Source organism: Clarias gariepinus, chromosome 2 (genome assembly GCF_024256425.1).
Source record: "Clarias gariepinus isolate MV-2021 ecotype Netherlands chromosome 2, CGAR_prim_01v2, whole genome shotgun sequence".
NCBI lineage: Eukaryota > Metazoa > Chordata > Actinopteri > Siluriformes > Clariidae > Clarias > Clarias gariepinus.
Genome location: NC_071101.1, coordinates 7,522,787 through 7,594,875, shown reverse-complemented (window position 1 = coordinate 7,594,875; position 72,089 = coordinate 7,522,787). Strand labels below are relative to the sequence as shown.

Genomic DNA, 72,089 nt, shown 5'->3' with positions numbered 1-72,089 from the left:
GCATCGCTGTCTTCATTTCTTCATCAGAAGTGAAAATTCCTCCCCATAGGGTTCCTTCAGGGGACTGAAGTTTTTGCAGAGGGTCGACAGTGTGGGTAGAAGTGTGCGGACATGCATCGTTGTGTGGGATCACCGATAGCCATCCTCTGAGTTTAATCAGAATTTCAATCTTCAGTTCTTCAATAAGCGTCTCATTGTAACGAGCACTGTTGATTGTTGAACCCTTTTCCTGACAATGTTCCAATACAAGCCCTTGAGAATCCCAGAAAACTGTAAGCTTTGATGCATTTTCCAACTGATTTTTGAACTTTTTCTGGGTCTGCAATTGAGGATGTTTCCGTTCCATACTCCGTTTAGTTTTAGCCTTGTACAGTAGACATGAATCCGTGTCTCATCACCAGTAATGATTCTCCTTCAGAAACGTTCATCTTCTTTGGAGTATTGATTGAGATTTTGTTTGCAGACATCTAAATGCTTCTGCTTACACTCTTCTGTGAGTTGTTTCAGCACCAGGTACACACCTTTCATGCAAATCACAAGCAGGACATCCATTTTTGTTCGCACCTGCACAGCAGTGACTGGCGAGACAGTAGTCTTGAGCGGAAAGCGCTGATAAGACAGTGCAGCCAGTAGAAGTGTTAATATAACTGAAGTGCATATAATTTTTACATTTATATTTATTCTTCAAGATTAATACATTAATGAAATTATAATACACATATACAAGATGTTATACACCTTTTTTTTATTGACTTGAATTGAAGTTCGGCATAACCAGCTGATCAGGAAACACATTTCAGGTTTGACTGTGTGGTTTTGGGATGAGTACACAGAACAGGAGAGTAGACACCGGCTTTATAAAATGTATTCTGTGTCTGAGACTGTAGTCTGAAATGAAGTGAGAAACAGCAACTGAAATAGGATCGCGTTCTGAAATTGAGACCTAGTACCTGTATAAAAAAATAAGAATACAACATTTGGATGTGTGTGGATGTTCCCCTGAGCTGATATACACTTCTCACAACAACAACCTGAAATGGCATTGTAAAGGTTTATACCAGAAACGGATTATTAAAAAAAAAATTATATACAACCTTCTTTAACCAGAATGTTACAGAGAGGCCATTGGTACCTCACTGGGACTGATACAAAAGCCTCTATGCTTCTTCTGCTAATGAAATATAAAGTCTCAGATAATCAAAATGGTTATGATAATTAGGGTCATTCTAAACATTTTCATTGAAAACAAGTACATTAAAATAACTCAGATCAAGCCAAGCTGTTTAATGTTGATTTATTTCTTGCTGGTTGAGGATAATTGATTGAGCTGGATGGAAACTGTATTGCAACATCACCATCTTGTGGCTGAATTAAGCAATGACAGGTGTTATAAGAGATTTTTAGGGCTGCATTAAATCAGTAAGATAATTTATAATGTTAAATGCTGTTCTATGACTTTTAATAAAGGTTGCTTGTCAGTTAATTAGCTCTTCTCATTATGGTGGACAATCATGCTTTTTTTTATGTGGATGTTGTTATTTTTTCCCTTTAAGAATAAGTAACTTTTAAAACATCTACTACTACTACTACTACTACTACTACTATTATTATTATTATTATTATTATTATTATTATTATTAATAATAATAATAATAATAATAATAATATTGCTGTTACTTTTATTTTCTTGATCATTATTACTATAATCTGCCTTTGCCACCACAATATAACTATTTTACGAAAGAAATACTGGTTATGATTAAACTTACTATTTAAAACAGAATATGTGAATATGAACAGAAGCATACTAAGCCTGCCCTGGGTGCACTAATTTTCTTGTATGTTGCCCTCACAGATTCCTGCAGCTAATCTCGGATGTACATTTACATTCCAATAAATGTTACTGATGACATGCCTCTGATGTTTGACTTTTTGCACCATGAAAATACTTTAGGCAACTAGTTCTCATATCTTCTTCTCCATAAAACATGTTAATGCTCAGTAGTACACATATATGGTTCTTTTATGTATTTGCATTGTACTAAAATGCATTCTTTTTCAATTGCCATATACAGTATCCCAAATATACAACAAAAAAACAACACCACATTTTTCTTTTTTTTATGAGGTGTTAGTGCAGTATATAGGCCCGTGGCACAGCCTAAGCTTTTATCCGTAATGCTGTGCGCAAACCCTAGTATCGATACTTCTACCCAAGTAATAAATGTGAATACTTTTAACACCACTGGTGCTTTGTGCTCAACTGTAAACACTATCAAACAGGTCAGTTACTGTTTTAATTGCTGTGTTTATTTTGTTTTATCTGGAGAAAAATGTTTGTGCTGTAAAACTGGATCTGTTGTTGAACTGAGTTGAGCCAAATGTGGAAAATTTTGTTTTTCTTATTTTGTTGGTTGAAAAGGAATATTTTGAAGAACATATTTGAAAGTACATTTGAAAGTACAATGGTCAAATTATTGATGTCTTTACGCAGACTATAGTCTGTAGTTTATTTTGCAGTTTATCATTATAATGGTTACGTATATTTTCTTAGTTCTAATCATTTAATTAGAAATAAAATTATAAATTATAATTATAATTATATTTCTTATTATTGCAGATGATAAAAAGAGTCTAATTTAATTTTTTTATTTCCAACCTTGCCATTATATATACTGAACCAATGCTGGGCCAGCCTATCTTTGGGCTCACCAATGGTCCATAGTAATCAAAACTTGGAAAAGTGGTGAACCTTCCCAGTAGTGGCTGGCCTACCAAAATGACTTTAAGGTAGGCCAGCCACTTTTTCATCCAATAAATGAACCCAGAACAACATCTAAAGGACAGCAGGCCTCACTTGCCTCAGTTAAGATCAGTGTTCAACAATTAAAAAAGACATGGGAGAGTGCCCAAGGAAAAAAGCCACTGCTGACCAAAATAAACACAAAGGCTCATCTCATATATCTCAACATTTAGTTTAAACATAAATCTACGTAATTGAGATGGTGTGGCATGACCTTAGACAGGCTGTTCATGCTCGAAAACCCTCCAGTGTGGCTGAATTAAAACCATTCTGCAAAATCAATGGGCCAAATTCCTCCACAGTGATGTGAAAGACTCATGGGCAGTTATTGCAAATTCTTGATTACAGTACATTGTTGCCGCCAAGGATGGCACAAAGTTATTAGGTTTAGAAGCATTTGCTTTTTCACATAAGGCTAAGACGTTTTGGACAGCTTTTTTTCTATTTATAAAGGAAATTATAATTAAAACATATCATTTTGTATTTAATCAGGGTATCTTTGTGTAAGTATAAAAATTTGTTTGATGATCTGAATCATTTGAGTGTGACAAATATGCTGAAAGATTGTGAGCTAAGAAGGAAATAAGCATAATAGTCAGCAGGTGGCAGTGTTACCACTTACTGGTTATGCCAGCCCGAGATATAGTGAAGTGCAAAGTACATATATTTGTGGTACAATGTAGAGGAGTGTAAATGTTCTTAGTTACCCTACACCTGTGGAAGGCACCTGGAAATAATAGTCTTGTATGCGAACGAGTTGTTGGATAAGGACCCCTTTAGGTCTTTCCTCTTCAAGGGAAAAAAAAAAACCACTACACACTTTTAGCACTGACTTGTCGAATGGGCCACAATCCACCCAGTCAGTTTCTTGTGGTTTGAGTAGAACAAAGTGTCTGTCAAAATTCTTCCTGCTCTCCGTAGAAGAACATTAAAGAAACATTCGTGCATCGTTATTATGCGATTTTCATCGGCATAAGGTACATTTTATGGTTTTTGTTAGGTAGTTTGAAATTAAGTACATAGAATGTATTGTCTAATGTCTTGCTGCTTAATCTTATGTACCTCACTTCTATATTAATGCTCCGTAGCTTTTACACCAGGTTTGAACTAATACTGTATATTCCAATAATGATGTCTGTCTTTTTTTAGACAACAGTTTAGATTTTTGTTTGTGAAACAACCTGACGTTTTGTTGAAGACAAATAAACTGTAGAACTGTTTTTAATTAGTTTTTGCGACCTTGTGCAAATTAAATCTGTTGAACTCAAATAACTCAAATCTCCCTCGTCCTTACTGATGTAATGTTTCAGAAACATGTTATAGTGTAAAAAATGTGTTCCGCATTTGTAAACACCTTTAGTGTACTGGTAACATATTTACAATACAGTAGTATAGAAGACTGTGTGTACTGTATGATATAATAAAAGTATATTTTTACTAAACACAAAATTTTTAGTATTTGTTATTGACCAGATGTGTAACAGCATGCTACTCCTGCTATAAGTAAATATATTTACAGTATATTACTGATGTATTTGTAACACAGTAAAAATTGCTGTAATAATATATTACACATACAGCCATATTCTTTAAGTGTACTAAATATACTTAAATTTGTTCCACTTTAGCACACAAACATATATTTAATACTCAAAAAAAAAAAGCTTTTAAAATACTTAGCATACTTATTTATTTATTTATTTATTTATTTTTTTTGTAAAGTGGCCTAAGTAGGACAACTTCGGTAGCAATAGTTTTCATTCCACTTCTGCCCTGCCCTCCTAGCACCCCCATTCCTCCCCCCCCCCCCCCCCCCCCCCCCAACAACCACACACACACTATATGCAAATAATGCACAAAAACAAAAGCAGGAACAGGTTAGAGACAAATTCGTTGCGTGCAGACACATTTCTGTGATGTCAGTTGTCAATCTGCCCTCAGGAAGGTGAAGACAGAACGTTTGTTCTATTGTACTCTTCAGCATTCTAGGTTGACGAAGAAGACATCTGGATCACCTCAGAAATCCTCCCTCTTTTTTTACTCTTTCTTACTCTTTTTTTTTAGACCGGACTGACAGCTTTTCTTTGTTTTCTTGGAATGTTTCTAATAAACTAGCGTTACGTAAAACAGTATTTAAGGGCAGCAATGATGCAATATAAGTTGAATCGCGTCAACTGGAATTCTTGTTAGTTGATTGAACTTCCAGATAACCTCACCTGGACGAATATGAATCTTCACAAGAGATTAGTCATTTATACAGTAACATCGATTTGGACAATATAGCTTCTGAGCAGAACTATTTGCGATGGTTTATGACATTTTGTTTCATTCCGAGAATAAGGAGAGCAGCTCAGACAAGTTGTGTTTGAGCAAACACACACGGATTATCTGTAAATGGTGTGTGACTGCTCAGCTACAGTGCGTTCATGAAAGTGTTTATTTAGTGTATTGTTCCACAATGTTATTTTTAAGGTATTGAAGTATTCGAATGTTTTTTTTCATATCTTTCTTCTTTTTAATGATGCATGAAATAAAGATAAATTAAATAATATTAAGGAGTGACAGTTTTGGGAGTAGTAACAAAGAAGAATTTAAAACTAATTCCATCACTGGTCATAACCCAGTTTTAGTGTGAGTGATTTGAATAACTGCGTTGCTGTATAAAGTTTAACGTGCTCCTTCGCGTTCAGTCCAAAAAATACGCAAAATATGGAAACCGGGCAGTAATTAAGTTTGACATAATTTACGTGATGACAGGAGAAAAATGATTGAAAGGAAACTGAGTGTGTGGATGTTAACAACATTCTGGAATTTGGTTTTCTTTTTACCTATGCGCTCAGTGCCACCCTTTTTAAGCTGCTGCTTTGTCTAACTGCTAACGTTGCCCATATCTAAACCCACCTCTAACTGTGCCCTGTGACAAGACAACTGTAACATAAATGATCAGAAAAAAAACCTACTGGAGAACTGAAACATGCATCAGCACATTTCTGCTTTTTTTTTTTTTTTTTAATGATAAATTTTTTTTTTAATTTTTTAAAAATGATTTAATGTCTAAATTTAATCCACTCGTCCTGCACTAATCCAAGTGCACTAAATAATTAGGGATTTGTTTTTTTCCTTACAGTATTTTGCAACTCTGACATGTACTGTATCACACTTTCGGCAATAGTTTCTATCACCACCTTGGCAGCAGGCTGCTCAGGCTGAACTGGAAGCTTTAGGCGTTCCTCGACATGACGCACCTCAGCTTGGTCAGTGATCTTCTTATGATCATCTGCTTCAACAGTTACGCTACTGACACATAGAGAGCAGACAAACATACCTTTTTGAGGAGGTATTGAGTTTGTGTGTGTGTGTGCACGCAAAGTGAACAAACTAAAAGAAGAGAAAAAAATTAAGTCTCTTTTCCATCTTTTGTGTTGGCCCGGGAATTAAACAGCCTGAATCCCCCTAATGTGACCTCATATAAGGTGAACCCTCCCTGATTCATACAAAATGACGTCTGAGCAGGAAAAGTTGTAATGTTTCAAGACATTCTGTTTAATCTGTGAATTATCTGTAAATGGTGTGTGTCTGCTCAGCTACATTCTTCTTTACTTCCTTCCCAGAGTACAGTACCTGTGAAAGGGTGTGTTTGATGCATTGTTATGGGATGGTATTTTTTAGGTAGTAAAGTATTCAAATGTTTTTATTTCGCTTTTGTTTTTGTTTTTTTGTCAAGGGTGCATAAAGCCCAAAAAAAAATTAAGCAATATAGAATGATGAAGGTTGTGATATTAGTACTGGCAACAATATAAAATTACTGGCGCGCACACACACAATCTCATGCATTCTGGCATGCGTTACAGAGAATTTGGAAACATCAATCAGGCTGCACCATAAATCCCTTAGGCCTGTGGAGGAACCTGTAATACCTGGAGGAAGGCATTCAAGATCTGAAGAGTCAGTGTGAATAGCAGCACAGACAAATAGATAGCTAGATAGATAGATGAATAAATAAATAAAAGCTATTTAATTATATGCATATTATTCTAGTTATCCTGCATATCTTCATTTTTTGCACCTAATGGCTTTAACCTTTTCCTATTTATTATTTTATTCAATCAGCATTAGGATATTTTACACTCCTAATTAAGAGTCAAGACTAAACCATTTTCCCTCAGCAGTGTGTAAACTGGTTATATATTATTCTTAATCATTGTGTGATTCACATCACAGTGAGTGATTTTTCTAATTGCATTGCTGTATAAAGTTAGATGTGCACCTCCCAAGTTTAAACTATGCAATATGTAAGATATTGAGAAGCTTGGAAATCTGCTTTTTTTGTTTCGGTTTATAGCAGCTTGAATAAAATGTAGTTTAATTAATAAATGAAATTAAATATGTTGTATATGGGGTTGGTCAGATTAAAGAGAACATATTAGTCATAATTTACATGAAAATATCAAATGTCCTAAAGCCACCGTTACTAAACTTAATTTCTAACTAGTTTGAATTCTGATGTAAAAGTCGGACCAATTCATGTAGTATTTGTTTGTTTAGTTTTTTTTTTTTTTTTACATCCCTTACGTATCAACACCAAATATAACAAGTATACACTCGCCATATCCTCATGATGGCACAAGGAAGTGGTGAGGCATGCACAGAATGTAATAGTTGAACTTAATCAAATAAGAAATCAATCCCATGTTCAGGGTGGAAACAGGTTTTGTAAAATGTTAAACTGATATAATGGAATCATTTACATGATGTACTTTGAATAAAAAAAAATGCCTTTGTTCTAAAGTCAGTGTGAAGTCACAGGGCTAACTACTGTCTGGGTGAAATCATCATTAATTAAACAAAGACTCAAATTATTATTTTATTATTTATTATTTGTTTTTTTTAGTATTGTTTTTTATTTTATTGTTCTTTGTTTGTGATTTTTCTTTTTGAAACAAGGTGTTAGGACTATGATTTTTTTTTCTCTCTATGACATTCTTTTACAAAAATGACTGGGTGTAGTGAGTATTCTTAGCATATTTTTGGCAACTAAACTCGTTTAGACGACTCTGTTACAACTTGTTTATTCTGAATAAGGCAAATAGTCCCCTTCTGAGTGGGGAGTGATGAGGACTGACTAAGATTGTGCCCTATCTAGTTCTTTAAATCCATCCGTCCAAGAGACACTAGATGATCTAAGATGAAAAGATGAAAAAAAAAAACCCAGTACTGACCAGCTACCATCTACATTGATGGTATCCAAGCACTAGTGCAACCCTGGGAGTACATTAGGTTAGCAGGTGATTATATAGAGAAATAATGGGAAAAAATGTTTTTCCTGCTGTCATCCACGGTGTACATTGAGAAACTCAATTTCCCAGACTGCTATTCAGCCTATAAACATGGAAGGCATGGTCTACAACATGGACTTTCTCCGATTAGGATCTCCTGATTACTATACCCAACACCTGTACAGCCAGACAGCACCTAATTGAAAGAGACTTTGAGCCATAGTTCAGTGTCAAGTATTTCAGCTCTAGCCTGACATTACCAAGCTGTTGTTTGTCTGATATTATTTGTTTATGACTCTGATTAATGGTTTTGCCCTTCGACATTCTGGCTGCACCTCACCTGACTCTTGCATGTTTTTGACCTCGATTTACTTTCATATTTTGGATAATCTGTTACTATTAAATAAACCATAGCTAATCTGTGTTTGTTTACCTCTATTACTAATGTGACACCGACCCAATCTCAAACACATTGTATGTAATTAATGCATGTAAATAAATTTACATTAGGGTAAGTACAATATATACATATTTATTTTATTTATATATAAGGAAAATGTTAGAAAAAATATAAATATTTATAAATATAAACCTAACCTTTAAAAAAAGGAATTTTAAAATAAAAAAATTATCCACACTGTGGCTATAGAATTTATTTGAATTTGTATAGACAAATTTATAATTTTTCGACACAGTCTTCTTGCTTTTCAATGCACTTTGCCCATCTGTCCGTAAGCTCTTACTGTACAGTATATTACATAAAAAATGTTTTAGGTTGAACTGCGAGCCACAAATGCACTGCTGCTTTGTCTTCTTCATCAGAAGTGGGTCTTTATCCTCATATGGCTGCTTTAAGGGGACCAAAAAGGTGAAAGTTCAAAGGTGCGAGATCAGGACTATAGGGTGGATGCTTGAACTCCTCAAACAAAGTCAACAGTGTGGGCAGAAGTCTGCAGATGTGCATCCTCATACAAGATCACAATGAAATTAAGTCTTCAGTTCTTTAATAAGCGTCTCACTGTAACAAGCACTGTTGATTGTTGAAATTTTTTCCTGATAATGTTCAAATACTAGCCCGTGAGAATCCCCGAAAACTGTAAAGCATCAACTCCAGCTGATGGTTGACTATAGAACCTTTTCTTGGTCAGTGTTTGAGGATGTTTCCATTCCATAACTCTGCTGTTTACGCTCAGGCTTGTAGACTCCACAGCAGTGACAGGGAAAACAGCAGCCTTGAACGATAAGTGCTGATAAGAGAGTGCAGCCAACAGAAGTCTTAAGTTTTATTGCGGGTCATTTTTGACTCACCCTTGTATTTGTGCAAATAAGATTTTATATTCCTAAATATACGTAAAAGTTTATACTGAATAAAACAAACACATAAAATATAATCATTGCATGATTTGAAAATGTTTATTCTATTATTAAGACATGCTTAAGTGAAAGCCTTTTACAAATACTGTAATTATATTGTTTACCAAAACATTGTATTACTATAATAATAATAATAATAATAATAATAATAATAATGATGATGATTATAATAATAGTAATAATGATGATGATGATTATTATCATCATCATCATCATCATCATCATAATAATAATAATAATAATAATAATAATAAGGATAATAATAATAATGTTGTATAAAACATTATAACAGGAAACTCATTTGTCAGGAAACAAGCTCTGCAAGGTTTTTGATTGTGAAGTAGGAGGAGCTTAAAGCCTTACTAAGTCTCTAAGTTTTAGGTAATACACTGGTTTAGGAGAAACAGAAACCTAGTAGTTATCTTTCCATAGTATTAATAGTACTATTTAAAGAAACTATCATTAATTGTTTAATTTAATAATTATTAAAAATCCATAAAACTGGCAATGGAATACCTAATAATCCTTCGATTATTTATGTTTAAGCATTAAAAAGAAAAATATGCAGTTATATGGAATATGCAGTTGGTCAGATTTAGGAGAAAATATTAGTTATAATTTACATGAAAATATAAAATGTCCTAAAGCCACCTTTACTAAACTTCATTTCTAACCAGTTTGAATTCTGATGGAAAAGTTGATGTAGTATTTGTTTGTTTAGTTTTTTTTGTTTTTTTTTTTTTACATTCTTTATCAACACCAAATATAACAAGTATACACTCGCCATATCCTCATGATGGCACAAGGAAGTGGTAAGGTATGCACAGAATGTAATAGTTGAACTTAATCAAATAAGAAATCAATCCCATGTTCAGGGTGGAAACAGGTTTTGTAAAATGTTAAACTGATATAATGGAATCATTTACATGATGTACTTTGAATAAAAAAAAATGCCTTTGTTCTAAAGTCAGTGTGAGGTCACAGGGCTAACTACTGTCTGGGTGAAATCATCATTAATTAAACAAAGACTCAAATTATTATTTTATTATTTGTTATTAGATTTTTTGAGCATTGTTCTTTATTTATTCTTTATTCTTTATTTTATTGTTCTTTGTTTGTGATGGTGAGATGCCAATTTTTTATTTCTTTTTCTTCCTGAAGCAAGGTGTTAGGACTATGATTTTTTTTTTCTCTCTATGACATTCTTTCACCAAAATGACTGGGTGTAGTGAGTATTCTTAGCATATTCATAGCATCTAAACTCGTTTAGACGACTCATGGGGAGTGATGACGACTGACTAAGATTGTGCCCTATCTAGCTTTTTAAATCCATCCTGTATCATGCATATAGTCATTGCATGATTTGAAAATGTTTATTCTATTATAAAGACATGCTTAAGTGAAAGACTTTTACAAATTCTGTAATTCTATTGTTTACCAAAACATTTTATTATTATTATTATTATTATTATTATTATTATTATTATTATTATATGTTGTATAAAACATTATAACAGGAAACTCATATGTCAGGAAACAAGCTCTGCAAGGTTTTTAATAGTAAGGATTTAAGCTCCTCCCACTTCACAAAGTTTTAGGTAATACACTGTTTTAGAAGAAACAGAAACCTAGTAGTTATCTTTCCATAGTATTAATAATAGTATTTAAAAAACTATTATTTATTGTTTCATTTAGTAATTATTTAAAATCCATAAAACTGGCAATGGAATACCTAATAATCCTTCGATTTTTTATGTTTAAGCATTGAAAAAAAAATATGCAGTTATATGGAATATGCAGTTGGTCAAATTAAAGAGAACATATTAGTTATAATTTACATGAAAATATAAAATGTCCTAAAGCCACCTTTACTAAACTTCATTTCGAATCAGTTTGAATTATAATGGAACGGTAAGGCCAGTTGATGTAGCATTTGTTTGTTTAGTCTAAAACATTTTTTTTTTTTTTTTACTGATAGAAGCATCGTAAACTAATTTAAAGGATTTTATTACATCATTTACTGTAAATGAAAAAATGCCTTTGGCTTTAGCAAGGTTTGGGAGTGTTATTACGGTTTTAAATTCTAATGGAGGCACAACTGTATTTTATGAACAAAACACCCACCCACACACACACACACACACTCACTGTGTTTGGGAATGCCAGTTAGCCTATTCTGCATGTGTTTGCGCTGGCACTGTCGGAGGAAACCGGAGTAACCGGAGAAAACCCACCAAGCACCGGACGAAACTCCAACTGAATTATGATGCAAAGGTGTGACCAGTTCAAGTAGTATTTATTTGTTTATTCTTTGTTTATATCTCTTAACAACAGTAAATATAGCAGGTATAAACTCATCAACCACGTCACCATACACTCATAATGCTACAAGGAAGTGTCAGTGTATGCACAAAATGTAACAGTTAAACATATTATTGAATAAGAAATCAATCACATGATCGGGGGGGGGGGGGGGGCATTATACAAATTTTAAAACATTATTTAGTAAATTAACAGATAGGGATTCCTTTCGTCATTTACTCTCGAAAAATGGCTTCGGCAAAAGTTGTATTAGGAAAAAGTTGTTCGACATGCTAAAAACAATACACACACACAGACACACACACACACACAATTACGCACAACCACGTATACATTAAATCTTCCCATTTCATATTTAACATTGATCCAGAATTCTTTACATCAATAAACTTATTCTAATTTGTTTTCTTACAAGCTTGTTGTTTTTGTTACTGAGAGCTTTAATTGCATGCTGAAACAAAAGTCTCGCCCAACCACAGCTTAAACGCCAGTGTATCAGCGACATGCATATTTCCAGTTTAGTAAGATTGTACTATGGACTATGCCGATACTTATAAAGTAGTCTCACCGGCAGGAATATTAATTTTTGAAGTAATCTAATACAGAGTTACAACAGCCAGGGCAAAACATGAGACCTGCACAATGCCTGGGATTAAACTCTGACATGATTAGAGCGATTGTCATTGTACTAACATGTCATAACATGATCTAAAAATACCAGTAATTAACACAGCCAACCCGTTTTACTATACCAACACAGCCACAAAGAGCTGCCATAGATCCCGGGTGTTTGAATTTAAATATTTGACATGGGTTTGCCTTTACGTTTAATTTCTCAAGTATAACCTGAACATTAGCCATGGCTGTCATTTTGTCCCAAAAAACAGCGAAGTATAAAATGTGAAAAATGGAGATATATTTATATGTGTATTTAAAAGGCTATTATTTAAATGTTTTTTGTTTTTTTTTACATCTCCAAATCCATTTGTTTCCTTCTTCTTCTAAACAGTTTCAGTTTCCATATAAATGAGCTACTGCTGAGACACGCCTATCCAGGGACAGTTGAACAAGCAGCCAAGGAAGGAAAATTTCCTTGGAAATTTGTTATTTTAGAAGGGGTTGCTTAAACCTTGGTCAAACCAAACATGTTAAAAAAAAAAAAAAAACTAAACGTGTTCTCTAGTGTTTGTTCACCACTAACACCCGGAGACCGTCATTAATTTCACAAGTGATGCTTTAGCTGTCTACAGCCATGTGCCCAGAGAGCATAATAATTCTTTAAACAGATGTCATAGTCTTAGTCCACCCCATTTGGTCATTATTGGCTTAACAAAGAGCCCTAACAAAGAGCCAAGTGGGAATTGGACACAACTTACTCAGGAGAAAGTCGGGGAAAATCAAACAAACAAACAAATTCCAACTATAGTCTTTCCTCTGTTGTTAATCAATCTACCAAACCAAACACTTTTTGACATTTTGGAATAAATACAATTAAGCCTTTCCATTTATCTTATGTCTCACTAAGTCCATTTTGTCAAAGGCTGTTCTAACCATTGGACAACAGATCTGAGGGAAAAAAATTTATATACTCCACATATATGGAAGGCACCTGAAATATATATTTATGGTATAAATAACATTTACTCCAATATATATATATAGCGCTGTATACTTTTATTTCATAAATAATGAAAACATTTTAACAATTTACATTTTTACAGCCCAATAGCACCCTCGTTGCACTGTACCACCACGGGCAAAACCTTCTGAAGATGGTCAATATACACTCACCTGAAGGATTATTAGTACTACTAATATGGTGTTTGACCCCTTTTCACCTTCAGAACTGGCTTAATTCTACGGCATTGAATCAATAAGGTGCTGAAAGCATTCTTTAGAAATTGGCCCATATTGATAGGATAGCATCTTGCAGTTGATGGAGATTTGTGGGATGCACATCCAGGGCACGAAGCTCCCGTTCCACCACATCCCAAAGATGCTCTATTGGGTTGAGATCTGGTGACTGTGGGGGCCATTTTAGTACAGTGAACTCATTGTCATGTTCAAGAAACCAATTTGAAATGATTCGAGCTTTGTGACATGGTGCATTATCCTGCTGGAAGTAGCCATCAGAGGATGGGTACATGGTGGTCATAAAGGGATGGACATGGTCAGAAACAATGCTCAGGTAGCCCGTGACATTTAAAGTATGCCAAGAAAACATGTGTACACCATTACACCCCCACCACCAGCACAGTGGTAACAAGGCATGATGGATCCATGTTCTCATTCTGTTTATGCCAAATTCTGACTCAACCATCTGAATGTCTCAACAGAAATCAAGACTCATCAGACCAGGCAACATTTTTCCAGTCTTCAACTGTCCAATTTTGGTGAGCTCGTGCAAATTGTAGCCTCTTTTTCCTATTTGTAGTGGAGATGAGTGGTACCCGGTGGGGTCTTCTGCTGTTGTAGCCCATCCGCCTCAAGGTTGTGCGTGTTGTGGCTTCACAAATGCTTTGCTGCATACCTCGGTTGTAACGAGTGGTTATTTCAGTCCAAAGTTCCTCTTCTATCAGCTTGAATCAGTCGGCCCATTCTCCCCTGACCTCTAGCATCTACAAGGCATTTTCGCCCACAGGACTGCCGCATACTGGATGTTTTTCCCTTTTCACACGATTCTGTATTCTGTATTATTTATTCTAAAATAACAGAACACAAGGCGTAAGAAACATACTCGGCTTGTGTTTTCACGCAGTTGATTCCCGACTCCCGATATTAATCAACTATTCATCTTGTTAAGTAAAATGTGCTGTACATTATATTGAACTAAGCACATCAACGCAAAGTGCTCCAAAGCCACAGTTGTTTTGACAGCAAAGATTACATTGTGAAAGGTCTATTGACAGCCATCCACTGCTGCGCTTCGCTAAGACGCAGGGCTTTATTGGTGTATCATAGGGTCCGTGCTAAACAAACGAACAAAAAAAACACAAACAAATAAATATATAAATGTGTTAAATCTATAATATAATGTATAGTCGCTAAAATTATTATAGATTCTTACCAGGCTTTGCCATACGTCCATCCAAGTTTCTTTATTGACATTCTAATGGTGTGAATTGATCATTTCAATTGCAGTCGGATCTGAAGCTTGTTTGAATCTGTTTGGCCGGCCGTTTATTATCCTCGTGTAGCATTTCTATAATGCACTGAAGTACAGCACTTACAAATAAAAATGACATTTTATTCGATGTCAGATTAATGTAAAATTTTAGATTTTATATGAAACAAATACTAACATAACATACCTTGTCACTTTCAATAGAGTTGGTGTTTTAATTGCAGGACTCACGCAACGAGAACGCCTGACTGTAACAAGAATGTCCTGATATCAGAGAAAAGTTGATCTGCTATCCACAGAGACCTGATGTTGATGCTCATCTCAGTAGAAACCTTCATCATGGTCGATAGTGTGGCAGAAAGCTTGAGCTCAGATAAAGTTCTAGGCTAGCATTTAATAAGAGACCGCGCAACATTTAAACTAATTCATGTGAGTGGGACAGGACTCTAATTTAGCGTAAATCAGACGTACTGTACAGTATGTCTGTCAGTCAAATCTGAATATTCAAATGTCCACAGTTAATTTCAGTGAACTTGTTTGTGGTGGAGAGCGTCACAAAAAAGAGAAAAAACTCATCATACAGACTACTACTTAGCCACAATTATTACTCTCTAATTTCGTTAATCTGTAACTTATTTAAGTTAAATATTTGGTGCATTTATTATTTTTAGACACTCTTGGTTAAATGATTTTATTCACCGTTGTGCGTTTCATTCTAAAAATGCTGGGTTGTTTCAACCCATTATTTTTTAAGACATCCCACTGTATATGCAATCTCTTGATTAATACAGTTTTATTTCATTTCATATATTAGCTTACCTATCTGCTTATTTGCTTTTCTCACTTCTCCTTCTTTTTTTTCTTCTTCTTAATGTCCTGATTCTAGTTGTATGAACTAGTGAGGATGGGTGTTAACATTAGGGTGATTAAACCCCAGTAGAATGTATGGGGATTAAAGTGAACAATAGATTCTATGGGCTAATGCTTAACAGTTGCGCAATAAATGTTCATCTTAAACAAAGCATGCATCGCCACGTTTGGTAGCTCACTTGTGAGTGGGGTGGTGCAGAAAAAACGAAATATAGCCTTCCTCGTCACAGGAGCTGACTTGAGTTAGCTTAAAGTGGGGGATGGCTTCTTATTTGCATTAGAGAATAGATAATAGATATTTATTATAGATAATAAAAATAAACCTTTATTAATCCCACAAGTGGAAAATTTGTTTTGCCACGGCAGCAAGTGGACAGTACGAAGTTACAAATTAAGAAACAACAGAATAAAGTGAATTAAAATAAAATAGACAAGAAAACAGAATACTAACTGTATAAAATGTATAATATACAATCTGGCTATAGAATATGGACATTTGTGTAATAAAAAAATATTTACATAAATATATATTTAGACTATAAGTAAACACAGTTGACTAAGTAATATGTTTGTACCCAATGAGTATATGTATACATACAAAGAGTGAGTGACAAGCATTTAAAATAATATTTTTAATGTTTTAAATGTTTTAAATTGCACTTTGCCCAAGTATGGAAGTTCCCCAAGAAAAACTGCACGTTCCACCAGTATTGCACATGACTAGAGATATTGTACATCACTATAAAGTTTACCATGTTCCGTCATAATATTGCACATAACTACAATGGTGTATTTGATGTGTGTGTTTGTTCGCTTGTGCGTTTGCTTGTGCGTATGTGGGCAGAGTCTAAAGCCCAATCCCAATTCTATTTTCTACCCCTTTCGCTTAGCCCTTCGTTTGAAGTGAGGTCCGGAAAAATCTTCGTTTGGAGGGCTATCTGGCCCTTCCCCTTACCCCTACCCCTCCAACCTAAAGAGAAATGAGACACCCCGACCCCTTTACGTGAACACGCCAAACGGAGGGGTAGGGCTAAGTGTAGGGGTAAGGGGTAGAATTAGGATTGGGCTTAGATTGTACAGTCTGACAGCAGTTGGCAAGAAAGACTTACGGAATCTCTCCTTCCCACATCTTGGGTGCAGCAGCCTGCGACTGAAGGAGCTGCTCAGTGCTGTCAGATACTCCTGAAGGGGTGGGAGATGTTATCCAACAGGGATGACAGCTTAGCCACCATTCTCCTGTCACTCACCACCTCCACTGGGTCCAGAGGGCATTCTAGTACAGAGTATGATTATTATTATTTAGTATAACAGTTAACCTTTCAGCCAAATAGAACCAGTATTTTCTTGTTTTTTGCTGATCACTGTTTTAACTTTGACTAGTTTGACTTAGTCTAAAATGGAAATTTAAAAATAAACTCATTACAGGTTGAGTCAACTTAAGATTTTAAACATCAATGTAAAATATTTTGTTTGGCCTGCAAATTGCTCTTAAAGTTGAGTAAACTTAAAAAAAGCAGTGCAATCTGCTACTAAACTTTTTTTTTTAACGTAAAGACGGCTTGTTGTTTTTACAGTACGAAGTGCAAACAAACAACAAATCTGCTTTTCTCCTTCTTCTTAATTTTCTTTTTAATGTCCTGATTCTAGTTGTGTGAGCTACAACTAGAGGATGGGTGTTTATATTAGGGCGATTAAACCCTGATAGAATGTATGGGCATTACAATGAAGAAGAGTTTCTCAAGTATGGGCTAATGCTTAACAGTTGCACAATTATGTTTCTATTCAATAATGAAAAACACTATTGTAATTATTTTAATAACAATCAAGATTATGATTGACGATCAGGTAATAGCCCAGTTATACACTTTTTATAAAATATTTTTTTTTATATGGCTCTTTACTAGTGTAAATCGTTTAGTGACAAAGTAACTTTCCATGTAAAACAGGTACATCTGTATAAATAAATAGTTTAAATGTATTATTGGGACACTTTAGAACCTTGGTAAGTAATATCTTTACGCTATTGATGTCATGCTGTGATTCACATTCATTAACAGTATGTGCTTCAACGTTTATCTTAAACGAAGCATGCATTGCCACACTTGGAAGCTCAGTAGTGAGTAGGGTGGAACAGAAAATGCAATGAAGCCAGTGCAAGCCAAAGTGTGAACGAATAACGAATTAAGAGACCTTGATTATACTGCATAAACATGATTCAGTACAACAAAATCACAGAAAAAAAATAAGGTTAACGAATTAAGATGATTATACAGCAAAAATCTTATTTAGTACAACGAAATCTCTGAATCCTTGATGATACTGCATAAATATTTAATGCAACAAATCTCTCAAAAAATCTTTTTTTAAAAAAAAAAAAACATTTTCACAGATGTAAGACTATTTATTTTGGTTTATATTATGAACGAATAACGAATCAAAAGCCTCTGATTATATTGCATGAATATTTTTTTGCACAAATAAATCTCTAAAAAAAAATTCACAAATCTAAGACAATATATTTGGGTTTAGTGCCAGACGAAGTGCGAATGAATAATGAATTGAGAGGTCCCGATTATACTGCATAGATATTATTAATATGAGTATGATTTAAAAAAATCTTTTAATTTAAAAGCCCTTGTGACTTTGCAGGTATCTGTTATTCCTAAGACGACTTGATGCTGTATTGGCCGCAGAGCTTGTAAGAAAGCTGCAACATAGCGAGTCATTTATACAGACTGGAAGTAGCTGGCGCCGGCACAGAGACTGTAAACAAAAACGTGGACGACTTCAGGCTAAGCTAAGGCTAAACCCAAATTGACAAATACTCAACTTTTTCTCAAATGTACAGTCGACAATGTACTGACGAACAAAATGGATGAGCTCAGGATCTGGACTCTAACTCAGAGACTAATCACGGACTGTATTATCATGGTTTTCTCCAAAACTTGTCTTAACATCGGCATCCCAAACAGACTGCTGGAGGTCGAGGGGCGCACCATTCAGGGCTGATAGAGAAGCAGCATGCGGATTAGGCGGCATATGCATTTATGGAGTGAATTGGAGTGAATTTGCTCCTCAGGCAACCACTGACTCAGTCACTAATATTAATACCTACACAAACTCTGTTCTGGGTCATATTAACAGGTTTGTGAACATGCACAGAGCAGTGGGCTGAAGTCTTCACAGACATCTTCAACCTGTCCTTGGCCCAACCTGCTTTTAGTCTGCAGCCATTGTGCCAGGGCAAAAACACTCCGCTGCAACAGCACTCAGTGACTTTCAACCCATTGCACTCACTCCGCCATTGCAAAGTGCTTTGAAAGACTGGTCCTCACCCACCTCACACCGGAACCATACCAGTTTAGATATCGCCATAATAGGTCATCTGAGGTCCACATTTCCTCCGCGCTCTATTCTGCCCTGATACACCTAGACAACATCTATGCTGGGATGTTGTTTCTAGATTTTAGTTCAGCTTTTAACACAGTTAGCTCTTCCAAGCTTGCCCTGAAACTGGAACAGCTTGGCATCAGCACATCATTCTGGAACTGAACGTTAGACTTCATGAACAGAGTACAGTCTGTTCGCCTAAATAAACTCACCTCTACACTGGAGTTCCACAGGGATGTGTATTATCCCCTCACCAGGAATAGGTATTGTCTATTTTCACCTACTGTATGACTGCCTACCTGCCTATGCATCCAACAGCTTTATCAAATTTGCAGATTATACCAGGGTGGTGGGCCTGATCAAAGGTAACGACTAGATTGCTTATAGGGAGGAGATCAAACATCTGGTATCATGGTGTAAAGACAACAATCTGGAACTAAACACCAAGAAGACAAAAGAGATCATTGTGGATTTCCGACGAGCTGGTAGTCACATTCATGCTTCCATTCACATTAATGTAACCAGCTTTAAGTTTCTTGGAGTCCTCTTACCGGGTCACTGAACTCTTCTCTCCTAATCAGAAAGGCACAGCAGCGTCTGTATTTTCTGTGCAAAACTTTAAGAATACCACCTGTGTTCCAGAATACTAGAAAATGTTTACCACTGTGCATTCTTACAAACTGCATCTCAATGTGGTACAGCAATTGCACTGGTGTTGTTAGTCTTTCGGCTGCTCCCGGCTAGGTGTCGCCACAGCGGAATACCCAGTCCGCACTACAACTTGGCACAAATTTTTACGCCGGATGCCCTTCCTGACGCAACTTTCCCATTTTATCCAGGCTGAAAAATTGATTTTTTCCAGCTGTTACTGCACTGAACAGCTGATCATGGACTGTTTAGCTAACACATCACTGTAAACTTTTTGTTTATATTCCATTGCTTCATTTTTACCACTATGCATCTTTGCACTATCTATAATTATGCTCATTATTGCACTACTGTATATTCCAACTGTATGTATTCTGCACATACTGTACAAATAAGAACTCATACATTCAATTACATTTTATTTCTATAGCGCATTTAACAATGGTCATTGTCTTAAAGCAGCTTCACAAAATGGAAAGAAAATTTATGTAAGTGTGTATGAGCGATGTTTGGAGAATCATGAGATTGTCCCTGATGAGCGAGCCAAGGGTGTCTGCAACAGTGGCAAGGAAAAACTCCCTGAGATGGCAATAGAAAAAAAAAAAACCTTGAGAGGAACCAGACTCACCAGGGAACCCATTCTCATTTTGGTGATAACAGATAACAGGAATTATATAACGGCATCATGTGTGTTAGGTGGCTGGAAGTTCAATATAACAGAAGTTGTCTAAGTTAATATGGAGTCCAGTTCAGCACATGGATGATTCAACAGGTGCAGAGGGCAGAGGAGGGTCTGGAACACTGAGAGCTCAGGAGCAGCATGTGTAGATCCAAACCATCATAAAGCAGACTCCAGCTGGAGCTGGACCTTCTCTGGCCTCAGGATCCTCACAGGGCTGGCGTCTGTCTACTGGAGCTGGCACAATCTCTAAAAGCTTCAGGATGGGTAGGAAAATAAAGAACAGGTAAAAATAATTATCGTAGTTGCCATTTAGGATATTAGCAGCACTAGATGAAATCGTGCATTTAGATGTACTGGAATACAAGGTTATGGTATGAATTATGTGTATGCCAGGCCAAAAAGAGGTGTCTTGCGTCTACTTTTAAACTGCTAGACTGTGTCTGAGCCCTGAACACTGTCTGGAAGGCTATTCCAAAGCTTAGAAGCTAAATATGAAAATGCTCTACCACCTTTTGTAGATTTTAATATTCAGGGAACTACCAATAGTCCAGAGTTTTGTGATTTTGTGATCCTCGCTCACTCCGTAGGCTCCCTAGATAGGTGGCACCTCCTTCTGCAGGTATGCAAAGTGACGGAGCCGCCTTTTCAGACCGGCTGGCGATGATTAATGTTAATAGGATCTCGGACTTGCTCTGCATTATAAAAGCAAGGCGCGGAGCATAGTCCGGAAAGTACGCGATGCGGTGGAGCGTAAGAGAGTGGCATACAATTGGGGCGATGTGACGCACCCCAGGGACTTTAAACAAGGACACTGGAATTCCGCCCATTGATCTCCGCACTGAGGACAGTGCTGAGAACTGCTCAATCTCCCGCGGCACCTTCACTCCCGCACCGAGGCTTTGCAACCACGCCGCCGAAGAGGAAAAGGCAGTGAGGAGGTCTGCATTAAGGCCCCCGATCCCAGCCGGGAAAGCCGCCCAGCTGACGGACATCAGTGAGGACTCCTGCCTGAGGCCGCGCCCACGGAGAGCTGGTAGGGGCCAGGCCAGCCATCGACAGTGGGAGAAGCGCCGTCATGAGGAAGCGTGCAGGAGCGCTGCCTCTGCGTGCTCCGTTCTGCCACTCCGCTCGCTGCCACCTATCGCCAGCTGTGTGCCAGCATTATAGCGTGGCACCCCCCCAGACCTACACGTTCGCTTCAACCCTTCCCCTTTCTTTCTGTCCTCCCTCCTTTTACCCTTTTCTTCCCTATTTTACATAAATAAATTACCCTCTTTCCAGTAAGACCCCGTTTCGTGTCCGTGCTTCATGGTGCCACCCGTCCACATAGGGTTGAATCCGTTAAAATGTTCAGAACTCCTTTGTTCCTCATAGTACACATACATTTCTTAAAGTAAAACACTTAATCTTAATTATTCTTTATAATGCTTAACCTGTTAAGGTTGTGTGGTAAGTCAATAAGGCTGGATAAGCCTAGACATACTGATATTGAATTTAACCAAGGCTAAATTAGAGATAAAATCAGAAGAAAATAACTGCCCTACCATACCACTAATTCCCAACAAACCAACCTCACCCTCCCCTGTCAGACATCACAATGTTGATTTTGTTTTTATACAGAACTTTATGAGAACCTTTATCTGAGATCTTAAGATCTGGCAGGAGCGTTTTATTTGTATCATAAAATGTCATGTGCTTCCCTGGTATTCTTCTTCATTATATTGTGTGTTCAAACTGCAATGATCAAAGACTGTAAACACACAAGTTACACACTGTATTTAATTAGAAAATGTCCTCAGTGTCACACATTATAACTTAGTTCCTGTTCTTATCTAATCTGACACTGTATCCACAGTAGGGCAGCAAAAAATTATTTAGTCAGCCACCAACTGTGCAAGTTCTCCCACTTAAAAAGACGAGAGAGACTTGTAATATTTATCATAGATATACCTCAACTATGAGGAACAAAAAAGGAAAAAAAAAATCTAGAAAATCACATTGTAGGATTTTTTAAAGAATGTATTTGAAAATTATAATGGAAAATAAGTATTTGGTCACCTACAAACTAGCAAGATTTCTGGCTCTCAAAGACCTTTAACTTCTTCTTTAAGAGGCTCCTCTGTCCTTCACTCGTTATCTGGCATCTTACTCGTTATCTTATTGGCATCTGTTATCAGTATAAAAGACACCTGTCCACAGCCCCAAACAGTCACACTCCAAACTCCACTATGGCCAAGACCAAAGAGCTGTCAAAGGACACCAGAAACAAAATTGTAGACCTGCACCGCTGGGAAGACTGAATCTGCAATAGGTAAGCAGCTTGGTGTGAAGAAATAAACCATGGGAGCAATTATTAGAAAATAAAAGTAATACAAGACCACTGATAAATCACTTTACCATCAACAAACCTGAGTAATCAATGAGTGGGGACGACAGCATCTAAACATACCAGTTCACCGTAATGCTCTACGTCCATGAACCCCCCCAGATCTGCTCCTTTACCTAAGGCGAATCTATGTACAAAAATGCTTGGCTAAATAAATAGGTTTTTAGCCTAGACTTCAACACTGAGACTGTGTCTGAAGCCTGAACATTAATTGGAAGACTATTCCATAACATTGGGGCTTTGTAAGAAAAAGCTCTGCCCCCTGCTGCAGTTTTCATAATATGTGATCCTTTGATTGAAGTAGGCGTAGAGGATTATAAGACACTAACAGTTTATTTACTGTAGATACTGCGGCGCGAGACCATTTAATGCTTTATACGTCAATAGTAGTATTTTAAAATCAATATGAAATTTCACCGGGAGCCAAAGCAGTGTGGATAAGATAGCGGTGATGTGCCCGTATGTTCTGGTTCTAATGAGGACTCTCGCTGCTGCATTTTGCACTAACTAAAGCTTGTTTATACACCTAGTTGAACAACCAGACAGTATGGCGTTACAATAGTCCAACCTAGAGGTGATGAGAGCATGAACTAGTTTTTTTTGCATCGTTTAGTGACAATATATTTCTTATCTTGGCAATATTTCTAATGTGAAAGAATGCTATTGTGGTAATATTATCTATAGTGCTTTAAATGAAAGGCTGGGATCCATAATCACACAAAGATCTTTCACCATTTTACTGCCATTTAAAGTTACACTGTGATCAGAAAGCTTGCTTCTAGCTGCTTGTGGTCCTATGACTACATTAGGTTTAAGCAGAAGGAAGGCAATTAACATCCAATCTCATATGTCCTGAACACATTGCTTAACTTTAGTAAGCTACAGTATTTTTCCTCATCTGGTTTTGCTGAGACGTATAACTGTGTGTCATCAGCATAGCAATGAAAACTAATACCATGCTTACGAATTATGTTGCCCAGAGGAAGCATGTAAAGAGAAAAAAGCAGTGGGCCTAAAACTGAACCCTGTGGAATTTTTGAGACTTTGCTGGCTGCAATGAGGGACACCCGTACTTTTTAGCCAAACAGCTGCGGCCTCACCATTCGACCAATCCCAGCCCTTCAGGAGCGCAGCACTCAAGTTGCTCAGCTTTACACACCTTTGTGCAATCTAAGTTAATTACAACGGAAATTTAGTTTTACCTACTCAAACTAAGAACAGGATGCATGTGTAAGTTAGTACTTTATTTCGTAATGTTTCGTTAATGAACTTCACAGAAAAAAACACAGTAAACACTTAACCCTCATTACATGTTTGTTAATCAAGACAGTCACAGTTATTAATTTGGAGAATCAATGTTTCTATGGGTCACAGGGTATTCTGATCTATCTGAAGGCCAGCAGATTTGCTTTTATTTCATTAACACTGTCAAATGTGTATAACATAATAGATTAAAGCTGCACAATTTCAAATTCTCTTTGGTGCTGTCATTGAGCCAGAGAGTGGTTGTCATTTATAGGTATTATTAAACAGCTTCACAAACAGTCTCTTCAGTCACCATTATTTCTTACAATATGATTTCCTTACAATCATTTAAATTATCAGAGGTACTGGGATAAAAGTTTGTATTTATCCAGTAATGCAAAATGTAAAGCATTGAGTCTTGTGGGAGAATTATGTTTATTGTAAATAAAAAAAAAATGCTCTCAATTTATCCATTAATGCAGCTTAAAGTGAATTATCAATAATTATAAAAGACTGTTTCAACAGGTGACAAGAGTTAATTGATAAAATAAAATAACACAAGCATTACATAGCAGCTGGCAAAACTTGTCAGAGTACAGCACTTAACTGTGGTCTTTTTTTTATATTTATATTTGTCTGATCCACTGACACTGTATGAGGTTGGTTAGATTTGACCGGGCTTGACATTTTCTGGAATATGTATCATTTCATCCAGGGCACCAATAACCACTAACTCCTGTCTGCAAATGAACTGTAGGTAGTCAATGTTCAGTGGCTGTCTCTCCAAGACATGACCCGAACGATCATGAAGTCATTGAAGAATGTACTGCTGGAGAGATTCCTAAATTATTAATAAAGAAAAGATGTATTTCAATGTACAAACTAAGTTATACTGTTTAAAATAAATGTTTTGAATCTTGCTGCATATCTTGTTCAAACCACATTGTTTCAACATAGTTGCTACATAAGGTACAACATGCTATTTGTATTTATTGCTGTAACTGTAAGTTCAAATGGACCTACAGTACCAAACACCAGTTTAGAAAGTTTATAAACAATCAATTCACCACGAAAATTGTAATGACAACAGTCAGTCGCATGCTATTTTTAGTATGCTGAGTGATTGCCTTGTTTAATTTAAAAAAGGAAAAACTGTGACAAATATGTAATGGAATGAGGGTGAAGTTTTTATAAAGATGATAAAGTATTTTTGGAGATGTTCATTAATGAAACATTATGAAAGAAAGTTATAACTTACACTTGCATCCTGTTCTTGGTTCAGCATGCTGGTTTAAGTAAAACTTAATTTCCGTTGTAATTAACTCAGATTGCACAAAAGGTGTGCAAAGCTGAGCTACTTGAGTGCTGTGCTCCGGGAGGGCTGTGATTGGTCAGATGGTGAGGTCGCATCTAGTTGGCTGAAGAGTACGGGTGACCCACGTTGCCGCCAGCGAAGTCTACCCACACACAAATTATCTCATGTTACTTTGCTGCAACCCTGTTCCCTAAAAAAGCAGGAACGAGATGCTGCGTGAAAACGCAATTGGATCATCGTTTGTGTTGTCGGTTGTGGAGCATGTGTGTATCAAACACGCCAAACTTTTGGCTTATATAACCTCAGTCAGGTGATGTAATCTGATGAAGTGCACCTGCAGGTTAAAAATAGGAGTGAACCGGAAACATTCCTTAGATCAATTTTGTCTGAAAGGACATCCATTCACGCAAGCAGTAAGGAATTGGGGTGCAGCATCTTGTTCCCGCTTTTTCAGGGAACAGGGTTACAGCAAAGTAACCCGAGACATTCCCTTTCAAAAGCTACACTCGATGCTGCGGAAACGAGAATACCAACGCCGCCGCACTGCAAGTGTCTGGACCCCAGGGTTGTGCTGCATGTGCACACGATAGCCAAGGAGGTCACACACTTGCTGCAAGGGGACTGCTCTTGCCAGCGCAATAGATAAAGCAATCCCCCTGGTCGAATGAGCCCTGATTCCTAGAGGCGAAGTGTGACCACGTGCACAGGTGTAGGTTAGGGCAATAGCACCTCTCACCCAATGTGACAGCGTTTGTCTAGTAACGGCCGCCCTCCGGTTGTGGCCGCCATAGCATATGAAAAGCTGCTCTGACTTACGCCACTGGCTAGTGCAGTGGATGTAAATCTGAAGAGCACCTACTGGACACAGTAAGTGAAGTCTTTCTTGCTCCGGACCTGTAAAAGGCGGAGGACAGAATGTTTCGAGAACAACTGGGTGCATGGTTAAGAATAGAACTTTCGGAAGATATTTCGGGTGAGGAAGCAAAATAGCTTTGACTAGTCCAGGGGCAAAGTCTAGATTCAAGATTCAAGATTCAAATAACTTTATTAATCCCAGAGGGAAATTGCTTATGCTCGGTTTACAGGTGCTCACAGTTGTTAACTAAGAAAAGGTAATAAAGAATAAAGGTAATAAATAATAATAATAATAATAATAAAAATCTTTAAAAAAAGTTCCTAAAACAGTAAGTACCATAAGAATATGACTCAAGACCACTTGTAAGTATTGCACAGTAATCTAGTATATGTATGTAATATTGTATTATTATATGTAATCTTGTATTACATATTTTATTGGGAAGTAGTATTGCAGTAATCATATTATTAATATGGTAAGTGATATTGTCCTGTTGTGCAACAGTGAAAAATCCACATATATGTGTGTATGAGTTACAGAGAATAGTTGTAAACTTTTATGGCCGTTGGGAGAAAGGATCTCCTGTGGCGCTCTGTGGAACACTTGATAGTAATCAGTCTTTGGCTAAAACTGCTCCTCTGTTCAGCGAAGAAACTGTTTAGCGGGTGAGAGGGATTGTACTTTGGATAGAATCCTCCTCTTCGCTACTACATCCACAGAGTCCAGCTCCATGCCTAGCAAAGATCCGGCCTTTTTAATTGACTTGTCCAGTTTGTTCTTATCAGACACCTTAATGTTACCATCCAACAGACCACAGCGTAAAAAATAACACTCGCCACAACGGTTTCATAGAACATCCGCAGAATGGTGTTACAGACATTGAAAGACCTGAGCCTTTGAAGAAAGTACAACCGACTCTGTCCTTTCTTGTAGAGTGCCGTTATGTGGAGTGACCATTCAAGTTGGTTGTCCAGATGGACTCCGAGATATTTGTATTCAGAGACCATGTCCACTATCTCCCCCTTTACAGATATAAGAGTCACAGGGGTCTTGCTTCTCCTAAAGTCTACAACCATCTCCTTTGTTTTCCTGATGTTCAGTTGTACTGAGGTGATTACCCTCACACCAGGAAACGAAGTCATCCACTACAGACTGGTACTCCGAGGTGTCACCCTCCTTTATACACCCAACAACCACAGAGTCATCTGATGACTTCGAAATGTGGCTCTAAGGGGACACAGAAACACTGTTCACACCACCAAATGGAAATTTTCTCAAAAAGGTCGAACTTATGGCCAAGTTTGATCCCATTATGAAAGATCACCTTAACTGTGTCGAAAGAGGAACAGCAAGTCACAACAGCTACCTAAAGCATCATGTGCAGAATGAGCTGATGATTTGTTGAGAAGCAAAATCATATCTTATTAAGTGGATGACATCAAGCAGGCAAAGTTTTTTTTAGTAATTTTGGACTGCGCTCCAGATATAAGCCACATAGAACATTTGTCAGTGGTTATTAGAGTGGTGTCACTGATGGAGAATCGCCATATCAGAGAACATTTTATGGGATTTTTGAAGGCAGAGGAGTCCACAGGGCAGCACTTGGCATCCATGATCCTGACGAGACTTGAGAAGTTAAGAATTCCTTTTGATGACTGCAAAGGACAATCATATGACAACGGGGCAAACATGATGGGCAAAACTTGAACTGAAGCCAGGCTCTTAGAAAAGAATCCCAGAGCTCTGTTTGTGCCATGTGGGGCGCATACATTAAATTAAGTTGTGTGTGATGCTGCTAAGGGATCTGTGGATGCTATGAGCTACTTTGGTGTACTGCAAAAGCTTTACACATTATCTTAAGCCTCCTCCCAAAGATGGTCAATTCTGAAGAACCATGTGAGCATTACTTTAAAGATGTGGGCGGAGAGCAAGGTCAAGAGCGTTAAGCCCATGAGGTACCACAAAGCTGCTGTAAGAGAGGCTTTAATTGAGGTGAGAGACAACACCAAAGATCCTGCTATAAAGGCTAAGGCCCAGTCTGTGTCTGAGGAGGTGGGGTCGTACCGCTTCAGCATCTGCACAGTTGTTTGGTATGACGTGCTATCTGCAATAAAGCATGTCAGCAAACTCATGCAGTCTCCAAATATGCATGTCGACCTAGCTGTGAATCTTTTGAAGAAGACTGAGCAAGGTCTCCAGAGCTACAGGGCAAGCGGCTTTGTGACTGCACAGATGGCGGCCAAAGACATTTGTGAAGAAATGAATGTGGAGGCTGTTTTGAAACAAAAAAGGCTGAGGTCCACAAAGCACCACTTCTCATATGAATCACATGATGAGCCTTTCAGCGATGCCCTAAGAAAGTTAGAGATTTCAACAATTCTTCAATGTTGTTCTTGATGCAGCCCTGTCAGCCATCACGGAGAGATTTACCACATTGGAAAATATAGAAAACAAATTTGGGGTTTTGACAAATTTCCCAAGTCTTGCAGATGAGGAGCTGGCAGAGCAATGCAATGCACTAGGCACCACACTGCACTTTAAAGGGCATTTTGATTTGGACAGTAGAGAGCTTTTGCAGGAAATCAAGAATTTCCCCTTACCTGCCACCAAAAACCATGAGCCTCCTAGAGCTTATCACTTTTATGCACGATAAGGATCTATCTGAGATCTACCCCAACTTTTGTGTTGAGATGTCAGATTTTAGTTTCAGTTTGTGTTTTCTGTTCTGCAGTGAAATAAATAAGTTAATTTTCTTTAGTGTGATTTGTTCTATATTTATTCTATATTTTATTTGTATTATTCATAATAATTAAAAAATAATTTCTTAAAAATGTTTGTTTGTACACAGTATATTTATTTAAGTTATGAGTAGTTTAATAGAACGTGTGGTATGTACAAAATGTGAATTTTTTTTTGTTGTTGTTTTTTTTTGGGGGGGGGGGTCTAAAGCTGCACTGATGTCGAGTAACACAAGTATAGTGATGCAACTCTGATCAGAGGCCAATAGGAAGGTTAAGAATAGAATAGGTTCTGTGATATGTACAGAGTAAATTTATTTCTTTCCAGTTTCTCTGCTTAGACACATTTTAGTTAAAAAAGGTCATCATATAAACAAGCGCAAGGAAGAAAAAAATATCCCTTAGGCCTTGTTCACACAAGCGTTAAATTTTTGGATAAACGAATGCGCTCTGAATGTCCTCGACGTTTATGTTGTATGTATATGTCCTAACTCTATTACCAAACGCATCATCTGCTTATTTGTATAACACTTTGTATTTATTTATGTAATTAGGCCACGTACGCACTTCTGGTTAGACGCTAACTTCATGTATTTTTTATTTTTTTTTAATCGTCCTTGACCTATGCTGTATTGCATGTAGCTGGAAAACCAAAACTAGTTTTAATATTAAATTTAAGAACTATTTTCCATCATATATTATTCTTGTCTACCAGCAACATTGTCATAAATCAGCATTAATGTCCAGAACTCCTTTGTTCCTCATAGCGCACATACATTTCTTAAAGTAGAACACTTAATCTTATTCATTCTTTATAATGCTTAACCTGTTGTACATGGTTGTGTGGGACGTCATGAGGGCATAAGGCTGGATAAATCCAGACAAAGTGAGATACTGATATTGGATATAGGAATTACTCTCACTCACTCATCTTTTGGACCGCTTTATCCTGTATTCAGGGTGGAGCCTATCCCAGGAGGCTTAGGGCATGAGGCAGGGTACACCCTGGATAGGGTGCCAATCCACCGCAAATATAGGAATTAACCAATCCTAAATTAGAGATAAAATCAGATGATAATAACTTACCAATGCCCTTACCGTAGCGCTAATTCTCAATAACCCAACCTCACCCTCCCCTGTCAGACATCACAATGTTGATTTTGTGTTTATACAGTGTCTATTTATGAAAACTTTTATCTGCAAGATCTGGCGGGAGCGTTTTATCCGAACCATAAAATGTCATGTGATTCCCTGGTATTCTTCATCATATCGTGTGTTTAAACTGCAATCATCTAAGACTGTAAACACACCAGATACACACCAGTTTATCCTTCTTAGTTCCTGTTCTCATATAAACACTGTATCTAGATATGTTTAGAGTGAATTTATTTCTTCACAGTTTCTTACTTAAACTCTCTAACTTTACAGATCTTCATTGTAAAGGGTTTAAACAATGTTTTCCATGCATGTTTAATTAACCATAATCAATTAATTAACATGCACCTGTGGAATGGTCGTTAAGACCTTAACAGCTGAAGACCTAAACGCAGGACACTAAAGAGACTTGTCTACCGACTGTAAAAAACACCCAAAGAAAGATGCCCAGGGTCCCTGCTCATCTGCGTGAACGTGCATTAGGCATGCTGCAGGGAGGCATGAGGACTGCTGATGTGGCTAGGGCAATAAATCGCCATGTCCGCACTGTGAGACGCCTAAGACGGCGCTACAGGGGAGACAGGAAGCACGGCTGATCATCCTCGCAGTGGAAGACCACGTGTAACAACACCTGCACAGGATCGGTACATCCGAATATCACACCTGCGTGACAGGTACAGGATGGCCACAACAACTGCCCGAGTCACACCAGAAACACACAATCCCTCCATCAGTGCTCAGACTGTCCGCAATAGGCAGTCCATGAGGAGGAGATGCACTGCAGTACTTCAAGCAGCTGGTGGCCACACCAGATACTGACTGGTACTTTTGATTTTAAGCCTCCCTTCATTCAGGGACACATTGGGAAACATTTTTAGTTTATGTCTTATGGTGTTGACTCTTTTAGTGTCCATACAAATATTTACACATTAGGTTTACTAAAAGTAAAAACAGTTGAAAGTCAGAGGATGTTTCTTTTTTTGCTGAGTATATATATCCAGTTATATCTAAAATATTGCCAATAAAACTGCCACTATTTAGGTTTTATGCCACACCCTATTTTTAGGCAAATAAACTGACTTACATATTTGTACTATTATATGTTGCATACCACAACTTATGGAAACAATGACAAAATATATATTTAGTTTTAAGTGCAGTACATTTTACACATGCTACACTGTGGGTAATCTGACCTACAACCTTTCTCAGTCTCAGTCATTCACAACAAACTTTATGAATAAATTTCTTAAAGAGAGTGTTTTTGATTTCTTTTTAAGGTTTGCATAAAGGTTGTGACACCTGGTGTACCTGGTGCCTTTATTTATCACAGACTTTCGTCAATATTAAAAATACAAAGTGTTTTGTCCCAAAGAAGTGTGTAGAGAAGTTTAAGGAAGGTTGCACAAGTGTTAGCCCTCAAAAAGGACACTTCTGCCCACACTTTGCAAAAACTTTTTGAGGTGTTAGAGCATTGTCCTTATAGTCCTGATCTTACTCTATCGGACTTTCCTCTGATTGGTTCCCTGAGGCTGATGAAGTGAAGACAGTGGCCAAAACCATTTTTTAATGAGGGAATACGAAAATTTGTTATGGACGGACAAAGTGCATTGAAAAGCAAGGAGATTACAGTATGTTAAAAAAGTGGTAGCCTATTTTTTTTTTTGGATATACAGTGAAACCTCGGATTGCGAGTAACACAGTTTGCGAGTGTTCCGCAAGACGAGCAAAGATTTTTAATACATATTTATTGAAAAACGAGCAAGTCTTGGTTTACGAGTAGTAAGTATAAATACGCATGCATTTCTTGTTTTGACGCTGAGCGTCACCTGATCACAACTGAGACAACGTTTTTTCTCTCTCTTGTGCTGCGGAATTGTGGGTAATCGTCTTCCCTACTAAGACTCTTTTATTTTAATTTTTTTTGTATAATACACTTTGGTTTGGGTTACGTGTTTGTGTCTCTGTCCTTTTTTGCTCTGTAGGTTTTAACGCAACACCAGCACATAAGATATTAATAATATGTATTTTTGACTCACACTTTTTGCTTTTCATTTCACAGCAAGTCCCTGCATGATCATCTTTTAACCCAGAATTAAAATTTAACTGCCACCAAGGCGACAATATTAACTATGTCACTTCTACAATTTCTATAGACTGTAGTTCCAGTGCAGCCTTTTTTACCTATAGTACCAAAATTGTGTCTCTCTTTTGCCCTGTATTTTTCTAAAACCAGAAAGAAAAGGGTAAGGCAAAAGTTCATCCACTGAGTAAGTCTTGGTCACATTGGTTAACTCAAGTGTGTACTGGAGTACTCCTGCAGAGGATGTGACCTTGTATATTCAGATAAACTTGTTTTATTTTCAGGCAAAACTTTGCTACCTGGTAAAAAAGTTACTTTTATAATATTTACTAACATTAAATGGGTCTATTGTTTAATTTCTTATGGCTTGTGTACTATACAGTACATCATCTTTCTTTTAAGAACTTTTAACCTGAGCTGGGCTTTATCTAATCAGGTGAACATTAAAACACTTTAAAACAGTTTTGTAAAAAAATAAGTAGAACTTTCAAAAGAAAATTGTGAAAGAAAAATAATTACACAATTTTGTTTATTTAATGCAAACTGGTTAAGGTGGACAAAAACCAATAAGCCTGCATGTAAAAAAAAAAGTGATGTTTACACTGTACTGTCTCACCTTAAAAAAAAAACTAACAATAATTTAGTTTATTTGAGTTTGCAAACAGGCGTTCATTTTTTCTGTACACACAATGTTGAAGGAGGGTTGGTCTTGTAACATTGGTATTGTGGCCATGCACGTCCGCAATTTAAATACAAGTCCAGAGCATCTGGAGAGACCTTCACTCATAAGTTTGAAGGAACAAGATTAAATCTTGAACTTGAGGGGAATTAACATGAGGATTTATCTAGTTTTAACATGCCTGTCTGTCACCTGCATGATCTTGTACTGCTTCATTGCCAATCAACAAATCTCATGGGATATCTTACCGATGAAGATGTGCATGTGTATGAACTGCATAAACAAGGACGAGTGGTTCATAGAGCACTACGACGGCCAGGTGCCAAAACTTATGAACAGGAATAACAGCAATCTCAGCAGCATCACACTTGACTGGTGGCTGGGAAGAACAAATACATTAAAATTCCTTTAAAATGTCTTGTTTAATTTTTATTCTTTAATGATTTTATTCCAAGTTTCTGTCCATTCTATAAAAGCTATAAAAATCGTACAAATATATATAGTAGAAGATTGATTTGTTGAACTAAGTATTTTTTTACTTTTATTTTAGTTTTTATTTAGGTTTATTTGAGGATAAGGAGCCTCATCAGACTTTGAAAGATAAAGTAAAGTACCTAAAGTACCTAGCCACTACTTTTAAATATACTGTAGGTAGAATAAAAAGTATTTTGCATTATTTATTCACATTGTGCTGCTTTAGGCTGAAGAAAATGTAGAAGTTTTACATGTTTCTATTTCATTTATTCTATCTATATATCCAGCTCACTCAATCATACTCTCTGCAACATTTTTTTTCCCTGCATCTTTCTGCTGTGTTGTTTCTCGGTTTATCTTCAGCTCTATTTGACTTCGGTATTTTGAGTTCTTGTCAGTTGGAATTTCCTTATTGATTAATTTGCCTCCTGTCTAGTTATTGTTGATTTTGCATGTCAATTTAAATATGGTTCTTTCACTTTTCTCTTACTGCTTTTGCTACTGTTTATAACAGAAACAAGTGTGAAAGAAATTAATAAAATATGGACACAGAAAGTCTAAAAATTACATAGGGTCTTTTTAAAATGTTTATTTTGATTATTTTGATTATTGTGAACAAATTAAAATAGTTAAATATAGCAAAAAGAAAGCATTTAGGGAAATGATCATATATATATATACTCAGCAAAAAAAGAACCGTTCTCTGACTTTCAACTGTTTTTACTTTCAGTAAACCCAATGTATAAATATTTGTATGAACACTAAAAGAGTCAACACCATAAGACATAAACTAAAAATGTTTCCCAATGTGTCCCTGAATAAAGGGAGGTTCAAAATCAAAAGTACCAGTCAGTATCTGGTGTGGCCACCAGCTGCTTGAAGTACTGCAGTGCATCTCCTCCTCATGGACTGCCTATTGCGGACAGTCTGAGCACTGATGGAGGGATTGTGTGTTCCTGGTGTGACTCGGGCAGTTGTTGTGGCCATCCTGTACCTGTCACGCAGGTGTGATATTCGGATGTACCCATCCTGTGCAGGTGTCGTTACACGTGGTCTTCCACCACGAGGATAATCAGCCGTCCTTTCTGTCTCCCTGTAGCGCCGTCTTAGGCGTCTCACAGTGCGGACATGGCGATTTATCGCCCTAGCCACATCAGCAGTCCTCACGCCTCCCTGCAGCATGCCTAATGCACGTTCACGCAGATGAGCAGGGACCCTGGGCATCTTTCTTTGGGTGTTTTTCACAGTCGGTAGACAAGTCTCTTTAGTGTCCTGCGTTTTTAGAACTGTGACCTTAAATGCCTACTTTCTGTAAGGTCTTAACGACCATTCCACAGGTGCATGTTAATTAATTAATTATGGTTAATTGAACATGCATGGAAAACATTGTTTAAACCCTTTACAATGAAGATCAGTTATTTGGATTTTTACAACATTATTTTTGAAATGCACAGTCCTGGGACGTTTTTTTTTTTTTGCTGAGTATATATAACCAGCTCACTCAATCATACTCTCTGCAACATTTTTTTTTCCCCTTCATCTTTCTGCTGTGTTGTTTCTCGGTTTATCTTCAGCTCCATTTGACTTCGGTATTTTGAGTTCTTGTCAGTTGGAATTTCCTTATTGATTAATTTGCCTCCTATCTAGTTATTGTTGATTTTGCATTTCAATTTAAATATGGAGTTTTCTCTTTCCTCTTACTGCTTTTGCTACTGTTTATAACAGAAACAGGTGTGAAAGAAATTAAGTAAAATATGGACACAGAAAGTCTAAAAATTACATAGGGACAAAACATTTTGATTATTTTGAGTATTGTAAACAAATTAAAATAGTTAAATATAAGCATGTGACCAGACAGCAGTCACTCCCACTCCGTTAGTGTGTGTGGGTGTGTGTGCTGTGAATCATGATGAACTGTACTTACAGCACCGATAACAAACCGAAAACAAATTATGGGCCAAACTTCACTGAGTAATGATAGTAGAATAATTTAAAAGGTCTTGACTAAAACAACATGCATGAGGAATCACAAAGGAGTTTTAATTTGCTGCAATGTGTTAAAGTATTTTAACTAGTTACTTTTATCAGGGGGTAATGCTGTAATGTAACTGATTACTTTATAAAGACAGTAATTTTATAATGTAATTAGATTTAAACTCACATTGAAATGTCCTAAGGTTAATTTGCACAGCATTAGTTTAAGGGTTAGAGGTACGTGAGAAGAAACAGCTAAAGATGAAGGAAACCCTTCCAGCATGAAACACAAATCCAAGACAACAGATTAGCTCAAGAAGTAGATGATTAATATTTTATTGATTAATTAATTAAAAATAATTACTTTTATTATATTATAATGAATGTTGCCAATGTACAGTAACAATAGCTAGCACATTAGAATGGTACTGGATAGCTTACATTCTGTAGTGACTAACTACTGTAGGAATCATGTCAATTAGCCCCAAAATAAACAAATGTTGATATAATAGTTTTCTAACTAATTCGGCAGTATGTGTGCTTCAAATTGAGTTTACTATACTGTATACATGTAAATACTAAAATAATCTAATCGTTTCATGTCTGGGCAGAAGCTACAACCATCAAAACGTAAAGTGAAATACTGTGACATTGTAGAGCCTTTGTTCTCACACTTCCCTGATGGGGAACATTACAATGATGCTGGTCCTGATCGCTGCAGAACCTGTGCTGTGGTGGGCAACTCAGACAACCTGATTGGATCTCACTATGGTCACCTAATTGATGCTCATGATTTCATTTTCAGGTGAACATGAATACACTCACCCACTGATCTCCTTACCTACCTATTTGGCCATCCATGTACCTACATACACTGTAAAAAAAAAAAAAAACCTATAGAATCTACCCCCAAAAATGTGAGGTAACAATTTGCGTTCAGCTTATTTGGGTACATTTTACCCCATATTTTTCATCCTAAACGAATAAGCTATAACATGCCGATTAAAATTAGGTAAAATCTACCCAATACATCACATAATGAATTACTTTATAATTAAAAAAAGCACATGATACAAATGTTATGAATGAAGTTGCATTTCAATGAGGGAAATACGTGTTTGATCCCCAAGCAAAACATGACTTGGTACTTGGTAGAGAAACCCTTGCTGGAAAGCACAATGGGAAGACGTTTCTTGTAGTTGTTTACCAGATTTGCACACATCTTGGGATGCATTTTGATCCGCTATTCTTTACATATCTTCTCTAAATGTTTAAGGTTTCTTGCCTGTTGCTTGGCCACTCGAAGTTACAGCTCTCTCTGTGAATTTTTTTTATTGGATTAATGTCTGAAGACTGGCTAGACCACTCCATAACCTTAATGTGCTTATTCTTGAGCCACTCCTTAGTTGCCTTGGCAGTATGTTTGGGGTCATTTTCATGCTGAAAGATCCATCCACAATCCATCTTCAGGAGGTTCTCATCCAAAATTTAACAACACATGGCCTCATCTATTGGCCCCTCAGTGCAGCAAAGTCAAAGCCAAAGCATAATGTTTCCACCTCCGTGCTTGACTGTAGGGACTGTGGTGTTCTTAGTGTCAAAGTCAGCATTTTTCTTCCTCCGAAAACAGCAAGTCGAGTTGATGACAAAGAGCTCTTTTGGTCTCATCTGACCACAGCAGTTTGTCCCAATCTTTCTCTGTTCATTGGCAAACCTCAGACGGGTCTGTACATGTGTCTTCTTGAGGAGGGGAAGCCTTGCTGCGCTGAAGGATTTTAATCCATGCAGGCGTATTGTGTCACCAATGGTTTGTTTGGTGACTGTCCTCCCAACTGCCTTGAGATCATTCACAAGCTCCTCCCGTGTAGTCCTGGGCTGGTCCCTTATTTTTCTCATGATTATTCTTACTTCATGAGGTGAAATCTTGCATATAGGGCCATTAATTGTTACTTTGTATTTCTTCTATTTGTAAATAATCGTTTCAGAAGTTGTCTTCTTCTCACCAAGCTTGGTGAGGTTTGAATGGATAGAGATTTTGTGGACAGATGGCTTTTATACATATAGGCCTACCAAACTGATGTTAGGAGCACCTTCTTAAATTAATATGTACCACAAGAGCACATAGCCAGTCTGTGAGAGGCAGAATTATTGTTGGTTGGTAGGGGATCAAATACTTATTTCCCTCATTGAAATGCAACTTAATTCATAACATTTGTATTATGTGATTTTTCTGGATTTTTGGTTGATATTCTGTTGCAATCCTTTACCATAAACCTATGATAAAAAATTATAGACCCTTCATTTCTTTGTAAATGGGCAAACTTAGAATATCTGTGGGGGATCAAATACTTATTTCCCCCACGATATATATATGAGAAATGAGGCACAAAACTACCTTTTTCTCCACATATTCAAATGCAACACAAGAATCTATAATTTGTATTTTTTGTTTTCTTTCAAAAACTGTTACCATGCAAAGTAGAAATAAAGAAAATAGATATTAGGCTAAAAAAATTTATCAATAAAATAAAATAAATAAAATAAAATGGATCAAATTAAATCAATAGTGTGTCTACCTGTTCATCATTGAACTTAGCGTGCTTATTTGTTGAACCAAATGTGTCTATTTGACACATGCAAACCTCCATCAAGCCCCCCAAAAAAGCTTTAGAAAAAAAAAATGTTACTACTGGAAAAGTATTCTTGAGCTTCTTGGAATACTTAAGGTTAAGGGGATTGATCAAACCCATCAACAACATGCATGCCTCGGTTTTCTATCCACACCCACTGATCACTTGGATGCCCTCTATTACAATAGACATGTCTTTCAGATCGTCCTCAGCCATGGGACTTCCACGGTTTGTTTTGTTTGGCCTTCCTGATTATTCTTTAAACGGCAAAAAAAAAAAACATTCAATGCAAGCAATAACTTAAGAGCAAATTTAACGCCCTACATCTATGGGATATGGTGTGGAATGGGGCGTGGCATTTATAAAGAGAAATGTCCAAACTTTCCCTGAGTTCATCCAAACTACATCATCATTGCAACTCAAATCAGTTTGAAGCTTTTTGAAGACTTTTACTCACTCACTTACTAATCTTTTATACCGCTTAATCCTATATTCAGGGTTACAAGGGCCTGGAGCCTATCCCAGAAGGCTTAGGGCACAAGGCAGGGTACACCCTGGACAGGGTGCCACTCCATCGCAGGGCACACACACATACACACACTATGGGCAATTTGGAAACCGCAATTCAAATCAAATTCAAATTTAAATTTTGTTTGTCACGTACACAGTCATACACAGTACGATATGCAGTGAAATGCTTTTTCGACTACCAGTGACCTTAAAATGAAAGCCTGAACATAGGAAATAAATATGAATAAAGGAAATACGGTAGAAAATAAAGTTAACTGGTAAAATATACTGTACAATTAAAAATTAAGATATATTGCAGTAAAAGAAATATTGCAGAAAAATGAAATTAACCTGCTAAAATATACTGTGCTAAGTAAAATAAAAATAGACTGTACAAATAAGAACAAAATAGATATAATATAGAAATATAAAAGAAGAAAATAGAAATTTGTCCATATAAGAAATGTAAAAATGGCTGAGGTGTGCAAATGTGCATAAAGTGACTTCTTAAAGTGTCAATTAGCCTAACCTGCATATGTTTGGACTGTGGGAGGAAACCTAAACAGTCAAATGCAGGCAAATTCACCTCATGCAGACAAATAAGTCCAACACATAAAAACAGGAAAGTCTTATTCCTATGGACAGACACATGCACACTGGTATAAATATTTAAAATTGTAACATTTTATTTTACATTTCAACATAACATTATAACACTTCTTTATTTCTGATATATGATTTATGGCAATAACCTAATCATAATTCATTGCTGCGCATCTTAACGTCAGTCATATTCATGTTACAAAAGGAAAATGGTGTGTACAGTTACTGTCTTAATTTTAGGTAGGTTAAATTAATATAAACTGGTGCAGATGAGGGAAGGGATTAAGGACATCATTTCGAAATCAGGTGTCCTAGAAACACTATGTTTAACTCCGTATCAACAGCATCACTGGACAATTGCATTTTTAATTTATGCACAATTTTTTTAAATTTAAAGTTAAAATATGATAAATAGACAGCATGTTACAATGATACCTTACCATCAGCCCAGAAGCTTGACAAATGAAGTCCGCTACACTTCCACAGTCCAGCACGCCCAAAAAAATGTGTGTCCCAAATAGTTTTTGGGTATATATTACAATGTTTTTGTAGGTTGCAGTTATTACTGTAAATAATTACAAAGTGTAAGTGAATATTAGACATTATTATATAATTAAACTTGCTGACTAACATAATAGGTAAACATAGACTATTTTCAAGGGTAGATTTTACCACCCACAACATTTTTTTTACAGTGTACCACCTGATCCACTGCCCTACCAACCCATCTACCAATTTACCTAACTTCCCCTCCACCCATCTGTTCTCCAATTTATCTACTTACTTATATACTCACTCTGATATACTGTGCAACAGGATGAATCAGGGTCCCACCGTAGGGTATGAGAGGGATGTTGGTTTGAAGACAACGCATCGAGCCATATACCCTGAGAGTGCTATGGACCTGGACAACTCCACACATCTGGTCCTGCTGCCATTTAAAGTTTTAGACATGAAGTGGCTCATTAGTATCTTCACCAATAAAAACATTACCCAGTGAGGACACACACCTGCCAATAAGTGAAATTGATTTGTACGTCATATGACACCAAGAGGATACTGTAGGTGCATTTTGTTTATATGGGATGTATCCTTTTTTTGTTTATTTCTTTAGCACATATCGATATGTGAAACACACAATAAAAGCAAACAAAGATAAGGTAAGTAAATCTTTCTAATAATGCATTTTAGATGCTGATGACAGTATTAGAGCTAAACAACACTGAATTCAGTACTGGGATAACCATAATTATACAGTATGGTCTGGGGGTACTGATACAATATGCTAATATAATATCTAAAATATGCTAATATAATATCTAAAATTATTAATGAAAGCAGCTTTTCTCCTTACAAAATCCTCATTGATTATCATCAAAGGTCATGATCATGAGCCCTGAGTTTATGAGATATGTCTACACAAGATGGTTAAAGAAACGGGGAAAATATCCTTCCACTGGGTTTCTCATCCTCATATTGGCTTTGCATATGTGTGATGAGGTGAGGTCACTATTTTTCTATTCTTTTTTTTCCACAATTATCAGGGTGTGTCTTCTAATTAATAATAATAATAATAATAGTAATAATAATAATAATATCAATAATAACTGTACAGGTAGTTACAACAATGATGAGTGGGCCCATGCACCCTGCGCCACCACCACCACCCCACCCCAAGCCAATGGACACAGTGGGCACATACATTTAAAGGGGACATAGCAATAACATCTGATATGTTTAAGAAATCAAGCCCCCCCAAAGCATGGTGTTAGCAGCACCACCCTATAGTGCTTTTTTCAAAGTAGAGGAGAACCTACATATTCCAAACTATTACAATACAAAATCTGCAGGACAATTTGACGTTGAAGATGAAGAAATATCTACAGATTTTTTTTCCTTGGGCTCTGTCTATCACCACACTGGATTTCTTGATTTACAAGTTTTGGCACACATTTTACTCCTGATGCCCTTTCTTATGCAACCCCCTTTAATTTTCTCATTTTTGGGACTGACACTGCATGCAGTGGATGGGTTGAATCAGGCATAGGGTTAAGCTCAAGAATACAGCAGTGGTGATCCGGCAGTGGCGGCCCTTGAATGCCCAACCCTCTGATTGGCAACTAACAAACTCAATTGAGCCATTACTACTGTATATCCGAAAAATGCCTATCAATATTAAACACTATTGAAAACAAGAGAAATATGCCAAAATAAATGTATAGAAGATATGCTTTTGCAAATTTATTTATTTATTGCAACGCATTAAAAAAACAAAACAAAAAAAAAACAACAACGAATGAACAAACCACCAAATCAAAAACTGGTAAATTCTTACCTTAAAATTCTCTATGATCATTTTAAATCATCAAATTCCTATTTCTATGCTATTTGTTTCTTTTTTAATTTGTTGGCTAAGTCACAATAAATCTGTCTAAATAAATAATAAATCTATATAAATAAATAAATAAATAAATAAATATATCCATGTATCATTTTAAACATAATAAAAATCTGCGGTAAATAGACTTTTTATAAACACTGCACATTAACATATAAACCAACACTTTGTTCCCCTGTGTCAGAAGGGTCATTGATTACCCGTTGAAATGCCCATGGTTATATCCCCATGCTGTTGATAGAGCCAACAAAACTAATTTGACCAACATTTGACTTATCATGAATGTTTTAATTAACATAATGGAACTAGCATGCAAAATGTGCTGCTAATGTACAGTAATAATAGTTACAGTCATTCAACATTTGAATAAATCAGTGTTGGTGTTGGTAGTGTAGTTTTCTTTCTAATTACGCAGTATAGATGCTTTAAATTGATTTTGCTATATATGTTAAAATACTAAATTACCTAAATATTTTCATATCTGGGCAGAAACTAGACCCAAGTAAAATACCTTGACATTGTAGAGTCAACACTAACAGTTACAGTAGCTGAGCATTGAATCAGATCAGAGTCAGGAACCAGACTCAACAGGGAACCCGTCCTCATTTGGGTGAAACAGAAAGCAAGAATTGATCTGCATTTATACTGTGTGTTAGGTGGCAGGCAGTTCAGCTATAACAGTTGATGTTTATTGATATTAATATGGAGTCCAGGTAGTTATTGGAGGCTCAGGTAGGAAATTCCAGTCCTGAACTATCGAGTGACTGCAGCCAAGTTAAGTCCTCAGAGAAACAGCTGTCAACATCAGTCGAGGCCAGAACCGTCTTTATGGTAGAGTGAAACCATTCCCAGACATCGGATGCATCCCAAAGAGACACACGGGGCATCCATGTGACGAGATCTCCTACCAGAAGTGGGGCACCAGGATGGGTCAGCCCGGTCCAGAGGGCAGAGGGAGTCTGGATCACTGTATCACTGTAGCTCAAAAGAGAGAGGGAAAGAGAGAGAGGGGGAGAGAGAACAGGAGAAGGTAGAGCAGAAGAGGAGACATAACAGTTAGGTATGGTCACAGTCACATAATGTATAATGTATAAAGCAGAGACTCCGGCAAGACTAACTATAACAGCATAACTGAGAGGAAGAGCCAGAAGGAAACCCAGACATGAGGGCTCGCTGAAATGTAAAGCAACCAATCACCTCACCATCAACAAACCTGAGTGATCAATGAGAGTGAGGATAGCATCTAAACATACCAGGTTACCTAATACTCTACGTCCATGAGTCCCCCAGATCTGCTCTTTTACCTAAGGCAAATCTATTTATAAAAATTCTTGATTAAATAAATAGGCCTAGACTTAAACACTGAGACTGTGTCTGAGTCCCGAACACTATTTGGAAGACTATTCCATAACTTTGGGGCTTTGTAAGAAAAAGCTCTGCCCCCAGCTGTAGTTTTTATAATACGCGGTACTGACAAGCAGCCTGCATCCTTTGATCGAAGTAGGCGTGGCGGATCGTAAGACACTAGCCTTGCATTCAGATACTGTGGTGCGAGACCATTTAATGCTTTATATGTCAAGAGTAGTATTTTAAAATCAATAAGGAATTTCACAGCGAGCCAATGAAGTAAAAATAAGATAGGGGTGATGTGCTCATATCTTCTGGTTCCAGTGAGGACTCTCGCTGCTGCATTCTGGGCTAGCTGAAGCTTGTTTATACACCTAGTTGAAGAACCAGAAAGTAAGACGTTACAATAGTCCAACCTAGAGATGATGAAAGCATAAACTAGTTTTTCTGCATGATTTAGTGACAATATATTCCTTAACTTGGCAATATTCCTGAGGTGAAAGAATGCTATCCTGGTGATAATTCTACATGAGCTTCAAATGAAAGACTAGAATCTATAATCACACCAAGGTCTTTCACTGTTGCACTAGATAGAACGGAAAGGCCATTTAAAGTTACAGTGTGATCTAAAATCTTGCTTCTAGCTGGTCCTATGACTAGAACTTCTGTCTTATCAGGATTGAGCAAACAAATAAATAATTTTCTTTCTCTATCACAGGTGAATGTTTTCGGATTTGGGCCAAGGAAAGATGGAAGATGGTACCATTATTATGACAAAAGGTATCATCACAATATGAACACAGGGAGCCACAATGGGAGTGTTGAATATACCTTTATGCTGGAACTTGAAAAAAGAAATAAGATTAAAATCTATAAAGGATGGTAAAATGGGCCAACTGTTTTAATATATAGCCTGTTAATGATCTGCTCAACCTTTTGGAAGTGTGCATTCTGAGTCACTATTATGCTGAAAATGTGTTGAACCAAACCTGATTGATCATATCTACCACTCAAGTGTGATATGCTATGCTAAAACTAATTCAATAGGCTATACCACCTTTTTTACATTACGAATATCAATACAATACATAGTGCTTTTCTATTTTCCCTTATAAATTGTAAAACCTCATTTAGTTACACAGTATATTGATTTAAAAATAGTTGTTCAGAGATACTGTATCTTTCAGATTGTGTGTTAGAGACAATTTGGTCAAGTCTTAGATTTTAAAGTGTTTTTAGTGTTGCTCGTTGATCAGCAGGTGGTATTGCTGAGTAATAAACATTGTGTAATATTTCTGATATGATTCATGGTCATTCAAGCTTATTATTATTCTATTAAATGCCTGGTGAAGCAACATAAACATGAATTAAATGAAGCATGACATAAAAATGAATTTTTGACAGGTAATGTAGGTTATGTATTTAAACAGCAACAAAAAGTAGTTTTACACATAATGCATGCACAAACGAACAGAAAAATATACAGACATGCCAACTTAACAGTTTTATTATATATAATAGAGATGAGGATTAGTGATGAATACTAAATGCAGGAGTTGGATAAATGCAGAGAAGAATACAAAGGAATACAGAGAAAACCTGACAGACCGTTGGCCTTCAGACTAGGCTATGAACTTTGGCCAAGTCCATTACTATGGGTCAACTGATGGCAAACAGCCAATCAAGGATTTACAGATAAACACACACACACACACACACACACACACACACACACACACACACACCATTGCATGTTACACAAAGGCGGACAATGAATTTTTACACACATCATAACATGGATAATTTTAATCCCATTGTCTGGTTTTGAAGCTTAGTTTTTGAAGATATTTGTTAATATTTAAAATGCAACATTGTCCTGGTTTCAGTATTGAAGAAAGTTTAAAGAATTGAAGCTGAAGGCTAATCGAAGATATTGAATGTATTGTAGCGTTTTTACGCCAGGAAGAACGCTGGAGAGACGAGTGAGCTTATTTGCTGCCCAATGCAATGGCTGGGAGTACTTTATTTAGCACACAGCAGGTATGGCATTGGCAGCACCTTCACTCAGGAGCCTACATCCAATTCAGCGTCAGCCTGAACTGGAGCACATTTCACACGTCACACCCGCCCTCACACACAACAGGGCCGAAGCCACTGACCAAAACACCTTTCCCCAACATGGTGAACACACCGACATCCCCGCAAGGCATGCTGGTCGTCAGCCACCGCCCCGCCCACGCCACACTGCCCCCACCCGAGCTGTGACCGTCCCTGGTCACCATGACGAACTTTGTATTGGCGGCGTGGAGGCGGTCGGCGCTGGCGGTGGGAACGCCGGCGTCCTTTGGCAGGTGAGGGGTGAACGCGAATGTAGTCCTGAGGCGGTCCGGCCTCCAGAGTTCGATGGCCCGCCCTGCCAACCGCACCCGGTAGATGACATCGGAGAGCCGAGCTGGCTGTGAGTGTCCACGCCCATTCACCCCATAGGTGCCCCCACCCAAAAGTCTTGCAGCGGTGCCCGCGAGCGCCGGGTGGGGCCCTTCTGCCTGGCGATGAGCGGTTCACAGTTCCACAACCCGTGGAAAACAGTGGAGCCGGTGTCCACGAGCGCCCGCAGTAAGACGCCGTCCGGCACACAGTCGATGTCAAGCCCCGCGGGGCTCCCCAACCGTCCACCCGGCGCTAGTTTAGCGGCTGCTGGTGTACGCTGTCCCTCAGGCCTGAGAACGTTGAAGCGGTAGTCCGGCTGTCCCTCAGGCCTGAGAACGTTGCAGTGGTAGTCCGGCGGTCCCTGGCCTCGGCGTCGTTGCGGAATCTCGGAAGCGGTGTCGAGGCCTAGCCGCGACGGGTAGCCCTGTCCCCGGCTAGGTTCACCTACCAAGCGCCACTGAGCTGCGGGCGGTCGCTCGGCTCTTTCGCCGTGATGTGCCGCCATTATGGGCTCAGCGCGCTCGACCTCGCGCAGCGCCTCCTTACGGTCACCCGCGCCGTCGCCTCACCGCGAAACGTCGGAGAGCTGCTCGTTGCCTAGCCGCGACTATTCTCCATCCCACTTCTGACACCAATGTAGCGTTTTTACGCCGGAAAGGATGGTGGAGAGACGAGTGAGCTTATTTGCTGCCCAATGCAATGGCTGGGAGTACTTTATTTAGCACACAGCAGGTATGGCATGAGCAGCACCTTCACTCAGGAGCCTACATCCAATTCAGCATCAGCCTGAACTGGAGCACATTTCACACGTCACACACCTCAACACACACACAACAGGGCCGAAGTCACTAACCCAAACACCTTTCCCCATCATGGTGAACACACCGACATCCCCGCAGGGCATGCTGGTCGTCAGCCGCCGCCCCGCCCACGCCACACTGCCCCCACCCGAGCTGTGACCGTCCCCGGTCACCTCGACGAACTTTGTTTCGGAGGCGTGGAGGCGGTCGGCGCTGGCGGTGGGAACGCCGGCGTCCTTTGGCAGGTGAGGGATAAACGCGAACATAGTCCTGAGGCGGTCCGGCCTCCACAGAGTTCGATGTTTCATCGCCGTGCGGCTGGTAAGGCGCAAGACGGTCCCGGTGGAGCAAAACTCGTACCCGCCCCGCCAACCGCACCCGGTAGATGACATCGGAGAGCCGAGCTATTACCGCACAGGGGCCCACCCAGTGAGACACACGCCCAGCCGAGAGCCCCCTCCTCCTTCTTCCGGAGGAACACACCCACACCTGCTCGCCAGCAGCAAAATCTCGCCCCTGGCTGTGAGTGTCCACGCCCATTCGCCCCATAGGTGCCCCCACCCGAAAGTCTTGCAGCGGTGCCCGCGAGCGCTGGGTGGGGCCCTTCTGCCTGGCGATGAGCGGTTCACAGTTCAGCTGTGAGACCGGCGAGACCGGAGGAGCAACTGCAGGTGACGCTCTGGGTGACGCAGTAAAAATTTCTAATTTTTAAATTCAAATTTTATTTGTCACATACACAATCATACACAGTACGAAATGTAGTGAAATGCTTACACGACCGCCAGTGACCTTAAAAAGAGAATTAAAACTTATAAGTAATAAATATCAATAGAAGAAATATGATAAAAAATTTAAATAAAAATTTAACTAGAAAAAATAGAACCTGAAAATAGAAATATATTGTATACATAGAACTATAATTATGTGCAAGTATGCATAGAAAAAGTGACTTTGTGCAATGGTTATTAAAGTGACTTTGTGTAATGGTCCAGAATGTAAACGTGAACATGTAGTGTAGATGTGATGTGCGTGGAGTTGTCCATAGTGTCCATGGATGTATAAAGATTGATTGATTGATTTTGAGAATTGTGAAAATATTGTGTTAGTTTTGCCTAGTGGTGTGGTTGAGAGTCCTTATTGCCTGCGGGAAGAAGCTCCTCCTCAGTCTCTCTGTGTTGGCCCTCAGGGAGCGGAATCGCTTCCCAGACCGCAACAGAGTAAACAGTCCATTGTTGGGATGGCTGAGGTCCTTCACGACCTTCCTGGCCTTGGTCCAGCACTGCTTGGTGTAGATTGAGTGCAGGTCAGGGAGCTCGATGCGGATGATGCGCTCAGCTGATCGCACCACCCTCTGTAGAGCTCGTCTGTCCTGCATGGTGCTGTTCCCGAACCAGGTCGTGATGTTTCCCGTCAGGGTGGTCTCTATGGTGCAGGAGTAGAAATTCCTGAGCACCTTGGAGGGCAGTCTAAAGTCTCTCAAGCGTCTGAGGTGGTACAGACGCTGCCGGGCCTTTTTTACCACGGTGTTGATGTGACAGGACCATGTCAGGTCCTGCGTGATGTGAACACCGAGGTATCTGAAGCTGTCCACTCTCTCCACTGGGCTCCTGTTGATGATGGGGGTCTGGTAGTTCCTCTCCTGCTTTGTACTGAAGTCCACTATCAGCTCCTTTGTCTTGCTGACGTTCAGGAGGAGATTGTTTCTCTGGCACCAGTTCTCCAGATTTCCAACCTCCTCCAGGTAGGCCGTCTCATCGTTGTTGGTGATCAGGCCCACCACGACAGTGTCGTCAGCAAACTTGATGACGGTGGTGGAGTTGGTAGTGGCCACGCAGTCAGAGGTGTACAGAGAGTACAGCAGGGGGCTCAGAACACAACCCTGGGGGGCTCCAGTACTGAGAGTGATGGAGGCTGAGACATGGCCGCCCATCCTTACTGCCTGTGGTCTGCCAGTCAGAAAATTGGAGATCCACTGACACATGGATGAGCTGAGTCCCAGGTGCTCCAGCTTGGTGGTGAGTGTGGAGGGAATTATGGTATTAAATGCAGAGCTGTAGTCGATGAAGAGCATTTTCACATAATTCCCCCTCCGAGTGTCCAGGTGAGTGAGTGATGTATGGAGGAAATGTGAGATTGCATCGTCCGTGGAACGGTTTGGACGGTATGCAAACTGTAGTGGGTCCAGTGTGTCTGGTAGTGAAGAAATGATGAAGTCTCTGACCAGGCGTTCAAAGCACTTCATCACTACTAAAGTGAGGGCTACAGGGCTATAATCATTGAGGGAAGCAGGATGAGGTTTCTTTGGGACTGGAACAATAATGGACTCTTTGAAGCATGTGGGGATCACCGACTGAGATAAAGAGATGTTGAATATCTCAGTGAACACAGGTGCTAGCTGGTCTGCGCAGGCTCTGAGAATGCGGCCTGAGATGCCATCTGGTCCTGCTGCTTTCCTGGTGTTCACTCTCTTGAAGGCTCTCCTCACGTCGTGCTCGGTGATGATGAACGCGCTTCCGGTGCTGGCAGTGACTTCCTGTCTGCAGCCATTAGCGCCGCTAGCATTAGCATCACTAGGGTCTTTAGCTGCAGCCTCGAAGCGAGCATAGAAAGTGTTCAGCTCATCTGCCAGAGACACGTCCGCGTTTATCATACCGGATGTTGGTGCTTTATAATCCGTTATTGTCCTTAATCCCTGCCACAGGCTCCTAGAGTCACTCTGTTGGAGTTGTGACTCTAGTTTCCTCCCGTAGCGCTGCTTCGCCTCTTTCACCGCCTTCCGGATGCTGTATGACGCAGCCTTGTATGGTTCCATGTCCCCCGACGCGAGTCCCGTGTTGTAGGCAGCGGTGCGAGATTTCAGAGCGTCGCGGATGGTTTTATCCACCCACGGCTTCTGGTTGGGAAACGTTTTAATAGTCTTTTTCTCCATGGTATCATCCGCTAGTTTCCCGATGAATCCCACAACCGCTTCCGTAAACACGCTGACGTCACCATCGGAGCTGTTTCTGAACATGTCCCAGTCTGCGTCATCGAGTGCGTCCTGTAACGCGGCCACCGATTGGTCCATCCAGCGCGCGACCTCCCTCTGAACCGGAACTTCCTGTTTCAGCCTTTGTTTGTATTTTGGCATGAGGAAGATGGCGGCGTGGTCGGATTTACCAAACGAAGGGTGAGATTGTGCCTTGTAACCGTCCTTGACTGTGGTGTAGCAATGATCCAGTGTCCTTTCGCCCCTGGTGGGGCAGGTGATATGCTGATAAAAGTTTGGCGCTGCTCGTTTGAGGTTGGCACTATTAAAGTCCCCCGCCACAATAAGCGCAGCGTCCCGGTGTTGTGTTAGTTGCTGTGCGAGTGCCTCATGCAGCTCGCATAAGGCAGTGTCCGTGTCCGCTTGTGGTGGAATATAAACGGCGCTGATTATGACCGATGTAAACTCCCGAGGAAGGTAAAAAGGACGACACATGATGGACAGTAGCTCCAGATTTGGTGTGCAGGAGCGTGTGAGAGGAACAACACTCGCGCTGTTGCACCAGCTGCTGTTCACCATTAAACACATGCCGCCTCCCCTTGACTTCCCCGAGTCCCGTGTCCTGTCCATGCGGTGAACCGAGAAGAACTCGGCCAGCTGGATGGCGTGGTCCGGCACCGCTGGGTTCAGCCATGTCTCGGTGAAGCAGAGGAGTTTGCAGTCCCGAATGTCTCTCTGGAACTTTATCCTGGCCCTGAGGTCATCGAGCTTGTTTTCCAGTGACTGGACGTTGGCGAGCAGGATGATAGGCAGAGGTGTGCGGTGTGCACGGGCTCTCAGCCTGTTCCTGACGCCGGCTCGTTTCCCTCGGGGCCGCCGCTTCGCGTCGCGTCCTTTGTTTTCCCTCAGGATCTCACTCAGCTCGGATCCGGAGTTAAAAACGTCGAATTGTGAGTACATTGTATACCAATAGAAACAAGAGTGTCTCTATCATAACTAATGTACTCCATGGTGGTAATTTGACTGGTTTTAAAACGGTAAAAACTAACTTAAAGAACAAAAACAAAGAAAATCTGGTCGGAGCAGTCGTGACGGCAGCCGACCTCACCGGCGCCATCTTGTCAGACGGCTGCATGCTGGCTTGGACGGCTGATCACCACCGGAGGACCTGGAGGACTGCACGGGGGGAACGTCCTGGGTCGAGGGTTCTACATCGACACGGCGCTCCACTTGCTCGCAGTACCGGCCACGCGCTTTGCTGCCCGGCCGGCGAGGTAAAGCGCCTATGTTAGCGCGCAGATTTCCCACTCGGTCTGCTACCGGAAGTTCCGCCCCCCGGGTGTGTGCTGCTAACCTGTCCGGCTGTGGTTTGGGTCCGAGCAACCTGGCTACCCCGAAGTTACCACGCAGAGTTCTGCTAGCCAAATTCAGCACCGCACCCCATCTCTCCAGAATGTCCAACCCCAAAATGCAGTCCTCCTCAACATTCCCCACAACGAACCCGTGGGAATAAGTTCGGCCACCCACCTGGACTCGCGCTGTGCGACACGCCCGTACCTTGACGCAGCCCCCAGCAACAGTGCGGATGCTGAAGGCAGGATCAGGCCGTCGGCGAACACGCTTGCTTTGCCCCAGTACTCCAGAGCGCAGCAGCGAAACAGTGGAGCCGGTGTCCACGAGCGCCCGCAGTAAGACGCCATCCAGCACACAGTCAATGTAAAGCCCAGTGCGGCTTCCCAAGCATCCTCCCGGAGCTAGTTTAGCGGCTGCTGGTGTACGCTGTCCCGTGCCTCGGCCTCGCCGCGAAACGCCGGAGAGTTGCTCGTTGCCTAGCCGTGACGCGTAGCCCTGTCCCCGGCTAGGTTCATGAACCGAGCGCCACTGAGCTGCGGGCGGCCGCTCGGCTCTTTTTTCTTCTTCCCGCTCCGCGTTGGTTGCCGTAGTGTGCTCGCGCTAGCTCCGTCGGGAACGCGCCTCTTCTGCGCGAGTAGTCGCTCCGCTAATCGGCGGCCCGCTTGGATTTTTAGAAGGTCCTCCTTTGTGCGCTCGAACCCGTTATTCTCCATCCCACTTCTGACACCAATGTAGCGTTTTTACGCCGGGAAGAAGAACGCATTGCTGCCCAATGCAATGGCTGGGAGTACTTTATTAGGCACTCAGCAGGTATGGCATTGGCAGCACCTTCACTCAGGAGCCTACATCCAATTCAGCGTCAGCCTGAACTGGAGCACATTTCACACGTCACACCCGCCCTCACACACAACAGGGCCGAAGCCACTGACCAAAACACCTTTCCCCAACATGGTGAACACACCGACATCCCCGCAAGGCATGCTGGTCGTCAGCCGCCGCCCCGCCCACGCCACAGTATATTAGTGAAGAAAAGTCAACATTTACACTCAGAACAACCTACTCCTTTTTATTAAGAGGAAACATGTAGCATGCCATGATGTTCCTTTAGCTCTAACACCTGACGTTGCATCATGAATAATTTATAACATCGTGACTGGTTCATCTAAATACATTTATGCTATTGTGTAAATAGTAAAATGTAAAACGTTTCATGAAATTAATGTAGCGTTAGTTGGCTTGGTTTGTGTCATGTTGTTGTTAGTAGTTAAGATTTAAATTGAAAATAGCTGACAAAATTAACACTAGAACAGAACATAACATGGTTTTTCTACATATGTAACTGGTCAGATTTTTTAAGTTCATGTGACTCAACTGTCGTGTAAACTACGCCCCAAAAAAGAAACATACTGTATAGGAACATACTGCATATGGGAGAAATATGATGTTTACATTAAGATGTAAAAATTACTTCTTAGCACTTTTGGTTCTAAAAACATTGTGGTGATGTTAATTTGACAATGTAATTTGGTCAAGTTGGGACAGCATTGGTAATAATTTGTTTTTAAAAGTTAGAATGACTTTGTGTGAATGGATGTTAATCAGCACAAATGCTCCATTACTACGTGTCAACTGATGGCAAACAGCCAATCAAGGATTTACAGATAAACACACACACACACACACACACACACACACACACACACCATTGCATGTTACAGAAATGCAGACAATGAATTTTTACACATATCATAACATGGATAATTTTAATCCCATTGTCTGGTTTTGAAGCTTAGTTTTTGAAGATATTTGTTAATATTTAAAATGCAACATTGTCCTGGTTTCAGTATTGAAGAAAGTTTGAAGGATTGAAGCTGAAGGCTAATCGAAAATATTGAATGTATATTAGTGAAGACAAGTCAACATTTACACTCAGAACAACCTACTCCTTTTTATTAAGAGGAAACATGTAGCATGCCATGATGTTCCTTTAGCTCTAACACCTGACGTTGCGTCATGAATAATTTATAACATTGTGACTGGTTCATTTATATACATTTATGCTATTGTGTAAATAGTAAAATGTAAAACGTTTCATGAAATGAATGTAGCGTTAGTTGGCTTGGTTTGTGTCATGTTGTTGTTAGCTCCTGTTGGTTTGCTAGATATACTGTAATGTCATGATGACGAGACGTTACGGATATCAATGAACAGTGACAGTAACGAAATCAGCATACAAAAATAAACGATGTGGTTAAAAAATAAAAAATAAAACTTCTGTCTTTATTTTCATTAAGATTTATTTTTCGTCTCAATTCGCTGTGATACGATGTTTATTAATTATGGCATGAGCAGTATTATTTGAGCCAAAAAGAAGAGACAATATTTGGGCGCATTTTTATAAGGCACCGTATACATCTTAAATCAAACTCAAACACACTCACCAACTGTGTGCACAGAGAGTTTGTGTGTGTGTGTGTGTGTGTGTGTCTCATAGGTGTGTGCCCTCACCTACAGTATGTGGTGTTTACAACGGTCCAAGTGAGTCAATTCATTTGTTTTGTAGTTTAAAAAAACATGGACATGCACCACTTGTTGTGATGGTTAAAAATAAATATAATTAGCTAACACATCAGATGAAAAGATACATTTAAAAATGTTAAAATACCTATTTCATGAAAAACGTTAAAAATGGGTTTGGTGTGGACTAGATTGACTGTAGGGTAAATTAATAATAATCTTAATGCTTAAATGTTATGATTTCATAAGATTTAAATTGAAAATAGCTGACAAAATTAACACTAGAACAGAACATGACATGGTTTTTCTACATATGTAACTGGTCAGATTTTTAAAGTTCATGTGACTCAACTGTCGTGTAAACTACGCCCCAAAAAAGGAACTTACTATATAGGAACATACTGCATATGGGAGAAATATGATGTTTACATTAAGATGAAAAAATTACTTCTTAGCACTTTTGGTTCTCAAAACATTGTGGTGATGTTAATTTGACAATGTAATTTGGTCATGTTGGAACAGCATTGGTATTAATTTGTTTTTAAAAGTTAGAATGACTTTGTGTGAATGGATGTTAATCAGCACAAATGCTCCAAATAAAAATACAAATTTCATTGTAATGTTGTGTTTTTTTTTGTTCATGCTAAATTATCTCAACTATATTTTATTGTCATTGCGATGTTGTTATAACTAATTTTCAACGCTTATCCTTCGATGTAAACACCAATAACTTAGCTTCACATTTACAGTAATTCTGTCATGCAGTCATGATTTACCAACCTGAAGATAAGTGTTTATTAATGAAACAAGCCTTCAGTGTCAGCGTTTTGTAACAGTCAAAAATAAAGCTGTAAATTTCCATTTACAATTGAAGTCGAACATTTACATACACTTAGGTTGAAGTTATTAAAACTGATTTTTAACCACTCCACAGATTTTATAATAACAAACTGGGATGTCTATTTTATGCATTACTCAAGCATTTTTTTTCTGAAAGTTTACAGATAAATCATTTAACTTGTAAATCACTATATTACAAGTCCAGTGGGTCAAAAGTTTACTCATACTCAGTTGACTGTGCCTTTAAGTTGTTTTTGGTCTGTTTCCATCGAGAGGTTGCCAAAGTAGGCCATCTGATCCACAAAACAACTTGCCACAGGTTTTACACCCCATCCTAATGCAACTCTTCCATTTTATCCAAAAAAAATTGGGCAGAACTGAAAAAGCATGTGCCTTTAAACCTGACTCAAACACACCAGTTCTGTCAGAATCAACAAGCTAAGATTCCAGCAAATTATTGTAATAAGCATGTGAAAGATAACCAAAAATGTTTACTTAAAGTTAAGCAATTTAAAAGCAATATTAAAATACAAACATAAAAACTAAGTTAACCTTTGATCAACTGGAAAGGAAATGCTGCAATAAATCTTTTCTCTTATTATTATTATTCTGACATTTCTTATTTTAAAAAGAGACTCGTTTATTCTTTATAATAAAGTTGCCTTAAGGCAGGGAGTGCTTTCTAGGGTTAAATGTCAGGACTTTGTAAAACACTGAGTTTAAATGGATTTGCCTAAGGCGTAAACCTTTGACGTTTTGTGGTTGCTTGCTGCTTGACAATACCTGTTGTGTAGTTGTGGTTCAAATCATTGAAGTACGTTAAATAAAAAAAAGAAAGAAAGAAAAGCACACGGTACTGTGAGAAATTAATCTGGAATTTAAACAGGTTATATTTGGACAATCTAATAACGACGAGAATACATTTTCGTCGTTATTAGACACAAAGGAGGAGGTGTACAGGACGAAGCCTCGCACGCTGGATTTACTGTAAGAGATTCTCAGTAATATCCCAAACAGTTTCCTTTAGAAGACTGTGCGTTCTATCACCGTCCGTTTGAGGAAACTGGTTGATGCCACCCGTGACTACATACATATTTAAAGATTTGCTTTTATTTTCATATATAAACAATTTGTTTTTAATAAATTTGTATTCGAAATATTTACTTTATTATTATTAATTATTCCCAAGCCGCTTTTCCCCTCTACGGTTGCTTTGTGATCTCTACACAGTACTAAAAAAACGTACACAGTATTATATTTTATATGGAAATGTAGCAGAATATTTTATGTTACAAAACTGGTAAATTTAATTTTTCTTAATAGTTTTTTTTTTTTTTTTGTATTCATTTTTGTATTATTTTATTTTTTTTAAGCATACGAAAAAAGCCATAATAATTGCGCAGGACATTTGCGGTTTAATTATTATATATGAATATGCGAAGAATTATTAGTTAGATTCTAAGGAAAAATCCGCAAACTCTGAACTGCGACTTCGCGGGGGTCGACCCGAATGTACTCATATGAGGACATGACATTGTCTCCCAACTTCATTGTCTCTATACTGTATATCCTTGTACCGTCCTCATATCAGGACTGATACAGTAGGTATAATTTGCTTACCAAACGTCTTCCTACTGTATATATAAATACACAGACGGTAGAGCCGGGTCTCCGGAGGATTTAATTTTAGTAACCTGGGAACCCAGTGTAAGGATCTATCTATCCAGTGGTGGAAACGTGAAAGCACTTTTGTAAGTCGCTCTGGATAGGTTCGTCTGCCAAGTATGAAGAGTTCTGTTAATGCACAAGCCGGGAAACTCCGAAAGCGCATGCGTATTTGCATGAGTTAAGGTGCGTCCAGGTCACCTTAGATGAAACAAAATGCAAATGTGTGTGTGTGTGTGTACGTATGCTTTTTAAACCACGGGTTGCCTTTCAGTGGTTTATGTGGGAATGCAGACGGACAGCTCTGAGGTCTTTTTGCACAATAGATCGGATGCGCCCTCAGCAGTGACATCAGACGTCCTCCCCTCTCTTCTCATCATGATCTCAGCATGTCCTCTTATCACATCTTCTCCACTGTGCTCTTCGCCTTGAATCTGATTGGTGCTGAAACCTGATTGGGGCGTGGTCCATCATCAATAAAAATGTTAGATCATCTGGGTGTAAGCCATGACAGCAGAAAGATAATGGAGGCAGGTGTGACTGGATACAAAGTCTAAACGCATTCCATTCAAATTGCACAATGCCCAGTGGTCCAGTTTGTTTAGGGTAGAAACTTAATAATTATTATAATTTTTTAATGATGTTAAAATTATTTCGGATTCCCTGGAGGATGCAGCTAAAAGTCCGTGTGGTTTACGCGGCCGCATGGATGAGCTTCTTCTTGCTGTTTGTGCGGGTCGACTTCAGTTTCAGGTTGAAGGATTTCCACCGCAGCGAGACCAAGGTGTGTGGGTGCATGAGGTGCGTGATGGAGCCGCGCGAGGACCAGTGGTTCAGCAGGCTCCACGACAGCCGGGTGCCAAAATTTATGAACAGGACCAACAGCAACCTAAGCGAGCTCACTTCTACCTGGTGGATGGTAAGTTATAATAATAATAATAATAATTATTATATAAAAAAATAATAAAAATAATAATAATAATTATTATTATTATTATTATGATTATTATTTACTTTCTATCTGTTATTAATACAAAAGACCAAGAAATATAGGAATAGATAAAACCAGATTAATAATGTATTATAATAATTATTATTATTTTACTTAACATTGTTTATAATGTTTTATTATGCACAACATACTTTACTGTAAAAAAAAGATACATTAAGAGATTTATATATAATAAAAATAAAATAATAATAATAATAATAATAATAATAATTAACTTTATACAAATATTGATGACATAAAATGTCAAAGTGTATAATAATAATAATAATAAACAATAAAATGATCTAAAATGTTTAGGGAAATAAATGTATGTATAAGTATTATATAATTGAATTTCAAATTAATCATGTGATCAAACACATGACAAAGACAGTGTTCACTATTGAAAAATGAAAAGAATGTTTAAACATTCTTTTTCAAAGTTTAAATTAACAATAACATTAATAATACATAAATCAATTAAATGATTTTTTTTTTTGTCTTTTTAAATTAAGAAGTACTTTTGTAAGGGGGTTTATGGGTTTGGATTACTTTTGTAATCTATAGAGCAAAGGAAGTGAACCTTATCCTCATTCCAAACGTTTTCACACTGACTCGTACTGCTTCTCCTGCATTCCATTTACTATCTAGCAGATAAAAACAAAGATCAGCATGAGCACACAAGTTTTGGACAAGAGTCAAATATTCTTTTTAATGATATTATTTATTTATTCATTTATTTATTTATTATTGTTGTTATTATTGTTATTATTATTATTTTATTATTATTTTGTAAGAATTGCATTTAAACCTGAGGATCCCCTTAGTGGAACTCTGTATTGCTAAACAGAATACACCTTGTGCTAGCTGAGATTATCTCGCCCGGAAGATCTTGACAGTAATAGCAATATGAAGAAAAAAAAATTTAAATTTATTTTTTACAAAATACATTAGAGACTTTTATTGGCACAAAAAAAATATATATAGAGAGAGTTGAGTTCAGCTTTAGATTTTAGAACTTATGCCAACTAAGGAGATTTTCCCCTCCTGATAAGAAGACTGATGAATGAGAGCCCCCCCATAAAAAAGTATATACCCCCCATTGTTTCATATGTTGCTTCCAATAAGCCACACTTGTACAGTATTTTAATGCAGTCTTGAGGAACAGTTCTTTAGGCTTTATCGGGTATAATTTTTTAGTCAAGTTTTTGTCTTTCAGTTCTCAAGTCCAGTCCCTGTACCTGAACAGTTTTAAAAGGAATGTATTTAGTTTTTTAAGCCACAGTGACCTATGAATCACTCAGCATGAACCAGTGATAAACAGGTGCATATTATGACAGATGATCAGGCTGAGATTACCGTAGCATACTGCTGATGTCTAATGCTGTGTGGTTTGAACAGACAAGTGGGGAAAAAAGGTTGCTGCTGAGATTGTTACATGAAAAACCAGTTTTTTGTGTATTTAGAAACTTTGTATCCTGTCACAGTAAACCATTTGTTACTGCACAATAAAACATTGTTTATGTAACACGTCATCAGCAACCTCATTTCCCCTCATATCTGTTCCAACCTATCGGCATTCAGCAGATTAAAACACATAACACCTTCAAGTAGGAATTTTTGGTGCTCATGCCTTTTTTTTTTTAAATAAATTGTTCTCACAATAGTGTACTTTTAACAAAACATTATATTACCTACTGTAACATTAAGGAACATTTTATTAATAGGTTTACAATTTAACTGTTTTTAGTAAAAACTAAATCCTGTAATGCACTAATTATGTTTTTATTTGTAACACACATCCAAACCGTTCAACAATATATTGTAGCGTTTTTACGCCGAGAAGAATGCTGGAGAGACGAGTGAGCTTATTTGCTACCCAATGCAATGGCTGGGAGTACTTTATTTAGCATACAGCCGGTAATGGCATGAGCAGCACCTTCACTCAGGAGCCTACCTCTAATTCAGCGTCAGCCTGAACTAGAGCACATTTCACACGTTACACACCCCTCACACAAACAGGGCCGAAGCCACCAACCCAAACACCTTTCCCCAACATGGTGAACACACACCGACATCCCCGCAAGGCATGCTGGTCGTCAGCCGCCGCCCCGCCCACGCCACACTATATTTAGTTTTTCGAAAAAATAATATATATACAGTATATTTCTATTAAAAACATGTTTTGTCCCAATATTCAAGAATAACCTGTATATGCTTTAAATCCAACTGTTTCTTTTATTACCTAAGTTCATAGTTCCGGATGCTGCTGTTCAGCTAGATGGGCCAGTTTTACTCTGCCAACAGATTATTCTGCCTTTACTAGTTTCAGGTTACTGCTCTTGGAATTTGTGACTGTTAGAATGTTAGATGCAGTCATTTTTATTTACTACAGTAATTCAACATTGTACTTATGGTAGATGCATATAATTTTCTCTAGTACTAATGTAATGGAGGCACTCTGAGATCAGAATAGGGTGAGCTGTAGAACACACACATCTCAATGACAAATCCTGACTTTTTACAATGTTTATACACAGACTACAATATTAGCGTTTTTCATCAGTTTTTGCTTTTCTACTGTATGTGATCCGACAGACATAAATAAGTATTGGGTACTTGTGACAGTTTACTGGTATAGAATTGATAATTAGGGTTATTCAATTCACCTGGCAATGAAGTTAATGTAGTGGCTGATCAGTGTTAAAATGTCAGTGTTAAAATGTTTGATGCCAACCTATATGTTGTCATGCAAATTATAATGTGCTCACACAAATATACAATGAAACGAAACTGTAATTTAAAATGGCAAAGACAAAAAACAAGCTAAGTTTTTTTTTACCTGAGAAGGACCAAACCCACAACTAGTTATTTTTTTAATCCCTCTGGTTAGTGTGAAATCTCTGGAATTTTGGTCTTTGTCATTTCAACCATGTTTAAAAATAAACATAAAAAAGCCACCTGTACAGGTTTGGATTCATTCCAGCTAAAGTGTAAAGAAAACACCCAGATTTTACTTATGGAGTTTGTGTGTGTGGGTGTGTGTATGGCTGAAGGGAAAGGGATGGGTCCACTGCATGGATGATAATGGAAGAAACCAATGGAGACGAGAATAACACTGTTAAACAATCAATCAGAGAAAGATGCATGTACTAAAGTAGAAAGAGAGAGAGAGAGAGAGACATGGGACATGTATGAAGAGCTACACTGCCTACACAGAATGTCTATTAGAGCAGTGATTGATGTATTTTAGCTGAAACAATTCTTTGATGCAGTGAGAAGCTTCTAATTTCTTAAACATTCATGTCGGGAGACTCATACCGTGGTTGTGAAAATAAAGGTTACTGTTTGTCGGAAGAGTCAAATAAGTGTCCTGCAACAAGCAAGGATAAGAACTGCTCAAATACTATTAAAAATTTGGATGGATAGTGCTGAACCATCAAATTTACAAAGGAAATGTGATCAGAAAAATAGTATGGAACAAGCATGATCTGAAATCACTTAAAGATTTGGTGAAGTTACATGGTAAATAGTGGACAGTAGAAACTATAGCACTCACTTACTTTCACTCATCGTCTATACCGCTTAATCCTGTAGTCAGGGTCCCAGAGGCCTGGAGCCTATCATAGCCGGACTAATCAGAAAAAAATATAAGTCTCTGGAGGCAGTGTTATGATCTGGGGTTGCTTCAGTTGCTCAGGTCTAGACTCAGCAAAAAATGAAGTCAGCTGATGCCCTCAATGTACTGAATAACCAGGTTATCACATCCATGGAGTTTTCCTTTCCTGATGGTACGGGACGTATTCCAGAAAGAGTGGTTCTGGGAGCATGAGTAATAATTTTCACGTTTGTGTTTTAATGTATTTAAACCCATGAAATGAGTATTATATACTGTAGCTCCCATGTCAAACAAAATGCAAGTAGGATAGGGTTTTATAATTCATAATTCTGTAATAACAAAAAAATATACTGAACAAAAATATAAACGCAACACTTTTGTTTTTGCTCCCACTTTTAATGAGATGAACTCAAAGATCTGAAACGTTTTCTACATAAACAAAATAACCATATCTCTCAAATATTGTTCACAAATCTGTCAAAATCCGTCAAGGAACTGGAACTGGAGTCAAGTCGAGACCCCAATGAGGACGACGAGCATGCAGATGAGCTTCCCTAAGACTGTTTCTGACAGTTTGTGCAGAAATTCTTTGGTTATGCACTCCAATTGTTTCAGCTGCTGTCCGAGTGGCTGGTCTCAGACGATCATGGAGGTGAACATGCTGGATGTGGAGGACCTGGGCTGGTGTGGTTAAACGTCGTCTGCGGTTGTGAGGCCGGTTGGATGTACTGTCAAATCCTCTGAAACACCTTTGGAGACGGCTTATGGTAGAGAAATGAACATTAAATTCATGAGCAACAGCTCTGGTGGACATTCCTGCTGTCAGCATGCCAATTGCACGCTCCCTCAAAACTTGCGACATCTGTGGCATTGTGCTGTGTGATTCAACTGAACCTTTCAAAGTGGCCTTTTACAGGTGGCCAGTCTAAGGCACACCTGTACAATAATCATGCTGTCTAATCAGCATCTTGATATGGCACACCTGTGAGGTGGGATGGATTATCTCGGCAAAGGAGAAGTGCTCACTATCACAGATTTTGACAGATTTGTGAACAATATTTGAGAGATATGGTTATTTTGTGTATGTAGAAAATGTTTCAGATCTTTGAGTTCATCTCATAAAAAATGGGAGCAAAAACAAAAGCGTTTATATTTTTGTTCAGTATATATAGCCAATAGACAATTGGTTAATGTGAGCTTGTATACTTATTTATTCAGATGTACATTTTGTTTTTTTTTCTCATTTGGACAGAAACTCCAACCATCCAAAACAGGAAAGCTCAGTGAAGTTGTGGAACCTCTGTTCTCATTGTTTCATGATGAACAATACTACAATGACTCTAGTCCTGACCGTTGCAGAACCTGTGCTGTGGTTGGAAACTCAGCCAACCTGAAGGGATCTCACTATGGTGCTATAATAGATGCTCATGACTTTGTTTTCAGGTAAGAAAATCCCCCACTTATCTGATCTCTGTACCTATTTACTCATATACAGTTAATGAAATCATGCCAAAGAGCTTCCACAGAACAAGATAAGACTGTTAGTGAGTTGATGGGGCTCACTAAGAGTAACAGTCTTTATGTAAGGACAAAAAAATATCCTGAGCATGATACATCATCAACAATGGCGAGCCCATCATTGTATGGCAATCCAATTGTTGACTGTTTTTCTATGATGACATTCTGTAACTATTGTCAGGACTGCTGTTATAGTAATAGACACATTCTGACCAATCAAGGGGGAAATTAAAAAGTGCTGTGGTGTAAAAACTTAAATCTGGATCGCAGCTTTACACGATCAAAATAATTATTTACGTTTGTATAAAATGTAAGTGAGCAAGCCGCAGGCGACAGTGGCAAGGAAAAACTCCCTGAGATGGTAATAGGTAGAAACCTTGAGAGGAACCAGACTCAACAGGGAACCCATCCTGAAACGGAGAGCAGGAATTGATCTGCATCCATACTGTGTGTTAGGTGGCAGGCAGTTCAGCATAACAGTTGATGTTAATTGATGTTAATATGAAATTCAGGTAGTTATTGGAGGCTCAGGTAGACTCATAGGAAATTCCTACAGAGCCTGAACTATCGAGCAACTGCAGCCAAATCAAATCCTCAGAGAAACAGCTGTCAACATCAGTCGAGGCCAAAACCATCTTCATGGTAGTTTGAAACCATCCCCAGACACCAGACGCATCCCAAAGAGACACACGAGGCATCCATGTGACGAGATCTCCAACCAGAAGCGGGGAACCAGGATGGGTCAGACAGGTCCGGAGGGCAGAGGGGGTCTGGATCACTGGCAGCTCAGGAACGACATGTGTAGCTCGACAGGGAGATGGAAGAGAGAGGGGGGGAGAGAGAACAGAAGAGAAGAGAGCAGAAGAGAAGAGATAACAGTTAGGGATGGTCGCAGTCACATAATGTATAATGTGAATGTATATTTAGTGTAGAGTGCAAGCAGAGACTCTGGCAGGACTAACTATAACAGCACTATGTAAGCCTTTTGTAACAGCATGTAGTATTGGAAGGTAGGGGAGAGAAGCAGAAAACCCCAAAGAAAACCCATAAAACACAGATAGAACATTTTAAACTCTATACAGGTGGCAGCCTGAGCTCAGGTTCGAGCAAGGTAGAGCTGTAAGGCAACGATGATACCTGCTCTAACCTGGCACATAATCGGTTCTGCCAAATAACCAATAGTGGCAACAATGCACAGATTGTATTATTCCTTTTAAGGTTGTCGAGGATTAAGAAGAACAATACAGACAACAACAGTAGCTCACAATATCCACAGTTCACTAACTGGATGAAGTTTCACATGCTACCTCATACCCCAGAAGAATGTCAATACTGTACTGTAGATGCCCCAGGGATAAATTTTAAATCAAATTCAAATATTATTTGTCACAAACACAGTCATACACAGTACGCAGTGAAAGGCTTGTCCAACTGCGAATATACAAAAGAAAATAGAGTACTTTAATAAAAAATATAAAATATGGAATAAGAATATAATAACAATTATACAAAATGTTACCAAAGTGTATTAAGTGTGCACATGTGTGTTTATATCAGATCAGAATGTTTAGTCCTGTTTGGTGTTATGATTGAGTGTCCGTATAGCTAGAAATATAAGCAGGAAGTACAGGTAAGTTGCATAATCAACAGCTCCAGTTTACAGTAAATGAAAACTAAAACTGGGTGTGATTTAGGAGGGTATTCTGAAATGGTTCTTATTCCATCAATAACAGATGCTGAAAATGTATAGGAGCAATATTATTTCAAATTAAAAGTGGAATAGATAACAGTACTAACTCTACAATCTGCCAGATTTTCCTAATTGAAAATAATCCTAGAGGTAATAACCATTGATATGTGCTATTATAATCTTGTATTACTCATAGGGTAGATAATCACCTTACTGTATATCTAAAATGACTTCCTAGAAGGACTTTAATTCCATTAACCTGTCTGTCCAGGTTTTTGTAAAATGTCTAAACCTTGTCTAACCTCTGTCACAGGATGAATCATGCTCCAACGAAGGGCTACGAGACTGATGTTGGGGCCAGGACCACACACAGAGCGTTCTATCCGGAAAGCGCCACAGACCTGGACCCATCAACCCATCTAGTGTTCCTGCCTTTTAAAGTGTTGGATCTGCAGTGGCTCATTAGTGCTTTCACCCACAAAAACATTACACGGTGAGAGCTCATGGACATAACCTGAAGCTAGATGCATAGGGTGGTTTTTTTCTTTCCTTTCATTTCCAGCATTTTCTTTTTCTTTTATTGTAAATGACAAGTTTGTCATGCTTTATTTTTATTCTTGTTTTTAGTACATATCGAACGGTGAAACCTACAATAAAAGCAAACAAAGACAAGGTAAGTGCTGCACACTTTAATATTACCTCTACTTACACTATAAGAAAGAGTCCATAAAGGTTTGAGCAACCTCTGTACTTTGTTCACCTAGATACTTGGGGGTTACTTGGTGGCTTCCTCTCTACCAATCCTGAGTACAATAGGGTCTGTACATAGCGATATATTATATATGATATGCATCTCACTAAGGAAGGCCCCGTCACACTCCAATGAAGATCATAAGGTTCCTGCTGCATCCTAACACTACTGACGAACACAGCGACAACTCCGCCAAATTAAAAGCTTTTTAGCCAAGTCCTGGTACTTGTCAATAATTTCAAGCTTGGCCAGTGACTGTTACAAAGCACTGACATTAAAGATGTTTATCGTAAAAAAAAAAGAAAAAGGCTGTAAGTGATTTAAGTAACAAAAAGCCACCCCTTAAATGATAGCAATAGTGCTAGAGCATACAGTATGGCAGTTACAGTAGCTCATGTGTATCAGCTCGTTCCAAATTAAAGGGTTTTCCTATTTTGTTTTTTAAGGTGATGATCATTAATCCTGAGTTTATGAGATACGTTTATGAAAACTGGTTGGAGAAAAAAGGAAAATATCCATCAACTGGCATCATCATGCTCATGATAGCCCTGCACATCTGTGATGAGGTAAAAACATTATTATTATTATTATTATTATTATTATTATTATATGTAGACCTTAAGGTAACTATAAGTGAAATATTTGCAGTAGCATAGACTTACGGCTGTACCGGGAGAATTTGGGGCTGTATTGGGCCAATCAATCAATCAATCAATCAATCAATCAATCAATCAATCAATCAATCAATCAATTATTAAACTACATATGCTTCAGTTTAGCTCATCCAGCATTCCCCATACGTAGGCAACAGGTGGTGTAAGACCTGGGGAATGGGATTGGTAAAGAAAGGAATCGTTCTGCCACCTTTTTAAAACTCTGTCCCCATTCACAACCACGTCCATATGAGTAGAAATAATATTCAACTATGAATACTTTTTCCTAAGTCGAGAGACCCATTTTCAACAACAACTGCACAATGCAACTTCCTTTTCCCACTGGCAAAATGTGTGTCTGGAGCTGGGCCCTATCGACAAAAGCACATGAGCGTCCGAGATGCGTGATTTTTAGTACTGTATATTTTGACATACCATGGGGTTACCATACGTTCTTATTTAAGGATTTTAAACCCTTGAATGAATCTACATGAAAAATAATAACATTTCACTGTTTCACTTAGCTAGTTTCAGATTTCTGATAGGAAGTCTGGATTCTGGTAGAAATACTTGAGATTTCTACTATCCATTTAACTAGAACCCCATAGAAAGAATCTCTTTTCCCGGCCACCTCAACCAACTCCAACAGGGGGATCTCAATGCTTTCCCAAGTGGGTTTGGAGATAATTGCTCCATCTAGTCCTCTGTCTCCGCTCTCCCTCTCTCTCTGTCCTTTGATGAACTCCATAGGGAGGCATCCTGGAGGAATCTTTACCAGATGTCCAAACCACCTCACCTGGCTCCTTTTCACACTAAGAAGCAGCGGTCATGTCACAACATTGAGAGTCGTATTAATTTCTCTCCAAGATTTTGTATTGATGATGGGGGGAGTCAGACCACTGTGTAAAGCCTTCTCCAGCACATTCCCATGATTTTCAACGGGGCCACGGTCTGAAATATGTGAATATGTGATGACCAATCCACATGTGACCATAATATAATTAATTTCTTTTAATTAACCTTGCTAATAAGTGATTTTCTTAAAGCTTCACAGCTGTTTAGTCCCAATCCCATACCATTGTCTATGTAGAAATGCTCTTATTTTCTCGGTTAAACATGGCCATGGGTTTCAATGTTTTTTATTATTTGATTTCCCCAAGTTTTTAGATGATCCCAAAACACAATTATTATTTTTGTTTTTGACAAAATGTCTTCCTCAAAGATGAGGGTTCACCACTGTCCTTCCAGGTTTTAATAATGACATTTCTTAACTCAATTTTAGTTGGTTCAACAATCTCCTCAGTTGTTTTCTTTGCTTGATGCAGCTCAATAATCATACCCTTTTGAAACAGAGTAAGATCTTTATCACGACCAAAGGTTTTTGACGTCTTCTTAAACAGGTGTTTAAGAAGTGATTTACTGCATTAATTACGGTTCAATAATTTGGAAGGCTTGTACCTATTTCCTCAGTTAAATCCAGGAGGTGACGTTTTATTTGGCTGGGCAATATATGTTATAAATACTGAGATAGTCTAATTACAAATGGCCAATGTCCATGTATCTGAGGAAAGAATGTTTACAGTCTTGCTCTTCATCTCTCTTACGACTGCAGGTGAATGTATTTGGATTTGGGGCCAGTTCGAATGGACGATGGTACCATTACTTTGACCACACGCATAAACTGTCCATTAATGTGGGTGTACACAGAGGGGGAGTTGAATATGAACTCATCCAGAAACTCGAACAGCGACATATTATCAAAATGTACAAAGGATGGTGGTAGAGTCAGGTAAATATTTATATATATATACTGTATATTTTTCATTTATCTATTGAGTAAATGTAATAGACACTGAAATTGTTGTATGTATTTTTGTATACAAGTACCAATAAAAAAAACATTAAAGCTTCAGAAATAACCACCAATATAATTTCAATTTGATCTGTTGAATCTGTCCTTAGAATTGGACTTTTATGTTAGATTACAGTCCTCCCATGAGTGTTTGATTCAGAACCAAATTAGCACTTTAAGCCGGATATTAGAGTCCTTGAGTCAGATCTGAGTCAGCTCTTTGAGTCAGATATTTATCTAAGCATTTGAATCAGAACTGAGTCAGCGGATTCATATCCTTTCCTAGAACAATTAAAATGTGTCTAAAAAACATTTCATTCTTAATTGCAAATTGACACATTGTATTTAATTAATATAGGGAGACTGACTCATCTGACTGAAGTATATTCACAAAGATTGAATCCTTTATGGGTTTAAACCTTTCACACTCATGCATTACTGATAGCATTGCAACTGTAACAATAAATTTATTCAAATAAATTATTACCGTACATGAAGGATTTGAAAAGGTACTAAATCTCTCTCTCTTTCTCACCTTCCACAGATGACATGTTTTTTCCTTGACCACATAAGTTCGAGTAGGAGCTGAGTTGTGTCATGTCAGCTCACTCTAACAGAGTTTTATTTGACCTTGACAGCTCTTGATATCAATGCTGAGAACACGCATCGCTGTGCAGGATGATCTAATGCTCATGATCCCAAATATTAGCTTATTATCAAGCTCGAGGATCTGGTCAGATTAGACACCAAATACTGCTTTTACTTTAGCAATGTAAACCAAAAAGAAAAAGGAAAAATGAAGGGGAATGTTAACACTGCACAGATATTGATTATGCAGTAGGTATGCAATGACCGACTGTTGTTATGCACAAATTTTTTAATGTATTTAAACTGTGTATGTCTGTAAAATATTGTTATTTGCTATTCAGTGTGTGAAGTGTTTTATCCTCCGTTTGCAATAATAATTTAACCAAATATTACTTGGAGAAAAAGTATCATAATGTTTCTGTACCCATTGTGGCCAAGCCTCTACCACTTTCCATGGTAGCTCAGTTACCTTTTTTTAAAATATTAAAGTTGAAGTAGTTTTCTTGTACTACAATACAGTAATTTATTGTGAAGGAAATAAAAAAAAATGTATGCACCTCTGGCCTTACTAATGAAGCTCGTGTTTGCATGTTTTGCCAGAAATATTGGCACCTTTTAACGTTTTTATAATGTCAAACAAGCAGGACGTTGGCAACTGCTTCACATGTGCTCTACTTGCAAATATCCAGAAAAGAAACATAGATTTAAGACCTGGTGGAAACTTATCCACCTTATTGCTATCAAGTGAAACTTATTCATCGTATTGCTACATGCTCTTTATAATTAGGAATGGGATGAAGTAACAGTGGATTTATTTCTAAAGAGACATTTGCAGACCTGCACGTAACTTCACGGTGATATGATTACGGTTTTATGGTTGGAGTTTAAGGAACAAAGATAAATCATGTTGCAAGTCCTGCTTGAACAAAGTATTGGTGTAGAATCTTCACAACACAATCACTACTGATGTTAAAGTTACTGTAACTCAAATTGCCAGTCTCAAGCCCGGATAAAAAATGAAAGGGGTGCATAAGGACGGGCATCTGATGTTAAAGCAGAAAGGACATCACCACAACCAAAACCAGCAACAACAATAACATTTCTTACAGTGCTATGCAAAAGTAAAAAAGAAAAAAAAAGTTTCTATATTCTAAAAATATTATAAAAAGCAGTAATTCAGGAAATAAAGTCAATAATTAATGTGAAATGCCTTAGAATCTCAATTTTAATTTTATAAATAAATCAGCTGATTAGTTTTACTGAACACAACTAGACACAGTTCTTTTTTCTTTTGTTTTTGTTTTGGTATGTAATTATATAATTGTTTTCCCTTTTTTTACCTACAGATCATGTCCTGCAAGTTTCTTTAAATAATATTATTTTAATGCTTGCATTAATGCATTTTTTTCTGCACTGACCTAATAATAATTCAGTAACAATTATTTTACCCGCCACAGTGTCTTACTGTATTTCTCAGAGACATTCTTAAATATAATGACAGTGGTATTGTTCTAAAGTCTACTTGGCCTTCTGTTTGGAGTGGTACACCTTATTCTGTGTAACATTAATGTTTAACATTTTTGATGGATAAAGTGCACCTTTAACAAGCATGCACTACATGCTCTTTATATATAAAAGGGTAAAAAATAACAAAAGGTACATAGTTTGCATGTGTACATTGAGAGTGCACCCAGCCCTAGTTACAATATAATCTCCCTCCAGTTAAAGACTATTGTTGTTCTATTTAAACTGTTGTGCGTGTGTGTATGAAAGCTCTAAATCCTGCCCTTTGCTTCTAGGATCAATAAAGTTTTAAGGTTTTCTTGAGCAATGCATTTCTTCAAGTTTCTTCACAATACTGTAATATCACTCCTACTGACATGTTTATCTCTTAACTCTTTTATCTTATCTGTATGCCTATCTGTCATCTAATGGGCAGGTTAAATGATTTAGGTTCATCTTACAATAAAACCTTCACTCAACATTTAAAGGAACTGTTAAGAAACCTTCAATTTTAATCTGGTCATACTGGAAACCGCTGATTCCGGATTGAGTTTTGACTGTTTCCTGTTTTACTATAGGTATCTGCTAACGTTATGACTGTTATATGATACAGAACATCATTTTAGACTTTCCTGCCTTTGGAAATAATATTATTATAATTATCAAGCATTTAATATAACATTTTATTGGATAATAATTTATTTTAAAAAATGCAAGATTATTGTGGGGAAAAAAACAGGTAATTAAGAAGTTTGTCATCTCGGGAGAATATTACGCCATAAAATCCAGAGATTTAATTGTGGTTATATTAATAAACTGACGTCAAATAAGATAAGATTATTAATTCCAGAAAGCACAATTTGCTATACCTAATTATTAATCCAGTGTCTACACTGTAGCATCAATATACGGTTTAAGATAAAATATAAGCCTAAGTAGCTAAAAGCAGTGTACTGTTGTTTTCATGTACAATAAAATCACTGATGTCCATGAACGTCACACAGACTCAGATGACTTTCTTGTGTGCTGACCAACGGTGTCAAGTAATGAAGTACAAATACTTTGTTACCCTACAGTATACTTTACTGGATTAATAATTTTTTAGCCGACTTTTTACTTCTACTCCTTACAATTTTCACCAATTATCTGTACTTTCTACTCCTTGCATTTGAAAAAAAAGCCTCGTTACTCCTATTTTATTTTAGCTTGTCATTCAAAAAAAACAAAAACATAAGAAACAACCGGATAAATTGCGCCATCAGGATGGAGAAAACTTGATTGTGGTTGGATGAGAAGTATAAACACACCATTCCGACACCCTATTGGTTGGTACACGATCCATCGATCCTGTTACCTTCCTGGTGCTGTTACAAATATATATATATTTTTTTTATTAATCATTCATTCTGACAGCACTAATGTTTATTGTAGACGACCATACAAGGGTAATTGTTACTAAGCCTGCCCTGGGTGCACTAATTTTCTTGTATGTTGCCCTCACAGATTCCTGCAGCTAAGCTTGGATGTACATTTACGTTCCAATAAAGGTTACCGATGACACGCCTCTGAAGTTTGACTTTTTGCACCATTAAAATACTTATAGGCAACTAGTTCTCATATCTTCTTCTCCATGAAACATGTTAATGCTCAGTAGTACACATATATGGTTCTTTAATGTATTTGCATTGTACTAAAATGCATCCTTTTTCAATTGCCATATACAGTATCCCAAATCACTATGGCCGTTAAAAAAATACAACAAAAAAACAACACATTTTTCTTTTTTTAGTTAGTGCAGTATATAGGCCCGTGGCACAGCTTAAGCTTTTATCCTTAATGCTTTTTTCCCCCTCACGTTACTTTTACTTTTATACTTTAAGTAGTTTTGAAACCAGTACTTTTACACTTTTACTTGAGTAAAAAGCTTGAGTTGATACGTCAACTTCTAAAGAAGTCTTTTTAAACCCTAGTATCTATACTTCTACCCAAGTAATGAATGTGAATACTTTTGACACCACTGGTGTTGACTTAACAAATCTCGTTTTATCTAAGCAATCAGTTTAAACTAATGTAGGCTAGAGAAGAAAATGAGTTAGAATGGGCCAAACCGGCTCATACAGTATGGCCCTTTTTTGTTATACTGTAGAATGCTTCCATCTAGTGGTTATTTTATGTTGTAACAATTAAGACATGCTACAGACTATACTTTACAGTATGCCACATGTTTACCCTGAAGAGCTCCAAGCTTGTTTCCTGAGTCAGGAGATGGCAGTGTTGATCTTCACACTATTTAGTAATGAACCAGTCCCAGCATCACATTGACTCTAGCGCTGAGGACATACAGCTTTTTAATCATCCTGCTCTGTGTGTCTCAGTCCAACACAACAACACAAGCATGCCATGAAATGCTAATCAGATATCTATGTGCAAAGGATGCATCTGATTATGACTGTTACATTAAGTTGCCTTTGTTAAAAAAGAAATGCAGCTATACTGAACATCACATCTTAAACATTCTGTACAATGTACTGCAGCCATGATGGGAAAAAGTTTTGAAAATGACAAAAATATTTTTTTCAGTTTTTTAAAAAGTCTGCTGCTTAATTTTTTTTTTTTTTTTTTTATCTTTTTTGTTAGATGTTACTCTGGTTTACTGAAATATAATTACAAAAAGTGTTAATGGCAGTTATATTAAGACAGAATTTGTCTTTTTTGCTTGCCCACCCACCTCTTGAGGACTGACCAATAGGATGAAGGTTTGGGAAGTTTCCTGGCCATGGACCCAAAATCTTAAAATTTCGTCCCCAAGTCGCTTATTTGTCACTTTTGCCTTATGGCGAGGTGCTGCATCATGCTGGAAAAGGCATTGTTTGTCCCCAGACTGTTATTGGATGGTTGTGAGAAGTTTCTCTCAGAGGATGCTTTTGTTCCATTCTTTGTTCATGTTCTTAGGGACAATTGTGAGCGAGCCCAATGACACAGGACTGACGGTAGTGCTCACCTTTCCCTCTCTAGACAAGCTTTTTTCCGGATGCCTGGAAATTGGAAAAGACAAATAATCAGAGACCATGTGTGGTGTTGCTTCTCAGCTAAGGGAGTGGGCTTACTCACAATTTTGACTAAGAACGCGGCAATGAATAAAGAATGGTACAAAAACATAAAAAATTTGCGTCCATAGCCCGGAACCTCCCCAGACTTTAATCCCATTGAGAAATTGTGGTCAATCTTTAAGAGGCTAGTGAATTTATAGCATTAATAGGTCTAAACCAATGGATTTAATTCACACCTATGTAAAACGGAAAGGATTAAAGAATATAGTTAAGACATAAAACTCTGATTTGCTGTTATAATAATAATAATAATAATAATAATAATAATAATAATAATAATCACCTTCTCCTTTCCATCCTCCTCTTCCTTTTATTCCTGCTAATTTGACATCAAAGGCATGCAACAGTAAAGGCTTTCC

At 38.1% G+C, this 72,089-nt stretch overlaps 2 protein-coding genes across 3 annotated transcripts; both read left to right on the top strand.

The window, feature by feature from the left end:
- The first annotated feature begins 33,100 nt into the window (after positions 1-33,100).
- LOC128514910 (CMP-N-acetylneuraminate-beta-galactosamide-alpha-2,3-sialyltransferase 2-like) lies at positions 33,101-43,768 on the top strand. Its single transcript, XM_053488832.1, has 6 exons — positions 33,101-33,327; positions 36,005-36,199; positions 39,954-40,133; positions 40,252-40,297; positions 40,518-40,637; positions 43,601-43,768. The coding sequence occupies exons 1-6, from the start codon at positions 33,101-33,103 to the stop codon at positions 43,766-43,768; spliced, it is 936 nt and encodes a 311-aa protein (XP_053344807.1).
- Positions 43,769-55,935: 12,167 nt separating this feature from the next.
- On the top strand, positions 55,936-67,673 carry LOC128513217 (CMP-N-acetylneuraminate-beta-galactosamide-alpha-2,3-sialyltransferase 2-like). Of its 2 annotated transcripts, XM_053486919.1 has the most exons (7): positions 55,952-56,374; positions 61,318-61,508; positions 63,587-63,766; positions 63,901-63,946; positions 64,471-64,590; positions 66,290-66,466; positions 67,074-67,673. In XM_053486919.1, exons 1-6 carry the CDS (start codon positions 56,093-56,095, stop codon positions 66,458-66,460), a joined length of 990 nt encoding a protein of 329 aa, XP_053342894.1. In that variant the 5' UTR covers positions 55,952-56,092; the 3' UTR covers positions 66,461-66,466; positions 67,074-67,673. The 2 variants fall into 2 exon arrangements, with proteins under 2 accessions (XP_053342902.1, XP_053342894.1); XM_053486927.1 differs by lacking the exons at positions 64,471-64,590; positions 66,290-66,466; positions 67,074-67,673 and adding an exon at positions 64,038-64,379 and having other exon boundaries at positions 55,936-56,374.
- Positions 67,674-72,089: the final 4,416 nt, after the last annotated feature.

Coding starts and splice junctions, on each gene's coding strand:
- LOC128514910 (XM_053488832.1), top strand. CDS start 33,101: ATGAGGATTTATCTAGTTTTAACATGCCTGTCTGTCACCTGCATGATC. Junction 40,134..40,251: donor ACCAATAAAAACATTACCCA/GTGAGGACACAC, acceptor TTATTTCTTTAG/CACATATCGATATGTGAAAC. Junction 40,638..43,600: donor CTTTGCATATGTGTGATGAG/GTGAGGTCACTA, acceptor TCTCTATCACAG/GTGAATGTTTTCGGATTTGG.
- LOC128513217 (XM_053486919.1), top strand. CDS start 56,093: ATGATGTTAAAATTATTTCGGATTCCCTGGAGGATGCAGCTAAAAGTC. Junction 61,509..63,586: donor GCTCATGACTTTGTTTTCAG/GTAAGAAAATCC, acceptor CCTCTGTCACAG/GATGAATCATGCTCCAACGA. Junction 64,591..66,289: donor CCCTGCACATCTGTGATGAG/GTAAAAACATTA, acceptor TTACGACTGCAG/GTGAATGTATTTGGATTTGG.